The sequence below is a fragment of the Aotus nancymaae genome, unplaced genomic scaffold, assembly GCF_030222135.1.
Source record: "Aotus nancymaae isolate 86718 unplaced genomic scaffold, 86718_ANA_hifiasm-v0.15.2.pri h1tg000019l, whole genome shotgun sequence".
NCBI lineage: Eukaryota > Metazoa > Chordata > Mammalia > Primates > Aotidae > Aotus > Aotus nancymaae.
Genome location: NW_026988431.1, coordinates 24,761,251 through 24,833,339, shown reverse-complemented (window position 1 = coordinate 24,833,339; position 72,089 = coordinate 24,761,251).

Below are 72,089 nucleotides of genomic sequence, written 5' to 3'. Positions count from 1 at the left end.
ATGACAAGATGCAGAAACTTGGTAGCAGGTGGAGAACAGGGTAAGAATGAGAGGCCACCACTGCAGGCTCATATTTCTTGAATGAAGGGGTAGACCAGATGATCTTTCAAATCTAAAATTCTGTCAACCCTCATCTGGGCCTCTCCACTAGGATGTTCCACCTTCATCTCCAGTTCTACCTTTTTAAAATTAGGTTCATTACTTTCTCTCCTCCCCATCTGAATCAATTTCCTCCTGGCTTCCCTCACCTGCTGTTAGAGTCATCATTTTCCCACCTATGTTTAACACCTGTAGTCTTTACCAATCTCTTCCAGGCCCAAGTCTTGGGACAGCACTGGTAAACCGATTCTTTGCTCAAAACTCTAGGAGCTCTCCTATCTGTCACTGGAATACCTAAGCCATGTTCTGACCTCAGAACCTTTGCACTGGCAGTTCTCTCTACCCAGAAGGCTCTTCTGCTAGATATCCATCCTAATCTCCTTTAAGACTTTACCGAATGTCACCATCTCAATGAGACCTTCCTTGACCACCTGTTTTAAGTGGCAACTACCTCCATCTTCCCCTGCTGCATGCCTAATCTCCTATACCCTGATATATTGTTTCCCTCAGCACTTTTTTTTTTTAACACACTATTTGTTTTTCTTTTCTCTTAAAAATTGTGTATCTCCCTTCATTAGAATAGAAGTCAGACAAGGGCAGGGCTTTTTGTCCAGTTTGTTCACTTCCCTAACTCTAAAAATTAACAACAATGGCTGGGCACGTAGAAATTTCTCAATGAATGAATGAATTCATGTTTTATAAATGAAGTACAGCACACCACGGAAATTAATAAATAAAGACATGGAAAAGTGCTGGGAAACAAAAAGGGCTGTCAATTCTACCCATTAAATGTCAGCAAAAATTTCACATGAGTTAACAATTGAGCTGAGATTTAAAGGTAAGTGGGCAAGGCAGATGGGGTAGGTGAATAATGGTCCCCAAAGAAATCAAGTCCTAATCCCTGGACCTTGGGGTTATATGGCGTATTAGTCCATTCTCATGCTGCTATGAGGACATACCAAAGACTGGGTAAGTTATAAAGAAAAGAGGTTTAATTGACTCATAATTCCTCAGGGCCGGGGAGACCTCAGGAAACCTTACAGTTGTGGCAGATGGGGAAGCAAACGCATCTTTCTTCACATGGTGGCAAGAGCGAGGAATTAGAGTTGAGCGAAGGAGGAAGCCCCTTATAAAACCATCAGATATCGTGAGAACTCACTCACTATCATGAGAACACTATGCGGGAAATTGCTCCCATGATTCAATTATGTCCACCTGGTCCTGACCTTGACATGTGGGGATTATTACAATTCAAGATGAGATTTTGGGCAGGGACACAGCCAAACTATATAATATGGCAAAAGAGACTTAACAGATGTGACTAAGCTAATTGTCTTGAGATGGAAAGATTATTCTGTTTTATCCAGCCAGACCATAAATGCAGTAACAAATATTCTTATTAGGGAGAGACAAAGGTAGGTTTAGCAGAAGCAGCATAAGCAGAAGTTGATGTGACAGTGGAGCAAGATGCTGTGCTGCTGCTGGCTTTAAAGATGGAGGAAGGAGTCATGAGCCAAGGAATGCAAAGAATGTGGCTCTAGAAGCTGGAAAAGGCAAGGAAACAGATTCTTCCCTCCAGCTTGTGGCGGGAGCACAGCCCTGCTAACACCTTGATTTCAGCTCAGTAAAACTGATTTTGGACTCTGACCTTCAGGACTGCAAGAGAATAAATATGTATTGTTTTAAGCCACCAAGTTTGTGGTAATTTGTTACAGCAGACATTAAAAACTAATACAGCAGGCGAGGGCATCCTATTAAGAGGGAATAATATGTACAAATTATGAAAGTGACAGCACTTTCAAGAATCCCCTGGGAAACTTAATGTACCAGCGTTAAGCAGTAAGGAGTGGAGAAAGATGGGGTTAGAGACATGGCAGGGGCTAGATTGTGAAGGGCCTTGCATGACATGCAGAGGAGTTGGGTGGTATTTTATCGGTGTAGAAGAATGTAATGACCCTTCAGTCCTGAATGGCATATTCCTGGCTGCAGGGAGTGCTGCTGGTAGATGGCCCTTACTTGCAATTCTCTTCTGGGATCTCTCTTTAATGCATACAATTGTCTATCCCAAGATCATGCTAGCTTCCTGGGGCAACCAGTCATTGGTCTACACAGAAGTATACTCTGTCAATTCACCTCAATTCAGAAGAACTCTGGAGGGACATCCCAACTTCAGAGCTCCCCAGGAGGTTAGCTAAAGCTTTGTTGTGATGACTTTGGAGTTCAACTTCCGTGTGTCCAGTCCTGCTTCCTTCTCTCCCTTCTACAGGTATTAATCTCAAGAGCCCTCCCTAATGAACACCCTGCATGCTAGTCTCTTTCTCATTCTGCCTCCCTGGGAACTCACCTTGCCAATGGGAGTGAAATGGTCTTTAAGTAAGAGAATGAGAGGTGAGATTGGTTTGGGCGGTGATAACTCAGATCACTGTGAGGATGCGCTAAGCTGGGGAGAGACTGGAGGAGAGATCAGTTAGGAAACAAGCAAGATTCCAGGTAAAAGATGATGAAATCTTGGGTAAGGGTAGAGGCAAAAGCAACTCTATGCATGGTCGCCAGCTTTCCTGCGACCAGCCTCATGCAGCCTCATCCATAACATGTTAGCTAAAAGAAGTTCTTCCTCATAGGCAACACAAGTGAAAATAGACAAATCAGATTACATTAAACTAAAAAGCTTCTACACAGCAAAAGAAAGAATCAACAAGGTGAAGAGACAACCTATGGAGTGGGTGAAAATTGCAAACCCATCTGATAAAGGATTAATATCCAAAGTATATTAGGAGCCCAAACAACTCACTAGCAAGAAAACAACCTGATTTAAAAAATGAGCAAAGGACCTGAATAGACATTTCTCAAAAGAAGACATACAAGTGGACAACAGGTATATGAAAAAATGCCCCACATCACTAATCATCAGAGAAATGCCGATTAAAACCACAATGAGCTATCACCTTATACCTGTTGGAATGGCTATTATCAAAGACAAAAGATGTTGGTGGGATGTGGATAAAAATAATTGCATGCTGTTGGTGAAAATTTATACTAGTACAGCTGTTATGGAAAACAGTATAGAGGTTCCTCAAACAATTAAAAATAGGACTACCAGGCCAGAGCAGTGGCTCACGCCTGTAATCCCAGCACTTTGGGAGATAGAGGTGGGTGGATCACGAGGTCAAGAGATCGAGACCATCCTGGCCAACATGGTGAAACCCCGTCTCTACTAAAAATATAAAAATTAGCTGGGCATGGTGGCATGCACTTATATTCTCAGCTACCTGGGAGGCTGAGGCAGGAGAATCGCTTGAACCTGGGAGGTGGAGGTTGCAGTGAGCCAAGATTGCACCACTGCACTCCAGCCTGGTGACAGAGCAAGACTCCATCTCAAAAAAAAAAAAAAAAAAAAAAGGACTACCATATGATTCAGCAATCCCACTACTGGGTATATGTTCAAAGGACATGATATCAGTATGTTGAAAAGATATCTGCACTCTCATGTTAACTGCAGCGCTGTTTACAATAGCCAGACATGGAAACAACCTAAGGGTCCATCAATGGATGAATGGATATAGAAAATGTGATTATATTTATGAGGAAGGCATGTTGAAAGCTGAGATGGGTCAATAGCTAAGCCTCTTACTCCAGTTAGTCAATTTGTAAATGCAAAGGAAAAGTTCTTGAAGGAAATTACAAGTACCTTACTGTTGATATAGAGAAAGTTTGAGTGGTCCATAGAAAATCAAACAGCTATAACATTCCCTTAAGCCAAAGCCTAATCCAGAGCAAAATCCTAAGTTTCCTCAATTTTATGAAGGCTGAAAGTGTGAGAAAGGTGCAGAAGGAAAGTTGAAAGCTGGCAGTGGTTGGTTTATAATGTTTAAGGAAAGAAGCCATCTCCATATCATAACAGTGCAAGGTGAAGCAGCAAGTGCTGATGTAAAAGCTGCGGCAAGTTATCAAAAAAATCAAGCTAAGATAATTGATAAAATTGGCTACACTAAATAATAGATTTTTAATGTAGACAAAGAGACTTCTATTGGAAAAAGATGCCATCAAGGACTTTCATAGCTAGAGAGAAGTCAATGCCTGCCTTCAAAGTTTCAAAAGATAGGCTGACTCTCTTGCATTAGGGACTAATGTAGCTGATGACTTTACCATTGACACCAATGCTTATTTCCTGTTCCAAAAATCCTAGGATCCTTAAGAATCATGCTGAATCTACTCTGCCTGTGCTCAATAAATGGAACAGCAAAGCCTGGATGATGGCACATCTGTTTACAGCATGGTTTACTAAATATTTTAAGCCCACTGTCGAGACCTACTGTGTAGAAAAAAAATTCCTTTCAAGATACTAATGCTCAATGACAATATACCTGGTCACCCAAGAACTCTTATGGAAGTGTACAAGATGATTAACATTGTTTTCAGGCCTACTAACATGACATTTATTCTCTAGCCCAAGAATCAAGAAGTAGTTTGGACTTTCAAGTCTTATTGTTTAAGGAATACTTTTAGTGAGGCTATAGCTGCCATAGATAGTGATTCCTCTGATAGATCTGGGCAAAGTAAATTAAGAACTTCCCAAAAGAATTCACCATAGTAGATGCCATTAAGAACAGTTGTGATTCATTGGAGGAAGTCAAAATGTCAGCATTAACAAGAGTTTGGAAGAAGTTGATTCCCCTCATGAATGATTTTGAGGTGTTTAAGATTTCAGTGGAGGAAGTAACTGCAGATGTGGTAGAAATACTGACAGAACTGGAATTAAAGGTGGAGCCTGAATATGTGTCTGAATTCCTGCAATCTCATGATAAAATGTTAATGAATGAAGAGTTACTTCTCATGGATGGGCAAAGAAAGTGATTTCTGCTAACATAACATTTATTCTCTCCAAATGTTGTATCTCTCCAAAAGGCATTGCATTATGCTATGTGCCCTCTTTGGGGGTGGCAGAGGAAGCAAAGAAAATAAGTTCTGTCTCCTTACTGAGTTGTGAGTGGATACTCCTAGTGAATATGCTGTGAACATTGTTACAGTGATAACAAAGGGTTTAAAATATTACATAAACATAGTTGATACATCAGCAACAGCATTTGAGAGCATTAACTCCAATTTTGAAAGAATTTCTGCTGTGGGTAAATTGCTATCAAACAGCATCACATGCTACAGAGAAATCTTTCATAAAATGAAGAGTCCATTGATGTGGCAAACTTCATTGTTGTCTTATTTTAAGAAATTACCACAGCCACCCCAACCTCCAGCAGCTACCACCCTGATCCAGTCATCAGCCATTAACGTGGAGGCAAAACTTCACCAGCAAAAAGATTACAACTCAATAAAGGCTTAGATGATTGGTAGCATGTTTTTAGCAATAAATTATTTTTAAGTTAAGCTATACACTTTTTTAGACATAATGCTGTCACACATTTACTAGACTACGGTATAATATATGTATAGTGTAAACATAACTTTTATATGCACTGGGAAAATAACAAATTTGTATGACTCACTTTATTGTGATACTTGCTTTAATAGAGTGATCTGGACTTGAACCTGCAGTATTTCCAGGGAATACCTGTATTCTTAAAAAACCCTGACAGTAGATTTTAAGTGTTCTCACCACAAAAAATGAAAAATATGGGAGGTAGTACATTTGTTAATTAGCTCAATTTAGCCAGTCCACAATTTATACATATTTTAAAACATCATGTTGTACAAAATAAATATATAAAGTTTTTACTTGTTAATTTGAAAATAATTTTAGGCCGGGTGCGGTGGCTCAAGCCTGTAATCCCAGCACTTTGGGAGGCCGAGGCGGGTGGATCACGAGGTCAAGAGATCGAGACCATCTTGGTCAACATGGTGAAACCCCGTCTCTACTAATACAAAAAATTAGCTGGGCACGGTGGCGCGTGCCTGTAATCCCAGCTACTCAGGAGGCTGAGGCAGGAGAATTGCCTGAACCCAGGAGACGGAGGTTGTGGTGAGCCGAGATCGTGCCATTGCACTCCAGCCTAGGTAACGAGCGAAACTCCGTCTCAAAAAAAAAAAAAAAATAATAATAATAATAATAATAATTTTAAAAAGAAGTCCTTCTTTATAATGGCCTGAATCTTTTCATTTTGTCCCTCATTTCTAATCCACCTTTGTGGAACATGTCTACTTTCTTACCAAAAATACCTTTTCTGTTTCCCTGGTGAACAATCAGCTTCAACAAGCAGCAGGTTCGATCAACCATTCTTCTCAGAGCAAGAAACCTACCATACTGGGAAGTGTTCTTCTTTCCATTTCTTTTTGAATATCTCCAATGTCAGAGAGCTCATTATCTTACAAGGCTGTGTATTCTCATTGACATGGCTTGGCTTTGTCCCTACCCAAATCTCATCTTGAATTGTGGTTCCCATAATCCCTATGTGTCATGGAGGGACCAGGTGAGATGTAATTAAATCATGGAGGCGGTTACTCCCATGCTGCTGTTCTCGTGGTAGTGAGTGAGTTCTCACAAGATCTGCTGGTTTTATAAGGGACTTTTCCCTCTTTGCTCAGCACTTCTTCCTGCTATCATGTGAAGAACAACATGTTTGCTTCCCCTTCTACCATGATTGTAGGTTTCCTGAGGCCTCCCCAGCCAAGTAGAACTATGAGTCCATTAAACCTCTTTCCTTTGTAGATTATCCAGTCTCGGGCAGTTCTCTATAGCAGCTTGAGAATGAACTAATACACTCAGTCTCAGCTGAGAGCCTTCTACCAAACCTGAAACTGCTTGTAGCTTTCACTTGGTTCTAGTTATGAGACATATCATCAGTATGGAACGATGTGTTTGGAAGTCCTAGTTTTGGAGTCAAACAGAAATTAGTTCAAATCCAGATTCTGCTACTTAAAGTGGCCTTGGTCCTCTTATGTCAACTAGTTTGCTCAACTGTAAAATGGGGACAAAAATAGAATCTCCCTTATAAAGTTACTGTTTTAAAAAAAAAGAATATTTTGGCCAGGTGCAGTGTCTCACGCCTGTAATCCCAGCACTTTGGGAGGCCAAGGCCAGCAGATCATGAGGTCAGGAGTTCAAGACCAGCCTGACCAACATTTCTACTAAAAATACAAAAATTAGCCAGGTGTGGTGGCACACACCTGTAATCCCAGCTACTCAGGAGGCTGAGCCAGAAGAATTGCTTGAACCTGGGAGGCAGAGGTTGCGGTGAGTGGAGATGGCACCACTGCACTCCAGCCTGGATGAAAGAGTGAGACTCCGTCTTGGAAAAAAAAAGAAAAAAGAACAATTTTAAAGCATGAGACCTGGCCCATTGTAAATGCTTAATAAGTAGTCGCTATTATTATGGATGTTAGATGTCAATTGAATATGTCTCTCCAAAAGGCATTGCATTATGATATGTGCCCTCTTCAGGGTGGCAGGGGAAGCAGAGAAAAGAAGTTCTGTCTCCCTACTGAGTTGTGAGTGGATACGCACCTGACCTCTTTGAACAAATGCATGTTAAGCACAGTAATGGTGTGTAGACTCTCATGCAGGATAGGAGTAAGCTATAATCAGGGTGTCTCCCATGGTTTATATCTGCCTACTAAGGAGGAAAAAGAATTTGTTTTCCATTTACCAAACAGCAGCCCTGCATAATAAGAAGGGATTGATTTTCTCAGCATTCCATTAGCTCTGCGTCTTTCAAGAGAGTATAATGCATTCCAGTGGGGGAGATGAATTGCGTCATCAGGGAGCTGGAACAGGACCTGGAGAGGAATCAGGCTGGGGTAGCAGCTTTGAAAGGGAATAATCTCACTCTTCTCCCCATTTTCCTCATATATTTTTTCAAAATCTTTGAAGCTTGGCATTTTGTATCCACATTTCTGATCTAGACACATATTTCATAACCAGCTCAACTGCTGACCCAGTTAAATAATAATGAGTGGATTCTCATAAATCTCAACTTTTTCTCTCAGGAGAACCCATGGAAAAGGCTGCAGAGTGGTGGCTGTGGGAGAAGTCATCACTGGTGATGTCAAAACCCATTGTTTGATTGGTGGTGCTAAAGACTAGGTGTCTGCACACCATCAAAACCATCGGTAGGAGAGAAAGAAAAATTTAGTTAATGTATTGGTTGTTTTGTCCAGCTGGTATTCACACAAGTAAAAGAAACAGAGAGAAGAAAATACTGTCTTCCAGAAAATGGCATGATTTTTTTTTTCCTCATAGAAGAAAGGTTGCTTCCTGGAGGTTTATGTGGGAAATATAGTATAACCAGTAGTGTGATAGCAAATGTTTAACACGGACACTAGCAGGTGAAGGGAGCGTGAGTTGGTAGAAGGTGCTCATTTTTGTGGTGTATATATTCTCACCATAGTCGATTTCAAGCTACTAACACAATGTCACTCAGTGTGGTATTGGGAGAGATGAGCAGCAGTGCACCATTCTGTAGTGTTTCTACCATCCCTAACCTGTGAGGTCTCTACTCACTTACACACTCACTCAGTCATTCATCTTTTATTTATTCAACATTTATTGAGCACCTGCTGGGCAATGGAAATACTGAAATGGACAGGAGGATCTCGAGATAGACAAGAGAGGAGATGACTGTAGGGGAATATAATAAATATATGATAGAGTTAGGAATAGGCAAGGTGACTGGGAGGAAGAGTGGCCTCTTGGACTGGCCATTCAGTCCTCCAGCTGCTTCCTCAGAGAGAGTTTGACAGAAGATCCCTTTCCCCAGCTTGATACACTCTCTTTCCTTGGCCTCCAGGACACCATTCTCTCCCGTTTTGTTTTTTTTTTTCCCTGTCTTGTTGGCAGCTCCTTCTCGGTCTCCTTTGTTGCTTCTTCCTTAGCTCTATGACCTCTTAAGTGTTGCAGTGTCCCAGATTCCAGTCCTTGGACATCTCATCTTTTCTACCTCCCTCACCCATTGGTAATTTAATCCAGTGTCAAGACTGTAGATCATCTATGGCCCCCAGCTATAGACCCTCCCACAACCCTGTACACTAGACTCATCTATCCAGTTGCCTATTTGAAAACCCCCATATGGCTAATACATGTCTCCAACTTAACATGCTCAAAGTTGAATCCCTGACCTCTATCCTCTTGCTCCTCCTCCATCTTTGCCACCCCAGGAAATGGCCACTCTACCCTTCCAGTTGTTCAGGGGCTCAAAACCTATAAATCATTCTTTCTTTTTCTAAGGCCCCAAATTTAATCCGTTGGCAAGATTGTGAACTGTCTTCCAAGCATCCAAGAAGCAACCATGTCTCACCCCCTCCACCACCTTCACCATGGATCATGCCACCATCACCCACTTGAATTATTGTATGATGTCCAAATACATCTTCCTTCCTCCACACTTGTCCACTGCTGCACCCACCCACAACACAATTCGCAACATAGCAGCCAGAGTGTCCTGCTGAAAAAAAGTTAGATCATTTCATTAACCTCGTAGGATTGCTGTGGGTATTGCAATGTCTGGCACATGACAAACATTAATTTTTGTTAGCTATTATTGTTCCATTTAAATGTTCAGACTATTATACTATGTGATTTCTTTTTTATTTTATTTATTTATTTTTTGAGATGGTGTCTTACTCTGTCATCCAGGCTGGAGTGCAATGGCACGCTCTCAGCTCACTGCAACCTCCGCCTCCTGGATTCAAGCAATTCTCCTGCCTCAGCTTCCCAAGTAGCTGGGATTACAGGTGTGTACCACCATGCCTGGCTAATTTTTGTATTTTTAGGTAGAAAATGGGTTTCACCATGTTGGTCAGGCTGGTCTCGAACCCATGACCTCATGATCCGCCCGCCTCAGCCTCCCAAAGTACTGGAATTACAGGCGAGCCACTCACTGCGCCCTGCTTATACTATGTGATTTCTAATATTCGATCTTGTTAGTTCTCACAGACAGGTAGCTTGTGCTTTGAACATAGCACCCATAATCATGAAGATAGTAGGTCTTCAGTTTCAGAGCAGAGGAGATGTTGAGCTACAATACAAATGATGCCCTCAGAAGGTCTATTTTAATAATGGAGACCAATTTAGTTTAATTGAGAGAGCCAAAAATGTCCAATTTGGCAAATTAAGTATAATTAATATACAGTAAAAATCATGCTTTACTTTTATTTTATTATTTTTTATTTTTGAGATAGGTCTTGTGCTGTCACCCAGGCTCAAGCCACCTCTGCTTTCCAGGCTCAAGCCATCCTCCCATTTCAGTCTCCTGCATAACTGGGACTGTAGGTACACAACACCATGCCCAGCTAATTTTTGTGTTTTTTGTAAAGACACAAAATATTTGTAAAGATGGGATTTCACCATGTTGCTCAAGCTGGTCTTCAACTCTTGAGCTCAAGGGATCCACCCACCTCAGCCTCTCAAAGTTCTGGGATTACAAGTATGAGCCACCGCACCTGGTCAATTTATCCTTTCTGGTGTACAGTTCCATGAGCTTTGACAGATGCATACAGTCAGGTAACTGTCACAGGTACTTTGTCACAACTTGATAAAGTTTACATTTCTCTTGAGTAAAATTGGGATTGCTGGGTCTACCTTTGTTGTGGGAAAACTTACATTTTAGATTATTCTTGAATAAACATACAACTACTACTTTCACATTCATGTTGTGAAGATAAGTAATTCAAAATCTAAGCTGTTGGAACTATAAAATACTTTGAGCCTTAAGAGAATGTGATTATGGGACCTGAGTCTCAAAAACAGGCAGCTATGGCCAGGTGTGGTGGCTCATGCCTGTAATCCCAGCACTTTGGGAGGCTGAGGCAGGCAGATCGTGAAGTCAAGAGATCAAGACTATCCTGGCTAACATGGTGAAACCCCATCTCTACTAAAAATACAAAAATTAGCTGGGTGTGATGGCGCGTGCCTGTAGTCCCAGCTACTCAGGAGGCTGAGGTAGGAGAATCACTTGAACCCAGGAGGTGGAGATTGCAGTGAGCTGAGATTGTACCACTGTACTCCAGCCTGGTGACAGAGCAAGACTCTGTCTCAAAAAAAACAGACAGCTGTAACCTTTTGTGTCTCTGATTATAGATTAGCCTTTTTTTCTTCCCTACATTATTTTGTAATATGGTGGAAATTACTAAAGGGCACTAAGGTAAGACTCCTTCCTTCTTACCTGTTGATCTTTGTTGTAGGTTAACCTCCCTCCTTCTCTCACACAAACCTTGACTTTCATATTGTCTGAGATGAAATGTTAAATACATTATGTTAAATTGGAAAGGAGAAAAAAAGCTGGATATAACAGAAAAATTGTAACTAATTAAATTGTTTTAACTCATAAAACAACCTTGTATAGAAAATGTTATAATCTTACTAAATTTTTTTTTTCTGCCTATATAAGCAAGAACCTTAATTTTTAACTTTGAAGTACTGATCCCATTCCTTTGAAGCCTGTGCTATCAAAATCCAAATAGCCATTCTCAGCTTTGTGCTTGAATAAACTCTTTTTGTTTTTGAGACACAGTCTCTGTCACCCAGACTGTAGTGCAGTGGCGTAATCTCTGCTCACTGCAACCTCCATCTTCCAGGCTTAAGTGATTCTCCTGCCTTGGTCTCTCAAGTACCTGGGATTACAGGCACGCACCACTACTGCTTGGCTAATTTTTGTATTTTTGGCAGAGACAAGGTTTCGCCATGTTGACCAGGCTGGTCTTGAACTCCTGACCTCAAATGATCCACCTGCCTCAGCTTCCCAAAGTTCTTGGATTACAGGCATGAGGCACCGCGCACAGCCAATAAACTTTTAAACTGAATTCTGGTCCTTTTGATTATTTCAGGTTGATGATGTAATAGTTGATTTTATAGATTAACTTCACTGGGCTAAGAAATGCCAGATAGCTGGTAAAACATTATGTTTGGGTGTGTCTGGGAGGGTGTTTCTGGAAGAGATCAGTGTAGATGATCCTCCTCAACGTGGGTGAGCATCATCCAATCCTTTTACCACCTGGATAGAACAAAAAGGCAGGGGAAAGGCATTTAATTGTTGCTCACTTTTTGACCTGGAACATCATCTTCTCCTGCCTGAGAACATCAGTGTTATTGGCTCTCCAGCTTGCAGACGGCAGATCTCTTGGCCTCCATAATCGCATGAGCCAATTCTTACACTAAATCTCTCTCCCCACAAACTCCTCCGTCGCTATATATCATATGGGTTCTGTTGCTCTGAAGAACCCTGACTAATACACATGACAAACACTGATGTAAAGGGTAAAATCATTCTGTGCCTTGGAGGATTTTCTATGTGTTTCAATCAGTAGGAGGAGTGATGTGTAAATTAGCAAAGTCATCATTTGCAAATGGCTGTATTCAAAATAATTTTGTAAGTACTTAAAAATAGTTTGTTGGCCTGCCTTCCTAAGAAAGATAAACTTTTCCTTTGTTTACACATATTGATTTGCCTTATAAGCAAATCTACTGACAGTGCAATTTCTACTGAGAGTGCAGAAGTCCAGCCTGCTTAAACACTGTGATTACCTTGTAGTGCAAGAGGTCTTGCCATGCTCTTACGGGTCACTATTCCATAAGCAAATTGGGCCTAGGGACTTAATCCAGGCTAAGGTGCTCTCTGCTCATTTTAATTTTTTTTTTCCAATTAGCAAAATTGTTTTTATTTTTTAAATTTAGCAAGCTTTTTTAAAAAAAAAAAAAAAGAAGAAATTAGCAAAAAATTAAAAAAAATAATTTTAGCCATCTGCTTGTTAAATACATCATTAAAAAAACGTTTTGGAGGTCTTTCCTTGGAAGGGTAGACAAAGGTGGAAGCAGCCTATACTGTAGGAAGAAGATCCCAGGCCAGAAGTTAGAAGACATGTAGTAGTTTTTGCTCTGATCACACTAGTCATGTTAACTTGGCCTCTTTGGGTATAAGTTTTGGACAGGACAAGGGTAAAGTGAGAGGGGTACTTAGACTGGAGAATTTAAGGATATACTCTCAGGACTCACTGCACCTACTTTATCCCAAAAATGAGTACCTGCTTAAATTTTGTGCCTTAGTGTTTCATTTGTCTTTCTCTAACCCTAGATTTGCTCAGTTTCCTCATCTGTAAAATGAGGAGCCAGGCTTTGTTATCTCTATAATCTTTCCCAGGGCTAACATTTTATGTCCCAAACCTAAAGCTTAGGCCAACATAGAACCAGTCAAAGTAAGACACGTGTAATTATCCAGTTGAACTTCATCAATAGTCCAGCTGAATAATTCAGGCCAAGAGTATCCTCTTTTTCTGCAATAGGAGGGTAGATTTTCTTTGCTTTGCATTTCGGAAAGGTTGTAGGAGCAGTCCTGTTACCCTCTATCTTAATTATATCAACAGTCCCTAGCTCACTGGCTCCATTGCTTTTTTCTGAATTGTAGCCCAGGCCATCCACAAATTGCCATGCCATCTCTTGCCCTGTGATGATACATTCATTTGTGCAATCCAAAAATGCTCAAAATATGTGTGTTGCTGAGGGAGGGTAGTGTTACGGTGTACAACTAGCTGTGCCCCCTAGGGGTGATATTTATTTTATTTTAAACTTCATGTAACTTGAAAGGAAAGCATGAGTCAGTGGCATGCAGAATCCACTCCTACTGACTGGTAAAAGTGACGGTTAAAATTTCAAGAATTTAGTGAGCTGCTTGTTAAACACAAAATCATTAAAAATTAGATAAACTTACAATTAAATAAATTATATTAAAAATGAAGGTAATAAATAGTGAAATTGCTTCACTTCCTAATTGTTTTACTATATTTAACTGTTATGTCTTTGAGGTTATTTACATCTATTATGTGTGTATAGTAGAAATACTAAATAACTGTGTGCTACTGCACATCTCTTCTCAACTCTATATTCAGTGACATCATATGGTAGCTGGAAATCAGACACACTGGGAGCATTTACACCATGGAAATTGGCAAATGCTTTGCTAGGGCTTTGCCAGGGATTTTCACTTGCTTGGGTTAACTAAAGAGTTGAAAAATACATTACTTGTGATTTATCCTTGCCCTATCTATATAAAGCAGCTTCATGTAGTGGAGAGAGCTCTGCCTTGGCTGGTTCTGCTAATAATTTGAGAATACCATCTCTGTCCTTCAACTTCTCCCCTCTCTGGAGCAGACAAAAGTATAATATTTTCCCTTGTTATGTCATAAGATTATTAGGATAATAAATCATCGTTTCAAGAACAAAACTTTATTTTTGGTCGGGCGCGGTGGCTCACGCCTGTAATCCCAGCACTTTGGGAGGCCGAGGCGGGTGGATCACGAGGTCAAGAGATCGAGACCATCTTGGTCAACATGGTGAAACCCCGTCTCTACTAAAAATACAAAAATTAGCTGGGCATGGTGGCGCACGCTTCTAGTCCCAGCTACTCGGAAGGCTGAGGCAGGAGAATTGCTTGAACCCAGGAGGCAGAGGTTGCGGTGAGCCGAGATCGCGTCATTGCACTCCAGCCTGGGTAACGAGCGAAACTCCGTCTCAAAACAAAACAAAACAAAACAAAAAACAAAACAACAACAGCAACAACAACAAAAAAACTTTATTTTTTAACTCTTAAAAATAGTTCTGTGGTTTATGATTTGTAGTGTAATAAAAGGGCTTCAAAAAAGTGAATATTTTTGTCTTAGTCTTTTTTATGCTGCTATAATAGAATATCACAGCCAGAGTGATTTATAAACAATTGATTTTTTGTGTGTTTGTGATGGAATCTTGCTCTGTCACCCAGGCTGGAGTACAGCGAGATGATCATGACTCACTGCAGTCCCAACCTCCCTGACCCAAGTGATTCCCTAACCTTAGCATCCCGAGCAGCTGGGATTACAGGGTGCGCCACTATGCCCAACTAATTTTTTAATTATTTTTAGATACAAGGTCTCACTATGTTGCCCAGGCTGGTCTCAGACTCCTGGGCTCAAATGACCCTCTTACCTAGGCCTTCCACAGTGCTGAGATTATAGGCATGAGCCACTGAGCCTGACCAACAATAGAAGTTTATTTGGCTCATTTTTTCTGAAGGCTGTGAAGGCCAAGATCAAGGAACCACATCTTGTGAGGGGCTTCTTGCACAATCATAACATGGCAGAAGGCATCGTATGGCAAGAGAGTGCACGTGAGAGACGAAAGAGAGTCAAACGCACTCATTATAAGGATGCTGCTCCATGATAATGGCATAAATCCATTCATGAGGGCAGAGCCCTAATGACCTAATCACCCCTTAAAGGTCCTACCTCTCAACACTGTTGCTTTGGTGATTAAACTTCCAACACATGAACTTTGGAGGACACATTTAATTCATAGCAACCTTATATAAACACAAGGCATTGTTGCAAAAGATCACACAGTCGCAAGAGAATGGTTAATAGATATGAAGGCATAAAGCTAAATAATAAAAAATTTTAAATCCATGGCTAAAACGAAGGGTTACTAATAACTCAGAATTTTATGTTAAAATTATTCATTTGTAGGCATTTTTTTCTCCACACACAAAAAATGTGTGAACAAAATGTAAAGGAATTCAGTTAGCACCTAATCCTGTGATTTATTTATTGGAGCAAAGTGGTAAAGTGCCACCTTATCTCCTTCCTCAATTCTCACACTTGATCTGCAGTTGTGAACTGTGAGCTTGGGCCAGAGAGGGACAACGTCTACCCTCTCTTTCTGCCCATTTGTGGCCATTAGACACAACCTTGAGTGGTCTGAACCCAGCTGTTAACTATAAACTCATGGTGTGGGGGTGGGGGTAGGTTACGAAGTTATGATACAATAATAAGAATTCTGAATTCATTTCAATCCCAAAAGCTTTGTCTGTAGAATAAAGAATGATTGTTTTCTAAATGCATTCAGACACTGTTGTTATGAATCAAACACAATTTCACTTCAAAGCCCTACTGAATCCGTGTCTTTCTGTTGCCAGGGCTTAAGCTGTGCTCCAGCCAAGAGCACCCAGCTGAGGGGCCTCATACAAGGGCTGGAAGCTAGGTCACAACTCTCCTCCATGAACCATTTGTCCTACTTAGGCGCTGAATCATCCCTGAGTGGAAGTGGTACCATTTTCTAATGGATCCATATAATTGGTCCTCTTTTACCTCATTTCATAAAGCCATGCAAGTAGTAGCAAGGATTCTGTAAAAAATATCTATGTTCTTAATCAACAGATACTAACAACCAGCCACCAGAGTACAAATGTTTTTGCCAACAGAAAAAGAGGACTTTATGTCCAAAAAGTTTGGAAAACCCTGGGTTGAGATTTTTGAGTCTGTCTGGACTAATAGTTTCAATTCTCTTCTGGAGTGTGTGTGTGTGTGTGTGTGTGTGTGTGTGTGTGTGAGACTGTCATCTATTTGAGACACTATCATCTATCTGTCTGTCTATCTATCTATCTATCTATCTATCTATCTATCTATCTATTGAGAGAATGAGGTTGCAAAGCTCACCCCCTAATAGAGATCAGGGTAACTGGATTTTACCAGTCTTCATTCTTCCTCAGACTCTGTTGAAGATTCTGATAATATTATGGTTGTCATAGATCTATCCACAATCTACCAGTTAGCTTTTACTGCAGAATAAGACAACTTAGAACTTATGTTAAAACATCAAACATTTATTATTTCTCATAAATGTGTGGGTCAGCTGGACCAGCTCATCTGGGGATAGGTGGTCTAGAATGACCTCGCTTACATTATCTGGTGGTTGGCTGGGGCAGTGGGGATACTTGGCCAGGTACTTTTCATCATCCAGTAGGTTAGCATGAGCTTATTCACATGATAATGGTCTCAAGGCTCCCAAGAGCAGCCAGAGAGCAAGCACTGATGTGTAAGTGTGCAAGTAGTCTGACATCCTCTGCCAGCATTATGTTTGCTAAATTCCCATTGGAAAAGTATCGCGTCCAACCCAGAGTCAGAGTGGGAGGACGCAAAAAGAGCGTGGCTAGAAATTGTGATCATGATCACATAATTATCACGCTCATTGATTTTAAAGACGTTAGGGAACAAAATCCTATTTCCAATTTCCATTAGAGAAAAAGAACTGTTTTCCACTTTGCCAAACATTATGACTATGTAATTTTGAATTTTCTATAACAACAAAAAGGAAATAAAACAGATAGAACTAATTTTTATAATGTATTTTATGTAATCCAATGTATGTAATCGAATGTTATTATTTCACTTTGTAATCAATATAAAGACTTAGGAGATCTTTTTCTTTTCTTTTTTTAATATAAGCTTCTCAAACCTATTGTGTATTTTATACTTATAGCATACCTCAATTTGGACTTGCAACATTTTAAATGCAGTAGATACATGCAGCTAGTGGCTACCACACTAGGCAGCACAACTTGATAATATAGACTTCATTTCTTTATTTACATGAGAAAATTGAGGCTTAGAGAGGATCAGTAGCTTTCCCAAGGTCACGTGGCTGTTCACTGGTTGGGCCAGGATTCAGCTCCAGTTTGATTTGACATGCAAGGCTTTGCTCTTTCCACTATACCACAATGGCTGCATCAACAGAATTTTGATGGGATGGGGAGAAAGCACTTGTGTCACATTCCTGCTTTTGAGATGTAAACTACTCACCTTTCCCTTAGTCTGCTGGGTCCAGTTGTTTCTCTGACTTACAGGGCCTTCCATGATGTAGCCTTTACCCTATTTATTCATTCTAGTCTCCTTTCCCAAAATATACCATGTTAACCTGGGAATTGGAAGACATGTTTCACTTCTGTACTACCTCCCTTTGGGCCTCCATTCATCAACACTTTGATATGTATGTGCTCTCTTTCTTGGTGGTTCTCAGGAGCAAGAGCTATGTCAATGATTTCTCTGTTATTCTCCTACTCTGTATGCTTATTCTTGTACTTTGTCTGTACTTTGTAACTCACAGCATTTTGTAGAGTTCTTTCTTGGGAGTGGGAGCTCAATAAGTCAGTGACCCATTTGAGCTGACATCAGAAAAAGGACCAAGGCTGCTCCAAAGAAGGATCTAATGTCCCAAGGGACGTAAACCTAGGGATGTTAGATGATGGCCTCCAAGTACCCGGCTCCTCTGGAAGGAAGGAAGGCAGCTGGCTGACACGTGGCTATGCCCTGAACCAGGGGCAGCCTGACACATCACAGGCCCTCAATAGATGTTTCTTGGAAGAATAAATTGCCTACACTTCTAAGTTGATTTGATCCCAAAGCAAGGTGGGATTGATTGATTGCCCTCCATCCTCACAAAATTGATAAACATAGCATTTTTATAACATTAAGTAAATTCTGAATATAAACCTAGTGGCAGAATACAATTGAATATTACTGATTGACAATTAAAATAGCAATTAAAAACTGACCAGTCTCTAACTGATCTTTTTCAACATTATACTTTTTTTTCTATCTGAACAGAGTATGTATATTTTTCAACTTCTTTTATGTTTCCCTGATGAAAAAAATAGCAATTAAAGACTGTTTCACTCTGATTAATCCTCTCCAATATTTTACCTATTTTTCTGCTTGAAGAGACTGTATTTTAAAGCTCCCTGTGTATTCTTTTGATGAAATATTGGACAGTCTTGGTTCCTGAGGTTTCTTTTTTTCCTTCCATGTAATTAAGCTGATTAGTATCCCATATGGAGTAAAAACAATTGTTTTCAGATATGCTAGCGTCCAGTTACCCAAGGAGCTGCAATTGTTTACATGTTTCTCATTTCCTTATGGAAATTCTTAGACTTTGTTAGATAAAGATCTGGCAGACTCTAATTTTGAACATTACAGCCTTTGATTATCAGACATGGCTATATCCTGTTTAGTGGCCTCTGGGATAAAATAGTGTATTCTACAATTTTCGTTCCACAGAATGAACTTTGAAAAGCCTACGCAGCATCCGTTCCCTCTTGCCTGTTTCTAACAGCAGTCTGATTTTTGTTCAGGAATACCTCTACCCCCATGCAGAGCTAAGGTTTAGGGAAGCTGACGATGACTCCAGCTGCAGCGTGGGTCTATGGGTAATTCTAGTCCTTTGCCACAGCAGAATCCAGACCTTAGATAAACCATGGGTGGCATGCTCAGGTCAAGGGGATTGGTTCAGGAATGGGCATGTGACCAAATTGTGACTAATAAGATGGAAGGTTTTGTTAGAGTTTCAGGATAAGAGGAGTCCTAAAGACTGGGGTTACTGGATGAGATGGTCCCTCTTCGTGTGGATGTTGTTATGGCCGGGAAATGCTACTGTCAACTCGCTGGTAGCCTGAGTACACTGCTAACTCATAGAAGAGAAAGGGGCCAAGCAAATCATAGAAAGGTAGATTTGGAGGCTGATGGAGCCACACCTGACGGCTACCCAGCATCTGGACTTTTTCAGTTAAATGAACCAATAAATCCCCTTTAGGGTATGAGCCAGTTGGAATGGAATTTTCTATTACTTGCAGCCAAAAGCATCCTTGCCAATATAGACAATTTCACCAAATAATTGTGAATCATAAAATAAGAACTCAGTCCTAGGAAATAAAACATAAATATGTGAGTGAATATAGAAAAGAAAATACAGAGCAGTCTTGGATGTAATACAGTCCTCCCTTCTCCTATCTTCCAACTGAAGAAACAAGTTCAGAGAGTTATGATGAAGCTTGCAAGTTACAGAGCCAGAATTCTTGCTAGGCCTGTAAGTCATACACACATACACACACGTGTATATATATTATATATATACACACACATGTACACACACACACACACACAGAGACACACACACTGAGCTATACTTTGACAAATTCCTTCAGAGAAACCCAGTGGGAAATCTGGTATCAGATCCTCACTTGACCTAATCACACAGCTAAGCCCAAGGCTTGCTACTCTTGCTATAGTTCTTATAAAATATTTGAACAGAAAATAGTTCTGTATATCTTCTTATTTTTCTACACAAGGTTCTGTCTCGACAACCCGCCATTTTTCTTTAAGTGGCTTGGCTTTTTTTTTTTTTTTAACAATTTATGTTCCGATTGCTTTATTTGTAATACATTGAGCTGGTCAAAGGACATCAATGAAAAGAAGATAAATAAAAACTGATTACAGCACAAATTAAGTGTGTAAATGAACATCATAATCTCATTTTGACATCCCAGGCTTGTGGTCAGGTATCATGGTCATATGTCACCTCTCTTTGGTAGGTAGTTCAGCAACCCCCAGTCACTCCCTAAGTGGGGTCAGTGGTGACTATCTTGCACTGTGGACCACCCAGCTGATGCCTGGTTGAGGGACATTCCCATCATGCCTCTTCCAGGCCCTGATACCTACACCTCTCTCAGATCAAATTCAAGTCTCTGGACTGGTGTGCCAGGTTCTTGGTATCCTCATTCCACTTTCCTCTCCAGCTTGCAGAAATGATTTTATCCTCTATCTCTATCTATACCTCTATCTCTATTTCTATCTCCATCTACTGTATTATACTTTCTGTTCTCTAAATGCCATGCCCTTATTTTCCTATGCTTCTCATTCTTTTTTCACCACTAAAGATCTATCTTTTCTTCTGTCTGTCATAATAAGACTACCTCTTACTGATTTCATAATGAGAACTTCCAACAATCTATTTGTCCCTTTATGTCAACCTTTTTGGTTAAACAATTCAATTTTTAATGTTAGAACATCTCAACATTTTCTTAAGATGATTCATGTATTTAAAAGTAATTTCCCTAAACAATCATAAAAATTTTAAAAATCTCTTTTTCTATTTTCTAAAACCTTCCAGAATTGGAGAATTAGAAGATGTTTTTGACTTTTTAAAAAATTTCTTTTTCTTTTCTTTTTAAAAAAATTTAAAACTTTTTTAATTTTGATAGGTTTTGAGGGGACAGGTGGTGTTTGATTACATGAATAAGTTCTTTAATGCTGATTTCTGAGATTTTGGCACATCCCTCACCCAAGCAGTGTGTACTGTACCCAGTGTGTAGTCTTTTATCCCTCACCACCCACCTCTACCCTTTCCCCTGAGTCCCCCAAATCCAAGGTATTACATCCGTATAGTTTAGCTCCCACTTATGAGTAAGAACATATGATGTTTGGTTTTCCATTCCTGAGTTACTCCAATTAGAATAATAGTCTCCAATTCCATCCAGGTTGCTGTGAATGCCATTATTTCATTCCTTTTTATGGCTGAGTAGTAAAGGGGTCTGTGTGTGTGTGTGTGTGTGTGTGTGTGTATATATACACACACACACACACCACATTTTCTTTATCCACTCATCGATTGATGGGCATTTGGGTTGGTTCCATATTTTTGCAATTGCAAATTGTGCTGCTATAAACATGCATGTGCAAGTGTCTTTTTCATATAATGACTTATTTTCCTCTGGGTAGATATCTAGTAGCGGGATTGCTCGATCAAATGGTAAATCTACTTTTAGTTCTTTAAAAAAGTTCCATGCTGTTTTCCATAGTGGTTGTCCTAGTTTATATGTGTATGTGTTCCCTTTTCACCACATCCATGCTAACATACATATATATATATATATTTAATTTTTTTTATTATGGCTATTCTTGCAGAAGTGAGATGGTATTGCATTCTATTTGTATATCTTCTTTTGAGAATTGTTTATTAATATCCTTAGCTTACTTTTTGGTGGGATTCTTTGTTTTTTTCTTGATGATTTGTTTGAATTCTTTGTAGATTCTGGATATTAGTCCTTTGTCAGATGTGTAGATTGTGAAGATTTTCTCCCACTCTGTGGGTTATCTGTTAATTCTGCTGATTATCTCTTTTGCTGTATAGTTTTTCAGTTTATTTAAGTCCCATCTATTTGTCTTTGTTTTTGTTGCATATGCTTTTGGGTTCTCGGTCATGCAGTCTTTGCCTAAGCCAATGTCTAGAAAGGTTTTCCTGGTGTTATCATCTGGAATCTTCATGGTTTCAGGTCTTAGATTTAAGTCTTTGATCCATCTTGGGTTGATTTTTGTATAAGGTGAGAGATGAGGATCCAGTTCATTCTTCTACATGTGGTTTGCCAACTATCCCAGCACCTTGGTGTTTTTTTTTTTTTTTAAATGAAGAAATGGTAAAGAAGATAAGTCCTCCACTAGACTAAATATGAGCATGGCACTCTCATACAAATAATGTAGACAAATTCTTATCTGGACTTCATTGTCTACCCCCAAGCAATTTGTCAAGATATTTTCATAAATACAGAGAGTTTTCCTGCCAAGAATTCTGGTGGCAGTTGTCAGGCAATAAAATTGTAATTTCCTGGCTATAAATGAATGGTGTTTCCGCTGACAGATGACATCATATTGTATAGATTCATTCTTGAATAATCTATTGCAGCCCTCAAGTACTACTACCTTTACCTTTTAAAGGGGCTCTGAACTTTCTGAAGCTTAATAACTAGAAGGATATTTTAAAAACTTTTTTCAGTATTCAGTAATGGGTATTACATCATTATTTACCATGCAAGTATTATTGTGGCACATTGCAAAGCATTGGTAATATGGCCATTGCAGAGTTATACTTGCCTAATCATTTAATCCTAAGGTTTCTTTTAAAAAATTGGCTTATGATCCACAAAGACAGTAAGCACATGAGATTTCAGAGGAGAAAACAATCACTGTAGCCTAGAATAACTGAGGTTTCAGCAGTGAAATCAGAGTTGGCCAGGTAGGATTCAGCTGGGAGAAAGGAAGCAGAAAGATACTCTTATGTAGGTGAATAGTGTGGATAAGTGTGCAGTGATGAGAATGCATAAAGCATACTTCAGGGAACAGTCAATTGACTAATCTGCCTGGGGCAGAAGATAATGTTGTAGAAAATCTTAAAACCCAAGCAAGGTAGTTTGCATTTTTTTTCCTTCTGTAAACATATGGGAACCTAGCACTGGAGGCTAGGAGGAAGGGATAAGAGCTTTAAGAAGGTGAACCTGATTGCAGGGTGCGTGGCTCTGGAGGCTGGGGGCCCATTTTAGATGAAATGAAGTCGTCCATGTGCAACTGCAACAGCTTGACTGAAGGAGTGAAAGGAAGAGTGGAAATGATGAGTCAGAGGGGTAGATGTTAGGAAAAATAAGAATCAGCAGCTCTTGGGGACCAACTGGAAAAGGAAGTCCAGCAGGAGAGAGCGTCCAAGATGATCCCAAAATTTGCAGCCTCCATCATGGATGGAAGAAACTGCCCTTGGAAAAATCAGGAAAGAATGGGAGCCAAAATTAGGTTAAAAAAAAAAAAGGAATTTGTTCCCTAATAGACTGAGTTTGAGGTGACAGAAAGATAATGAGGTGGCGCTGCTCAGGAGGCAGTGGGAAGGAAGTAACTCAATTTGAGAAAACCAGTCAGGGCTGGAAATAAGGATCTGGGAGCTGGTGCCTCCTCAGAACGGTCCTCTTTCCTTCTTAATAGAATCCCACCTGTGTTTGGGCTGCCGTGTGCCGAGATGGAAAGGATAAGCCATGATTGGCCAAACCCCAAATATGGTAACTCGTTTCCCTTTGATTGGTTAAGGGGTGAGAGCGTGATTCAGTTCTGCCCAATGAGGCTAAAGGGCTCTGGGGAGGATTTTTTTGATTTTTTTTTTCCCCCTCTTGGTAAAAGAGACCACCGGAGCCCTGAGCTGCTTCCATTTTCTTCCTTCCTGTTCGTGAGCTTGGCAGGGAACCTGGACCCTTTGGAGAGGGGCTGACACACGGATGATGACAAAACAGAAAGATAGTAAGAGTCTCTGGTTTCTAGTGGCCTTGTGGATCTGCTGAACCAAGTCCGGAGGTGCTGACCTTCAGACTTGTTACACATACGCGTATTAAATGTCTTAATTACTTAAGTCACTGTTGGTTGGTATTTTATAATTTTCAGCTGGTTATCTTAACTGATATTGATATAATTACTAATGCTTGTGAGAATGGATGAGCCCTGAGAGGGAGGAAGAGAAAGACAGAGCCTAGAAACTTTTTTTAGGCGGTTTTTTTTTTTTTTTTTTTGCTAATTAAACCTTAAGGTTTTTAATTTAAAAGCTATATAGAAAATTTGTTTTAATTTTGAAAACCTAATACTCCTCCCCCTGCAACACGCACACCCGACAACCTCTCTCCTCGAACCTCTCCAGGTGCATTTTCCAGAGAGCATATGTTTCAAATGAAAGGTCAAAAAGGAGACCCGGTTTCAGTTTGTAGCTATGGGAGGGTGATTATTTCTCTAATGTGAGCTGCTTCCTGTTGCTAAAACACAGCCCCTTCAAATGAGATTGTTTGCTAAGTGAGGCATCCTTCCTCTTTCTTCCTTGGATGAATTAGCAAGCAAGAAGAGTCAGTCTGAGGCTCCTCATTGTGACGGACTCAGCAGCTTTATTTACTCCCTGTGGATAGTGGCTTGCCATGGAAGGGGCCACAGGCCGGAGTGATGGAGCTGACTCATAGGGTAAGGAGAAAATGGCCTGGATCGTTGACAGAGGTAAGCAGTGTCCAATTCCTCCTAGTGGGAGGAGGGAGAGGTTATGGCAAAGAAACCCGTATCTATTCCACTGGGCAATTAATGCTACTATTTTTCTTGAAAAAGGTTTTTTTTTTCTTAAGCCATTGAGGATAATTTAGCCCCCATCTTGACAGGACGTACTAATGACCACTAATGGATACATTCTTTTAATAAATGAAGAGGCACAAGAAAATTGCCAGGTATTAAACAGAGTCCCACATGTCTTATCTGAGACCATAATGGCCCTATCAAGTGACCTAAGTGAAAGAAATGTGACTCTTCAGAGGTTAAAGGAGTCTATTTTTCCTTAGTGCAATATAAATTCATGGCTAGAAAGAACAGTAATTCATTGGTCTACCCTGGGAAATGTTTAAAGGGGGCTGTATCTCAAGTTAAATGATGCATTTTCTATTGGTAGTAAAGAAAATATGAAATAGGTCCCTCTGTGCACTGTGGATTTATGTAATTGGCTTTTTACCAGGTAATGTAGCCTAAAGCTCTGTCAAGTCTCTAATGCTTGGAATTTTTGGCAAAGAAATGAAAGAACCTGTACGTTATCATTATTTTGTTTATTTTTTTTCAATACCTTCCAGGGTGTGGTCTTTTTGTTTGGTAATTTTAACCTCCATTCTTGAAAAGGTTTCTCAAGATTTAAGCAATTCCTAGGACTCCACATGGGGAATATTTCTTTAAATACATAAAAAATTCAAATTAATAAGAAAAAGACAACGCAGAAGAAAAATGGACACAGGAAATGAACTGGAAACTCAAGAGGAAACGGCCAATAATCTGATGAAAAGGCAAATGATGTGTATGGTGGTCTTCTGCAACTTGCCATTTTCTTTCTCTCCAGCTCTCGCTCACGCTGTATCTCTGTCATTCTCGCTCTTGCTCTGTCACCCAGGCTGTAGTACAGTGGCATGATCTCAGCTCACTGCAACCTCCGCCTCCAGGGTTCAAGTGATTCTCATGCCTCAGCCTCCTGAGTAGCTGGGACCACCGTCCTGCACCACCACATTGGCTAATTTAAGAAGGTGAACCTGGATTCAGAGTGTGTGGCTCTGGAGGCTGGGGGCCCCTTTAAGATGAAATGAAGTTGTTCATGTGCAACTGGAACAGCTTGACTGAAGGAGTGAAAGGAAGAGTGGAAATGATGAGTCAGAATGGGAGACTTTTGAGAAGGTTTTGCCATGTTGGCCAGGCATATCTCAAACTCCTGACCTCAAGGGATCCACTCGCCTTGGCCTCCCAGAGTGCTGGGATTACAGTCATGAGCCACCTCGCCTGGCCCAGCTTGCCATTTTCAAAACAACACTGTGCGTCTGTGCTTTACCTGTCCATGGTATATCACGTGTAGCAACATCGTTTTTACTACGGTAATTATTCAGTGGAGGAGTATTCCACAATTTTGTTCTTCACACATGTAGCATGAATCCATATTTAGAAAGCTCACAAACAGCTTAAAATTATAAAATGGATTGTGTATGGATATATACATACCTGAAAAAACTGCTTAACACAAGCAAAATCATGATAAAAACAATCTTCAAGATGGTATTTCCTTCATGGAGAGGGAGACTGACACTGGGGAAAGGATAGGAAATGTATCAGTTATCTATAGCTGTGTAACGAGCCACCCTAAAATAGTGGCTTAAAACAACCAGTTATTGTTCATGATTCTCTGGGTCAAGATTTCAGACAAGACTTGGCAGGGATGGGTTGTCTCTGACTCACTCATGTGTCTGCATTAGGTGGGCTGGTGGGTCCAAGATGACCTCACCCTCAAGGCTGGGGCCGTGGCGCTGTGTGTTGGCTGGAGTTCTCAGACTTCCTCCACATGGCTTCTCTCTTCATGTAGAGTTTCTTTTTTTTTTTTAGAAAGAAAGAAAAAAAAGGAAGAAGAGGAAGAAGAAGGAAGAGAAAGAGAGAGAGAGAATGGGAGTATTGTTTTCTTGCCCAGGCTAGAATGCATTTTAGAAATGGGTATTGAAATCCTCTTTTATACCAATAATTATACTTAATGATGTAGACAGGAAGGAATAAGGGAAGAAAATAACAAACAAGCAGCCAACCAATATTTCATTTAAACCTATGAAATGCTATGCAATTACTGAGGAGTGATTTACTTCCAATTATGTAGTCACTTTTGGAATAGGTGTGAGATGGTAACGTATGTTTTGTGTATTTGAAGTGGAGAGTTCTATAAATGTTTATTAAGTTTACTTGTTCCAGCTCTGCGTTCCAGTCCTGAATGTCCTTGTTAATTTTCTGTCTCATTGATCTATAAAATCATTAGCTCTTCTTGTTACATAGATCCTTTTGCCATTATGTAATGTCCTTCTTTGCCTCTTTTGCTCTTTGTTGCTTTAAAGTCTACTTTATCAGAGGCGAGAATTGCATCTCCTGCTTTTTGTTTATTTGTTTATTTTTACTCTCTGATTGGTTGATAAATCTTCCTCCTTCTCTTTGTTTTGAGTCTTTGTGTATCGTTGCATTTGAGATGGGTCTGGATGCAGCATACCAATGGGTTTTGGCTTTTTATCCAATTAGAATATATATAAGTTTAATACTGCCATTTGATGCTAGCTGGCTGTTTTGCCCATTAGTTAGTGTAAATTTTTCATTGTGTTAATGCTTTTTTCTTTTTGATATATTTTTGGAAAGGCTGATATTGGTTGTTCCTTTATATGTATAGTGCTTCTTTCAGAAGCTCTTGTAAAGCAGGCCTGGTGGTGGTGAAGTCTCTAAGTACTTGTTTGTTCGCAAAAGATTTAATTTTTCCTTCGCTCATAAAGCTTAGTTTGGCTGGATATGAAATTCTGGGTTGAAAGTTCTTTTCTTTAAGGATATTAAATATTGGTCCCCACTCTTTTCTGGCTTGCAGGGTTTCTGCTGAGAGATCTGCTGTAAGTCTGATAGGTTTCCCTTTATGGGTAACCTGACCTTTCTCTCTGGCTGCCCTTAGTATTTTCTCCTTCATTTCAACCCTAATAAATCTGGCAATTATGTGCCTTGGGGTTGGTCTTCTTGAAGAATATCTTTGTGGTGTTCTCTGTATTACCTGGAATTGAATATTACCCTGCCTTGCCAGGTTGGGAAAGTTTTCCTGAATGATATCCTGAAGAGTATTTTCCAACTTGGATTCATTCTCTTCGTCACATTCAGGTACACCTATCAAACATAAATTAGGTCTTTTCACATAGTCCCATATTTCCTGGAGACTTTGCTCATTCCTTTTCATCCTTTTTTCTCCAATCTTGTCTTCTTGTTTCATTTCACTGAGCTGGTTCTCAACTTTTGATATCCTTTCTTCTACTTGATCAATTCGACTGTTTAAACTTGTGCATGCTTCGCGAAGTTCTCGAGTTGTGTTTTTCAGCTCCATCAATTCACTTATATTCTTCCCTAAATTGTCCATTCTCGTTAACATTTCGTCAAACCTTTTTTCAAGGTTCTTAGTTTCTTTGCATTGGGTTAGAACAAGTTCTTTTAATTCACAGAAGTTTCTTATCACCCATGTTTTGAAACCTGCTTCTGTTATTGGAACACACTCGTAATCCATTAAGCCTTGTTCCGTTACTGATGAGGAATTGCGATCCCCTGTAGAGGGAGAGGCATTCTGATTTTGAGTATTCTCTGCCTTTTTACGCAGGTTTCTTCCCTTCATTATATATTTATCCGTCTGTCGTCTTTGTACAAAATTACCGACTTTCTAACTAGGTCTCTGAGCAGACGTCCAACTTGTTGATTCCCAGCACCGAAATCGGAGCAATCCACTGCGCTGGCCAAAACAGCAGTGTTAAGATTGATGGTGCTTTTCTGCCCGGGAATCTCCGGACTCTGCACCAAGAACTGGCGCGCTAAGGCGCCAGCAAAACCGCCGCGCCGGCCACAAGAGTCGCCCTGGCGACCCGTGGGGCTCCTCTGCTGGGAATCTCCTGGTCCGAGAGCAACAAATATTCATCTAAAAGTGTGGCATCCTCTCGTTCTCTGCGCTTTCACTGGGAACTATGAGCCTGAGCTGCTAGTGATCAGCCATCTTGGATCTCTCTCTCATGTAGAGTTTCATCTTTTGTTCCATGTTCTTTTCCCTCCAAGAGATTAGCCTGGAGTTCTTTACAAGGAGAAAGCATCCACATTATATTTGTATAACTAAAACTTGATGGCAACTAAAATATATTGACAAAGGTGTGCTCTGTGGTCCAATATTTTCAGGAAATGTTGCATTTTGGCATCTCCTTGTGGAGATTCCACTGCAAACAAAACAAAGCTTGCTAAAGTCTCTGAGAGGTCTTGCAAGGAACAAAGAAAGACAAAAGGTGGAGATGCTACATCTTCTTTTTCCAGGGATATACAAAGGAAGGGCTGGGTTAGATAAAGCTAGAAGGCTTGCCTTATGAGAACCTCATAACTCTGAACTCTGCTATCCCTGTACCCATCAGAGTCCCAGTATAACTGCAGGTAGCTCCAACCTCCAAGGCCTCTAAATACTTCTAATCCTGTAGGGAGTAGCCACAAGGCCAAAGGGTCAACAGTGCTTCTTTCAGAGTCTGGTCGCCTATGTTTCTGCTCCTCTCCACTGTCCTGCCAATGACCTTGTCTTGAGTTAATTCACCTTAACTCCTGTCTCTTGATTGCTTTAACCCTCATGACCTGCTCTGATCAATTATCAGCTTGTCCCTGATGCATGATGAACATAAGCTCTTTGAATTCTTTCCTTTGAAAGTTAATCCATGTTAGTTGTGACAAACTCAAATAATACCAAAAAGCGAAAGCCTTCCCTTGTCTATTTCAGTCCCACATTCCCACCATTAACAGCTTAGCAGTTCAGTTTCCTTCCAGATGATTTTCCATGTTTATGTAAACATGTGTATATATATTTGAACAAAATGGATATCAACATGTTCATATAGTTGTAGTTGTGTAATCTTTTTCATTTAATATATCATGCATATTATTACATGTCACTACATATAGATTGATCTATTTTTAATAGTGTAAATGGCTGGGTGCAATGCTCCTGTCTCTAATCCCAACAGTTTGGGAGGCCGAGGAGGGAGGATTGCTTGAATCCAGGAGTAAAAGACCAGCCTGGGAAACATAGTGAGACTCACTTCTACAAAACCATAACTAAAAAATCAGCTGGGCATGGTGGCACACACCTGTAGACCCAGTTAGGAGGCTGAAGCAGGAGGTTTGCTTGTGCCTAGGAGTTTGAAACTGCAGTGAGCTATGATCATGCCACTGTACTCCAGCCTAGGCAACAAAGTGAGTGTCAGAAAAAAAAAAAGTGTCATTACTCCGAACTATGGAAGTTGCTTTATTTATTCAGCTCTTTTCCTCTGGATCAATGTTTATGTTCCTCCTTATTTTTTTGCTATTGCAAGCGATGTGGCTGTGACCGCCTCCCCACCTACTCCCACTCCATGTACATACATTTTTGTACATTCTTGTCAGCTAATGTTCTGAGGAGCACATTTATAGAGGGCAGTGCTGGATCTTAAGGCATGCCTGGCCTCCTCTGTCTCATTATCCTTTTGACCCTGATATCCTAGAGACCTGTGTTGTTACCTGCCTGCCTGCTTAGATCAGTTTGTGGTTCACCTGTTCTGGGGATCCTCCTTAAGAGAGCCAATCGCTTATCACGTGCCCTCTGAAGGTTTGTCCGGGCAGCCTAGTCCATTACTCCCATTAGTTGACAACTATGCTCTATTACAGCACTTGCCACATTGTGTTATAATTGTTTTTCTACTTGTCTAATTTCTCCATTAGATTGGAACTTTCCAGAGGCATCATCAGTGTGTGGCAGAGGGCTTGGCCCTCAGGCCAAATTCATTAGCAAATTTTATTGAACTCACATTGTGTGCTAAACACTAGCACTGTGTACATAGAGCTATGGACAAAACCACATTCCCTGCCTAAGTGGGCAGAGACACACAATCAACAAACAATCATAAATAATTGGTTAGACGAAAAGTGCTATATAAAGAAAAATAAGGCACAGTACAGCCTGAGAGAAGGCTGCTGTTCACAGGTGGCTTATATTTGATCTAAATGAGGTGAAGGATTGAGATGGCTGCTTGAGGAAGAACTTTCCAGGCATGAATGCCTGAATGGAGCATCTGCATTCCCTGGTGTGAGAGAAGGAATGTAACAAAGATTCCCCCAGGACCAAAAGGATCTGAGATAGAGTTAATTTGATTAAGGAGCTTAACGTGAATGCCACACCTTGGGTTTCCCAGGAAAACTCCCAGATGAAGACCAGTGTTTAGGAGGCTTATTAAAAATGCTTGCAGGATCAACACCTGTTGGGGAAGGAAGGCAGCAAGATTGGGCAGAGGACAGAGTTGGTCTATGGTGCAGTCTCAGTGGAGGTTTCTATCGGCCGTCGGGAGTTCTGAAGCTGGGCTGGCCCTTCTGAGTGGTCCCAAGTTGGGGGCTGGATCTTTATACCTTGCCTTAGTCCATCATTAGATGTTGGCTGCCCCAGGAAGGGGTATGACTTTGGGTGAGGAGGCTCCCCTCTGCCACAGTAGTCTTTGGCAGCTGAGGGCTACTTTAATGATTTCAACTTCTTCCTTTTGTTCCCCTAGCACCAGGAGTGGTGGTTTCTTAGTAGTGGAGGGAGGGAGTCCTTCCTTCCTGAAGGAAGATTTGGGTGGACCGACGGGCTCAGTGTTCATCACCATGAGAAAAGGTGGCACGTGGTGATGGGGAGCACAACATGCTAGGGTGGGTGGGGGTGGGCAGGCAATAGACGCAGGTCTAAACCTCGCTGCATTGGAGAGAAAATAAGAGAAAAAGTTGTTGAGATGGTTTTCTGAGCCCATGTGCCCTCACAGTCCTTTCCTTTCCTTAGCTTGCTCAGTGGTGCTGACACCTGCAGGCTGCATCTCTCAAACTCCTCATCAGTTGGTTTATGGCAGGTTTGACTGGGAGAAACCACTGATCAGACATAAGCAAGAGGAAAGGAGAAACCAGAATATTTCAATTTTTCCTCTTTGTCTTGGGCAGGAACTCCATTAGCAGCTTGTCTTTTCCCTTGTTCTAACTCTCCTGTGCAGGTTCACTGTGTTTGCAGCTCCCATAAAGGAATCTCTCAGTCCCCAGCTCTGGCCATACTACCGTGGTAGATGTGAGGAACTGAGGTCCTCTTTAAAGAAGGACTTGCTGCCCTATTACAGGCGGTGCAGCCAGCAGCCAGCCTCCAGCTGTCAGCTCCTACAGGGTCAGCTTTACTTGCAGAGAACCACCTTGCTCGAGGTCATGCCCTTCCCGAAGCAGCTGGCATCTGGTGACTGGAGGAGGTGGGGAGCTGAATGCCCAGCCATTCTGGCTTGTTGGAGGACTCAAATGGGCTGAGTTTTCAATAGGTCTGCATTAACTGTGGTTTCTGCTTCTGCCCATTTTGCTACTTCTCTTTCCCCTTCCCAGGTGTTGACCCCTCATGAACACCTTGCACTCCAGTATATTTCTAAGTGCTTCTGGAGAGCTCAAGCTGCAACACCACTTCTCCCCTCTGCCTCCAGGCTGGAGATGGGAGTGGCTTCCTGCTGGTGCTAATCTCTAGGTGGCCTCACCATGCCCCATTTGGACACTCTGCTCTTACATCACCCATGTAACAAATTAACTGCAGTAAATCCCCATCTCTTTAAATAAAGTAGGTTCTGCCACAGCCAACATTATATTGAATGGAGAAAAGTTGAAAGCATTCCCCCTGAGAACTGGAACAAGACAAGGATGCTCACTTTCACCACTTCAATTCAACATAGTACTGGAAGTCCTAGCCAGAGCAATCAGACAAGAGAATGAAATAAAGGACATCCAAATAAGTAAAGAGGAAGTCAAACTGTCACTGTTTGCTGATGATATGATCATATATCTAGAAAACCCTAAGAACTCATCCAAAAAGCTTATAGAACTGATAAATGAATTCAGTAAAGTTTCAGGATACAGAATTAATGTACACAAGTCAGTAGCACTGTTATACACCAACAGTAACCAAGCTGAGAATCAAATCAAGAACTCAGCCTCTCTTACAGTAGCTGCAAAAAATAAAATAAAATACTTAGGAATATTCCTGTTATCAAGGAGATGAAAAACCTCCACAGTGAAAACTACAAAGCACTGCTGAAAGAAATCATAGATGGCACAAACAAATGGAAACATGTTCCATGCTTGTGGATGGGTAGAATCAATATTGTGAAAATGACCATACTGCCAAAAGCAATCTACAAACTCAGTGCAATTCCCATCAAAATACCACCAACATTCTTCACAAAACTGGAAAAAGCAATCCTAAAATCATACGGAACCAAAAAAGAACCCATATAGCTAAAGCAAGCCTAAGCAAAAAGAACAAATCTGTAGGCATTGCATTACCTGACTTCAAACTATACCATAAAGCCATAGTCACCAAGACAGCATGGTACTGGTATAAAAATAGGCACATAGAGCTATGGAACAGAATAGAGAACCCAAAAATAAAGCCAGATACTTATAGCCAACTAGTCTTCAACAGAGGAAACAAAAACATAAAGTGGGGAAAGGACGCCTCATTCAACAAATGGTGCTGGGATAACTGGCTAGCCACATGTAGAAAATAAAACTGAATCCTCATCTCTCATTTTATACAAAAATCAACTAAAGACTTTAAGATCTGAAATAATAAAAATTTTAGAAGATAACATTGGAAAAATGCTTCTGGACATTGGCATAGGCAAAGACTTTATGACTAAGAACCCAAAAGAAAATGCAACAAAACAAAGATAAATAGGTAGGACTTAACTAAACTAAAAAGCTTCTGCACAGCAAAAGAAATAATCAGTAGAGACAACCCACAGAGTAGGAGAAATCTTTGCAATCTATACATCTGACAAAGGACTGATACATAGAATCTACAAGGAACTCAAATCAGCCAGAAAAAACTTAAGAATCCCATCAAAAAGTGGGCTAAGGACATGAATAAACAATTCTCAAAAAATGTACAAAGGGCCAACACACATATGAAAAATGCTTAACATCACTAGTTATCAGGGAAATGAAAATCAAAACATAATGAGGCCAGGTGAGGTGGCTCATGCCTGTAATCCCAGCACTTTGGGAGGTCGAGGTGGGCAAATCACGAGGTCAGGAGATCAAGACCATCCTGGTCAACCTGGTGAAACTATATATTTGCTCCAACAGTGGCGGAGCAGCACATCTAAGTGTTATGCCACGACTATGCCAAATGTCACACTTGGGGTCAGGTTGGAGCCCATGCTGAGGTACAAAGGGAGTGGGTGGATGGGCAGATAGCTGAAAGAACACCCGGGGGGTCATAAGCAGGTGAAATGTACATTTATTCAGCAGCTTTCCCATCAGCAGGTCTCTCACCCTTCCGCCTTTATCTCGGCTTTCTGCTGCGGCTCTGTGGCTCTGCTCAGCAGCAGGCTCTGTGGCTATGGCTGCTTCCACACACAGCTGCAAGGCTGGCTCTCCCTTGCCCTCAGGGTCAGCAGCTTAACTCTTTTCCTCTGGACACAAACCAGTTTCTGGCTCCCCTCTGCCCACCTTCAAGGCGACCAGCTCTACTTTACAGGGGTTGAAGCATTACTCTCTCTAGCACTAGGATACACGCCATGTTGAGCCATGTTTAGCTGTGCCTCAGAGTGCCTGTACAGTGTCAGCAGGGCAGTTATACCTTTTCCGAACAATAGTGGCTTTGAGCCAAGTATGAGCTTACACAAACAGGTTATATAACAAGTGGAGTATGCACCTGAACCCTAACTTGCTGAGTCATACAGGCTTGGATGTCTGCCTTGGTCTAATTCTTGACCAAAGCACATCCATATACCTTACAGTAAGTAAGCCCAGCAAGCAGCAGGTGATCCATAACCCATATGGTCCTAGGCAGGGTGGCCCAGCACTGCTCCTCACTGCCACTTGCTCTCAGTTATCTCTGTGACCCCAGCTAAGGTTGGACATGTTTGGTACCAGCAATCCCCAAGCTGGCCTCTGGCTGTTTTGCACTGACCTTCCACCTTTTCCTCCTCCTCCATTATCTTTGCTTCTGGCTCTGGTATCACTTCCCTGGATTTCTCCTGAGGGCAGAACTGGGAGTGGGCTTAGGCAAGACAGGAGCCAAGGGCACACAAGTTAAGAACACATGCACTTCTTAGGTTGTGCAAGTACAGGCTGGGCAGTTCTCTTTGGAGGGTTAAGATGGGAAGCTGGTACTCGGGAGGCTAAGTAAGGAGGATTGCTTGAGCCCAGGAGTTTGAGGTTTCAGTGAGCCATGATTGCACCACTGTGCAGGAATTTGGTTTGCACCACTGTGCTCCGTCTCAAAAAAAAAACAAAAAACAGAAGCTGGGACTGAGCCTGAGGCTGCCTGGCCAGAAGCAGAGATAGAGGGTAACCCTTGTATGTCAGGGTACAATCAGGAGACACATCACACCAGTTTGTTTTTTCTTTAACCAGGATTTAATAGAATTGTTAATTAGGTAACTGAAAAGGCAAACTTGATAGAACTCTAAGGTATCATGCAAGTAGCAACTGCAAGAAGCAGCCACCACTCCTAGGGCTAGGGGAGCAAAAGGAGGAGGTGAGAAATATTACAATGTAGAGGGTCCTGAGGGATGAGACCCAAACCTCTGAGGAGCGGGTGCTGCTCCACTGGTGCTGATGTCTCAAAGAGCACCATGAAGCTGGTTCTGCAAGTGTTGAAATTGCAAGCTAGGCTCAGCAGCTGCTACAGGAGCTGCTACAGCTGGTGTCAATGTTACTGGGGTAACGCTCATAGGAATGGGAAGAAATGGAGACAGACAAGCAGGAGGAAGTCCCTGCTTCCCCCTCCAGTCCTGCGGTTTTCCTCCAACACACCCTATCAGCAGAGCCTAGCAAGGAGTCACAGACAAAGCAGGAATTTGGTTTGCAGAGTCCCAGCCCTGGTGGGACAAAGCTGAGCACAGAACAGGTTTGGAGCCCTCTTTACACTGACGGAGGGGATTGCACAGAGGCATGAATACAAGGATGTGGGGGCGGATTGGGAGCCATTTTAGAGGCTGCCTGCCACAGTTGTCTTTCTCACTATGACCCTGGTGATAGTTGCATTGACTTTTTAAAGAACAGTAGATAGCCATTCTGAGTGAATAACAACCTATGAAGGCTTAATTCATGTTGAGTCTCCTGTTCTAATCAAATTATACTTTATAACAAAGTTATTATAAGGCACATATAACGATACACATCAGTATTATGGCACCATATGGTAATTAGGCATCCGTGTGACGGAAAGCTCACAGAAATGACTGTAATTAGTATTACTTCTATGCAGCCAAACCCATTTAACTTTTATAGTCCCATTTGTTTGGGTAGCCAGTATGTATCAACAGCCTCCACGTTGATAGTTTTCTCTGGTACCACCTACCATTTAATTATCACCCCACACGCAAACTCTGACATTACATAAACTAAATTACAAAGATCCTAACTAGTACCATGCAATTGTTGGGTGCTCTGCCTCTGCCTCCTTTCCAGTGTTTTCCATTTCTCCCTATTCCCCAAATGAAAACTGAGCAAGAGTAGGCTTGAGGTTGCAACAATTGAATCAGGAGGCTGTGACCTGAATTTCTTAAGAAAGGTGCTGATATATTAAAGGGTCTAATGAGAACAGCTTAAACTATTCTCATTTCAGAATGATGTACTTGAATTATTAAAGCAGGCAGTCCATAGGTCTTCCCTCACAAGTTGCAAATTGCTTGGGGATAATTTTAGCAGGGAATAAAATCTTTCAACTTTCAAAAACAACAAAAAACTTGGCTGGGCAGAGTGGCTCATGCTTGTAATCCCAGCACTTTGGGAGGCCAAGACGGCATGATCACAAGGTCAGGAGAACGAGACCATTCTGGCCAACATGGTGAAACCCTATCTCTACTAAAAAGAAGAAAATTAGCTGAGCATGACGTCATGTGCCTGTAATCCCTGCTACTTGGGAGGCTGAGGCACGAGGATCAGTTGAACCTAGGAGGTGGAGGTTGCAGTGAGCCAGGATCATGCTGCTGCATTCCAGCCTGGTGAGAGAGTGAGACTCTGTCTCAAAAGAAAAAAAAAATGCAAATCGAGGCAAGAGAACATACTGGTATTTAATGAGCTCCAAACTGTTGTTACATCCTTTCTGGTATTGAGGAAGAAGGAGAGCCAGAAAAGGGGGAAATGGGAAAAGAAATCGCCAGGGGCAGGGATGGGGTAGGACATCTTGGGGAACTGTGAACTAGAGACCTACAAGGTAGGGTTGCCAGATAAAATACAGGACATCCAGTTAAATTTGAATGACCAGATGTAGCAAATAAAAAATATGGGATGCAGTTAAATTTGAATTTCAGATACACAGTGAAAAATGTTGTAGCATAAATATATCCATACAATACTTGGGACTTACACATTCTAAACATTATTGTTTATCTGCAATGCAAATTTAATAGAGAGTCCTGTATTTTTGTGTGCTAAAGCTGGCAACCTTACTACACGGTTAACTTCTTACTTTCATCCTGGAACTTGTTTTGTCATCATCTCTGAGGGTCATGTTGCTGTGGGGCCAAAGGGACTTCATGCCCTTTTGGTAGTCATGGGTTTGACATTCATCCTGTCCTTCCCTGCTGCTCTCTGCCTCCTGCCTCCAGCCCCTCGGGCCTCAAAGCCCCTATGCCAGCAGACAGAGGGGCAGCATGTGGAGGGAGAAGATTCTGCACACTCATTTGAGGCCCGCCTGATCCTGTCTCCCCAACATGTTCAATAGCACTTGGTCCCACCCTCACCTTCTGGAATGCTGTGCCTCCAAGTCTCTAAGCACCACAATGTGTGTGTAAATCTAGCATGAGAGGCAGATTTTGAGACTAAAGGGGGACTCTGGGTATGGATTTACTCATGGGCAAAACCTTTATTGCTGAGTTTGTGTTAAATGGGATTTGTTTGCTCCTTGGTGATCAGTCTGGGAGGGTAGTTGGAAATCTACCCCTATCTGGGCTTCTCCCAAAATTGATCTTTCAGATTTTACAGTATCATGGATCCTATTTTAGTGGTCAAGTTTTGGGGCTAGTAAAGCAGTTAAAGCCACACAAAATATTCACATTTTCATTGTGGAAGAAGAAAATAAACTTGTGCCTCCAAGGTTTCTAATAAACCAGAAAAAATTGGGTTCCGTTAAATGCTAATCTCTTCTTCTAATTTTCTCTCTATCCTTCTATCTAATTGCAGTATGGGCGAAACTATTGCCTGCTACTGGGATAAGGCTATTTTCTTGCCAGTTGTCCAAACAATGGAAATTTCCTGCATTCTTTACTGTCGTTTCTCAAAGTTAATGGACATATGCTGACTTTTAAAAAACTAGCTATTACTAGGAGTGAAAAGAGTTACAAGAGAAAAAATGCTTACCTTCAGACTCTCCAATATAGGCAAAAAAGTTCTTTCTAAAGAAACAAATACCAATGATAAAAATGCCCATGCTGTTCTTCATAAATTTGGACCCTGGTTCTCATACTGCCACTTACCAGGTCTCAGATGGCATGCCAGGACAGAGAGGATAAAAGGAGCAAGGCAGGATCTAATTATTAGAACTAAGGTTCAATGTTGTATCGAATGGTTCCTGCTGCCAGGCTAACCTCATCCTCTATCTCTTCTTCCTTTTCCCTCTGCTTTGACAACCTGAGTTGTTCATTGCCCTTTGAGTACTGAAGCTGTTTCTCCCCTCTGTGCCCAAACCCTTGCTGCCCTCTCCATTCTTTGTTTTATTTTGTTTTGTTTTTTTGAGATGGAGTCTCGCTCTGTTGCCCAGACTGGAATGCAGTGGCACGATCTCGGTTCACTGCAACCTCCGCTTCCCAGGTTTAAGAAATTCTCCTGCCTCAGCCTCCTGAGTAGCTGGGACTACAGGTGTGTGCCACCATGCTTGGCCAATTTTTGTATTTTTAGTAGAGATGGGTTTCACTGTGTTGGCCAGACTGGTGTCGAACTCCTGATCTCAAGTGATCCCCCGACCTTAGCCTCCCAAAGTGCTGGGATTATGGGCCTGAACCACCATGCCCCTTCTGTCCAGCTATTCCCATTTCATTTCCCTGACTACTTCTATCCTTTAACATTCAACATGGGAAATGTCTTGTCCAGGCAGCCTCCCATCCTGGCCCCCCAGGTTGAGTGTGTTCCCATAGCAGCCTCTGCCAAGCTCCATCATTGCATGAATCACAGTATAATACTTGTTGGTTTTGGTCTCCATCTCCTCTGTGGTGTCTGAACACCATGAGGTCAGAACCTGTGTCTTGTTCATCCTAGTGCACCTAAATCTAGTGCAATGCCTCATTCACATCAGGCAGGTGGATGCTCAGTGGATGGCTGGGGTACGATGACTTTGAAATCCTTGATAATAAATTCTAACATGTCGGCTGAAGGACCTCAACTTAATCAAGCTAATCTGGAGACTGTGACAATAATAACATGGGCATATGTACTGTTTTCAAGATTTTCAAATGCCCGTTGGATATCACACATTTACCTGGGCTAAGAAACCCTCTTGCATTATGTCTGACTGGAATTCTATTAACCCTCTCTGATGACCACAATTTTCTTCATGAGCGACAGTAGATGTAATTGGCTGCTAGTATATACTTGTCCTTTAAAAAAAGTCCAAATGATCACTGAAGTGCAATTTTGGGGGGAATGGGGAGGAGTAAGTAAGATCACCACTAGGTTGCACATAACAAATGTTTTCTTTGGTGGTGAGAAGTTGAGACGCCAACTTTATGTCATTATTCATTTACTTACTTAAATTTATTGAACACCTATTACATACCAGGCGTGGCTTTGGGAGCTCCAGAAATGTATGTGCTCCATATATGTTGAATAGTGAGTGATCCTCTGCCCACCATTCTTCTTGCCTAAGGTCAGGGCAGTTCCTGCCAGTGTGGATCACCGGACCTCATCTGGGGAGAACAGAGAGACACAAAAGCTGATTTCCTTGCAGAGTCTGGCAGTGAGAGAAGGTTCAGGGACTCAGGGACTGGGTGAGTGAGCATCTTGCCTCAGCAATCCCTTTTAAGTCTTCATGTTTGGGCTGCTTATTTTCTATGCTTATGGGAATCTGAGAACAGACTTGGTTGAATTCATTCTTATCACTCAGCTGCACAATAATTTCTGGGCAAAAGGAAGCTCCTAATTAAGAGTTCAAATCCCCCAGAAGCCATATGCCAAGCCGCATATGTGACAAAATCCCTGGCTGCCTTCTCTGGTATAGGGATGATAACAGCTAACTGGCATGCTGCTCTGAGCCAGCTGGGCCTTTAACTCAAACAAAACAACAATCACAACAACTACAAAAATCTGCTGCAGCTGCTGGTTTTAGGGACGGTTATTCAAGGGCCCATCTCCCACCAGCTGCTTTGCATCTTTTCTTTTGTTAGGCCGTGAGATACTTAAGGTCATTGAAGACTCTGGGCCTACTTTAATCTATATCACATCTAAAATTCTGCTCACATTCCACATTAGGTATAATGCATTTTGGTCTTGCTCTAAAACATTTGAAAGAGTTTTGTTTTGGTTAGCTAATGCTGTGTAACAAATCACTTCAAAAACATAGTGGCTTAAAACAGCAATGTATCATATTTCATGGCGTGGTTTTCTTCGGCTTAAGGTGGTATTAGCTGGGACAGTGGGTGACTGCAGTCATCCGAAGTTTTGATCCACAGCTCAGCTGAGGTTGAAATGTCTGAAGTACTTGGGCTTCAGGAGTCAGATGGAGCTTGCCTGGAATTTCAGCTGCAGACCTTGATTCATTCTCCATATGGGCCTCCCCATGTGGCTGCTTGGGCCACCTCACAGCATGGTGGCTGATTTCCAACAAGAGCTGTTCCAAGAGTTAGCGTTCTAAGAGGGAGGAAGCAGAAGGTCAATTAAGGGCTAGTGCTGGAATTGGCTTAGTACCACTTCCTCTATATTAGTCAAGGCAGTGGCAAGTCCGGCCCACAGTCACCATGGGAGGGAACTATACAAGGGCATGAATACTGGGGAATGTGTTCATCTGGATCATTGAAATAACAGCCTATGGCAAGTTTTTATTATTTTGGTATCTCAGAAAACTCCAGAATTACCATATACCCCAGCAGTTCCACTTCTGGGTGCATACCTAAAAAAACTGAAAGCAGGGACATGAACAAACATTTGTATACCCATGTTCATAGCAGCATTTTCACAGTAGCCAAAAGGTAGAAAGAACCCAAGTGTCCATTGCCGAATGAATGGATAAAGAAAATGCAGTATTGTCTTAGTCCATTCAGGCTGCTGTAACAGATTACCGTAGACTGGGTGGTTTATAAACAACAGACATTTGTTTCCCACACTCTGGAGGCTGGGAAGTCCAGTATCGAGGCACCGGCAGATTCAGTGTCTGGTGAGATCCCTCTTTATAGAGAGCCATCTTTTCTCTGTGTCCTCACATGGTAGAAGGGGTAAGTAATCTCTCTGGGGTCTCTTATATTAATATGAGGGCTCTAATCCCATTCATGGTCCTTATGACCCAGTAACTGCCCAAAGACCCCACCTTCTAATACCATCACCTTAGGGGTTAGGATTTCAACATAGGGATTTGTAAGGGAGACAAGCATTCAGACCATAGCAGGCACGTACATACAGTGGAATATTGGTCAGCCTTTAAAAGGTATCCAATTTGGACACATGCTACAACATGAGTGACCCTTGAAGACATTATGTTAAGTAAAATAAGCTAGGCGCAAAAGGACAGATATTGCATGATTCTATTTATATGAGGCACCTAGAGTAGTCAAATTCATGGAGACAGAAAATGGATTAGTGGTTGCCAGGCATGGTTTCATGGCGTGGTTTTCTTCAGCCTCAAGTGGTATTAGCTGGGGGAGGGAAACCCTCTGTGTCACTACTACCGCATCTCCCGCAAATTAACTACTATTTGGACTAATAGCATAAATTATTTATAACCAGTTTCTCTCCCCAGGGGCTGGGGAGAGAAGGAAATAGGAAGTTATTGTTTAATGGGTATGGAGTTTCATTTTGAAGAGATGAAAAAGTTCTGGAGACGAATAGTGATGATGGTTGCACAACAATGTGAATGTGTTTAATGCTACTGAACTATATGCTCAAAATTGGGTAAAATGGTAAATATCATGTATATTTTTGTCACAAAAATTTTATTTTGAATTTCATAAAAGTAAAATGTTCCTTTTATTTTATTTTATTGATTTTAAGATGGAGTCTCTCTCTGTCACCCAAACTGGAGTGCAGTGGTGTGATGTCAGCTCATTGCAACCTTTGCCTCCTGGGTTCAAGCGAGTCTCCTGCCTCAGCCTCCTGAGTAGCTGGGACTACAGGTGCATGCCATCACCCCCCGCTAATTTTTGTGTTTTTAGTACAGACAGGGTTGTACTTGGCATGTTGGCCGGGCTGGTCTTGAACTCCTGACTTAAAAAGATCCACCTGCCTTGGCCTCCCAAGGTGCTGGGATTACAGATGTGAGCCACTGAACCTGGCCATTCATTTTATTTTCTTGTGTTTTTAAATTATATTTATAACTATGTAAGAGTTCAGTTGAGCTGCAGTTAACTATTTCTTTGCTATTCGAAGTCCATGGACTAGAAGCATTGGCATTACCTGGGAGCTTGTTAGAAATGTAGACTCTCAGGCCTGACCCCAGATGTACTAAATCATAATCTGTAGTCAGACAAGATCCCCAGCTGTTTTGTATGCCTATTAATGTTTAAGAAATGCTGAATTACTGGATATAACCCTTGTTTTGTAAACATTTCATTAAGCATTTATTGATTTTAATTATGTAATTTTCTATTTTACATTTTGTGGTCATTATATATATTTTTAAGCCCTCAAAAAATTTTTTAAAAAAATTTATATATATTTTATTGCACTTTACATTCTGGGGTACATGTGAATAACATGCAGGATTGTTGCATAGGTACACACATGGCAATGTGGTTTGCTGCCTCCATCCGCATCACCTATATCTGGCTTTTCTCTCCATGTTATTCCTCCCCAACTCCCTATCCCCTGCTGTCTCTCCCCTAGTCCCCCAACAACAGACCCCAGTGTGTGATGCTCCCCTCCCTGTGTCCATGTGTTCTCATTGTTCAACACCTGCCTATGAGTGAGAACATGTGATGTTTGGTTTTCTGTTCTTGTGTCAGTTTGCTGAGAATGATGGTTTCCAGATTCATCCATGTCCCTACAGAGGACACGAACTCATCGTTTTTTATGGCTGCATAGTATTCCATGGTGTATATGTGCCACATTTTCCCTGCCCAGTCTATCATCGGTGGGCATTTGGGTTGGTTCCAGGTCCTTGCTATTGTAAACAGTGCTGCAATGAACATACGTGTGCACATGTCTTTATAATAAAACAATTTATAATCCTTTGGATATATACCCAGTAATGGGATTGCTGGGTCAAATGGAATTTCTGTTTCTAGGTCCTTAAGGAATTGCCACACTGTCTTCCACAATGGTTGAACTAATTTACATTCCTACCAATGTGTAAAACTGTTCCTATTTCTCCACATCCTCTCCAGCATCTGTTGTCTCCGGATGTTTTAATGATCACCATTCTAACTGGCGTGAGATGGTATCTCAATGTGGTTTTGATTTGCATTTCTCTAATGACCATTTTTTCATATATTTGTTGGCCTTATATATGTCTTCTTTTGAAAAGTGTCTGTTCATATCCTTTGCCCACTTTTGAATGGGTTTGTTTGTTTTTTTTCTTGTAAATCTGCTTTAGTTTTTTGTAGATTCTGGATATTAGCCCTTTGTCAGATGGGTAGATTGCAAAAAATTTTTCCCATTCTGTTGGTTACTGGTTCACTCTAATGATTGTTTCTTTTGCTGTCCAGAAGTTCTGGAGTTTAATTAGATCCCATTTGTCTATTTCAGCTTTTGTTGCCATAGCTTTTGGTGTTTTAGTCATGAAGTCCTTGCCTATGCCTATGTCCTGAATGGTTTTGCCTAGGTTTTCTTCTAGGGTTTTTATGGTGTTGGGTCTTATGTTTAAGTCTTTAATCCATCTGGAGATAATTTTAGTGTAAGGTGTCAAGAAGGGGTCCATTTTCTGCTTTCTGCACATAGCTAGCCAGTTTTCCCAATGCCATTTATTAAACAGAGAATCCTTTCCCCATTGCTTGTTTTTGTCAGGTTTGTCAAAGATCAGATAGTTGTAGATGTGTAGCATTGCCTCCAAGGCCTCTGTTCTGTTCCATTGGTCTATGTCTCTGTTTTGGTACCAGTACCATGATGTTTTGATTACTGTAGACTTGTAGTATAGTTTGAAGTCAGGTAGCGTGATGCCTCCAGCTTTGTTCTTTTTGCTTAGAGTTGACTTGGCTATGCCGGCTCTCTTTTGGTTCCATGTGAAGTTTAAGGTGATTTTTTTCCGGTTCCATGAAGAGGGTCATAGGTAGTTTGAATGGGATGGCATTGAATCTATAAATTACTTTGGACAGTATGGCTATTTTCACAATATTGATTCTTCCTAACCATAAGCATGGAAAGTTTTTCCATCTGTTTGTGTCCTCTCTTATTTCGTTGAGCAGTGGTTTGTAGTTCTCCTTGAAGAGGTCCTTTACATCCTTTGTTAGTTGTATTCCTAGGTATTTTATTCTCTTTGTAGCAATTGTGAATGGCAGTTCGTTCTTGATTTGGCTCTCTTTAAGTCTGTTATTGGTGTATAGGAATGCCTGTGATTTCTGCACATTGATTTTGTATCCTGAGACTTTGCTGAAGTTGTTTATCAGTTTCAGGAGATTTTGGGCTGAGATGATGGGGTCTTCTAAATATATAATCATGTCATCTGCAAATAGAGTCAATTTGACTTCCTCCTTTCCTAATTGACTACCCTTTATTTCTTTTTCTTGCCTGATTGCTCTGGCTAGAACTTCCAATACTATATTGAATAGGAGTGGTGAGAGAGGGCATCCTTGTCTAGTGCCAGATTTCAAAGGGAATGCTTCCAGTTTTTGCCCATTCAGTATTATATTTGCTGTGGGTTTCTCATAAATATCTTTTATTATTTTGAGATACGTTCTGTTGATACCTAGTTTACTGAGAGTTTTTAGCATTAAGGGGTGTTGAATTTTGTTGAAGGCCTTCTCTGCATCAATTGAGATAATCATGTGGTTTTTGTCTTTGGTTCTGTTTATGTGGTGACTTATGTTTATAGACTTGTGTATGTTGGACCAGCCTTGCATCCCTGGGATGAAGCCTACTTGATCATGGTGGATAAGCTTTTTGATGTGCTGTTGCAATCAGTTTGCCAGCATTTTACTGAAGATTTTTGCATCTATGATCATCATGGAGATTGGCCTGAAGTTTTCTTTTCTTGTTGAGTCTCTGCCAGGTTTTGGTATCAGGATGATATTAGTCTCATAAAATGATTTGGGAAGGATTCCCTCTTTTTGGATTGTTTGGAATAGTTTCAGAAGGTGGTACCAGCTCCTCTTTGTATGTCTGGTAGAATTTGGCTGTGAACCCATCTGGACCTGGGCTTTTTTGGTTTGGTAGGCTATTAATTGCTGCCTCAACTTCAGCCCTTGTTATTGGTCTATTAAGGGTTTTGACTTCATCCTGGTTTAGGCTTGGGAGGATGCAAATGTCCAGGAATTTATCCGTTCCTTCCAGGTTTACTGGTTTACGTGAATAGAGTTGTTTGTAGTAATCTCTGATGGTAGTTTGTATTTCTGTAGAATCTGTGGTGATATCCCGTTTATCGTTTTTATTGCATCTATTTGATTCTTCTCTCTTTTCTTTTTTATGAATCTGTCTAGTGGTCTATTTTGCTAATCTTTTCAAAAAACCAGCTCCTGGATTTATTGATTTTTTTGAAGGGTTTTTTTGTGTCTCTATCTCCTTCAGTTCTGCTCTGATCTTAGTTATTTCTTATCTTCTGCTAGCTTTTAAGTTTTTTTGATCTTGCTTCTCTAGCTCTTTCAATTTTGATAATGGGGTGTCAATTTTAGGTCTTTCCTTGCTTCTCGTGTGGGCATTTATTGCTATAAATTTTCCTCTAGACACTGCTTTAAGTGTGTCCCAGGGATTCTGGTATGTTGTGTCTTTGTTCTCATTGGTTTTGAAGGACATCTTTATTTCTGCCTTCATTTCATTGTTTATCCAGTCAACATTCAAGAGCCAATTGTTCAGTTTCCATGAGGTTGTGTGGTTCTGAGTTAGTTTCTGAATCCTGAGTTCTAATTTGATTGCACTGTGGTCTGAGAGACTGTTATGATTTCCGTTTTTTTGTATTTGCTGAGAAGTGATTTACTTCCAATTATGTGGTCAGTTTTAGAGTACATATGATGTGGTGCTGAGAAGAATGTTTATTCTGTGGATTTGGGGTAGAGAGTTCTGTCGATGTCTGTTAGATTTGCTTGGTCCAGATCTCAGTTCAAGTCCTGGATAACCTTGTTAATTTTCTGTCTCATTGATCTGTCTAATATTGACAGTGGAGTGTTAAAGTCTCCCACTATTATTGTGTGGGAGTCTAAGTCTCTTTGTAGGTCGTTAAGAACTTGCTTTATGTTTCTGGATGCTACTGCATTGGGTGCGTATATATTTAGGATTGTTAACTGTTCTTGTTGCATTGATCCTTTTACCATTATGTAATGCCCTTCTTTGTCTCTTTTAATCTTTGTTGGTTTAAAGTCTGTTTTATCAGAGACTAGGATTGTAACTCCTGCTTTTTTTTTTGCTCTCCATTTGCTTGGTAAATCTTCCTCCATCCCTTTATTTTGAGCCTATGTGTACCCTTGCATGTGAGATCGGTTTCCTGGATACAGCACACCGATGGGTTTTGACTTTTTATCCAATTTGCCAGTTTGTGTCTTTTGATTGGGGCACTTAGCCTATTTACATTTAAGGTTAATATTGTTATGTGTGAATTTGATCCTTCCATTTTGATGCTAGCTGGTTGTTTTGCCCATTAGTTAACGCAGTTTCTTCATTGTATCGATGCTCTTTATCATTTGGTACATTTTTGGAGTACTGATTGTTCCTTTCTATGTTTAGGGCTTCTTTTAGGAGCTCTCGTAAGGTAGGCCTGGTGTGATGAAATCTCTGAGGAATTGCTTGTTCGTAAAGGATTTTATTTCTCCTTCGCTTATGAAGCTTAGTTTGGCTGGATATGAAATTCTAGGTTGAAAGTTCTTTTCTTTAAGGATGTTGAATATTGGCCTCCATTCTCTTCTGGCTTGTAGGGTTTCTGCCAAGAGATCCGCTGTGAGTCTGATGGGCTTCCCTTTGTGGGTAACCCAACCTTTCTCTCTAGCTGCCCTTAGCATTTTTTCCTTCATTTCAACCCTGGTGAATTTGACGATTATGTGCCTTGGGGTTGCTCTTCTTAAGGAATATCTTTGTGGTGTTCTCTGTATTTCCTGGACTTGAATGTTGGCCTGCCTTGCTAGGTTGGGGAAGTTCTCCTGGATAATATCCTGGAGAGTGTTTTCCAGCTTGGATTCATTCTCTCCGTCACATTCAGGTACACCTATCAAATGTAGATTAGGTCTTTTCACATAATCCCATGTTTCTTGGAGGCTTTGTTCATTTCTTTTTACTATTTTTTCTCTAATCTTGCCTTCTTATTTTATTTCATTAAGTTAATCTTCAATCTCTGATATCCTTTCTTCTGCTTGGTTGATTTGGCTATTGAAACTTGTGTATGCTTCGTGAAATTCTCCTGTTGTGTTTTTCACCTCCGTCAATTCATTTGTATTCTTCTCTAAGCTGTTTTTTCTTGTTAGCATTTCGTCAGACCTTTTTTCAAGGTTCTTAGTTTCTTTGCATTGGGTTAGAACATGTTCTTTTAGCTCAGAGACATTTGTTATTACCCACTTTCTGAAGCCTGTTTCTGTCAATTCATCAGATTCATTCTCCGTTCAGCCTTGTTCCCTTGCTGGTGAGGAGTTGTGATCCCTTGGAGGAGGAAAGGCATTGTGGTTTTGGGTGTTTTTATCCTTTTTGCTCTGGTTTCTTCCCATCTTTGTGGATTTCTCTACCTGTGGTCTTTGTAGTTGGTGACTTTTGGATGGCGTCTCTGAGCAGACATCCTTTTTGTTGATGATTAAGTTATTTCTTTCTGTTTCTTAGTTTTCCTTCTAACAGTCAGGCCCCTCTGCTATAGGACTGCTGGAGGTCCACTCCAGACCCTGCTTGCCTGGGGATCACCTGCAGTGGCCTCTGCATTCTTGCTGGGAACCGTACTCCAGAGCTGTTCCTATTCGGCCACCTTGGATTGTCTCTGCCCTCAAAAATTTTGTAGGATTTTGAGACACTCTCAGTTCCCCAGACACCAAGTCTAGAATGCCCAGGAGATGAATTTGATAAATTTTGCACATAGTCACATCCTTTTTGTCTCTTAATTTCTGACTTTTTTTTTTCCATAGTTACAGTTCTTCAGATCATCTATCTGGTTTTTACATAAGTTTTTCCCTGAGATGCTGCTAAAATGGCTCTCTAGGCTTTCAGAACCACAGTCCCTGGAAAAAGGACCCCAGCCCTCAGTGCAGATTCAGGTTTCTCTCTAGGATATCACAGCCTAGGCCTGGTTCAGCTGGCTGGGGAGACCCATATAACCTTATTACTGCAATTACTAAATTACTAAATCAACCATAAAGCTTCCTACTGAAGAAGACTTCCTAGTTCAATTTTTTCTTTATTGAATTATAATATACATGCAGAAAAGTGCAAAAATAAACTTACAACTCAATACATTTTAATACATTAGCACTTTCGTAACCAATTTTTAAATCAAGGAATAGAATATTAACAGTACCCAGGAAACCCTCTGTGTCACTACTACACCATCTCCCTCAAATTAACCACTATTTGGACAAATAGCATAAATTACTTTTAACCAGTTTTTTTCTTTATATACATACAATGATATAATATATTCTCTTTTGTGTCTAACTTCTTTTGTTGAGCTTTACATTTATGAGGCTCATCCATATTGTTGTAATTGTAGTTTGTATTCTTATTGTTTTATAGTGTTCCATTGCATGAATTTACTACAATTTAAATTCATTATATTATTGATGGGTATTAGGGCAATTTTCAGTTTGGGGATATTACAAATAGTGCAGCTAGGTACATCTTAATACTTTTGTCAGGGAAACACATGCACATTTCTGTGGGAATTAGGAGTGGGATGCTGGGTCATAGGGTGTGTCTACGTTTATCTTTAGTAATATAGTCAAGCAGTTTTCCAAACTGTAAGCCCCATTCTTAATGTAAAAGTGAATGTTCTTGCCCCTTTTCTGTCCCTTCTTAAGAGTTGTGACAAATCTCAAACAGGACATTACTTTCACATAGAAGGTTTACAAATTTCTGCCAAAACATTAGTGCTCACATTTCAAAGTAAATAAATGCATCCGTGAAATCCTCACCAGCAGCAGACTGAAAAAGCAAAGAATCCAGATGACAGCTATAATGCTGAGATGCTAAGATGGTTTTCTTTGTTGCCTAGAGCGCTGAGAGTCTTTTGCAAAAGCTGCTGCCAATCAGGCTTGCCTATCTTTGCAGGGCTAATTAACAGCACTTGGGCAAGCAAGGGGGTGGAAGCCTGCACGATGATGCGAATGGAGCCATCCCAAGGCTTATGACTAATTATAAACACAAAGCACTTAAAGGCTGAGATTTTTTTAAAAAAGCCAAAACAAAAGCTGAAAAACCTCTTCAGAATTCTAATGCCAGCATGTTTGTGGTTGTGTGGCTTGGGGCAGGAGTGCTGGCAAAAATCTCCTCCTGACTAAATTACACAGTGCCTGTGTCATGCAGCCAGCCTCCCAGTCATGTGCTGCCAAAGGGCTTCCTTTGTGTCATGCAGTATATCAGGGGAGTGGGTTAGTTCCATTTCTAGGGGTGCCCTGGGCCCTAGCATGATAAATCTGTTATTCCCTTGCTCTCCTTAAGCATGGAAGAGCAGATTGGGGTAATCCAGGCCCCTACAGGAGTGGGTGGGGTGGGGTTGTATGTGCAAGCTTTGATCCCTTAGCTACAAACCACAAATAATCCATAAGGTATGCAAATTAGCTCCCAATTAATAGCACTTATTAACATCTTGAACTTTGTAAGGAGAAGTTGTGTTTGCCAGAGAGGAAAGCAACACTTGTGCACCTTATTGTAAAAGCATGTCTGGTCAGGCGAAAAACCCTGGACTGGCTGGGAGGGAAGAGTGAAGTTGAAACTGAAAGGCTGGTTTGGTGCCCTCAGGTCATCTGGAAAAGTGTCTGCACAGTTCAGGCTTGAGGAGTAATTTGATGTGAGATGAGGAATCAGATGAAAATGAGTTTCCCCGCTTCCCCTTTCCTTGGGGCACTGCCCGGTCCAGGCCCTAATGAGTTCTGAATGTACAACTATAGGTCCTCCCACCGCCTCTGAGAAGAGAACAGGACAGTCCAATACCCTCAGAAAACTGGAAGTAGGGTCAAGGACTGAGGTGAGGGTGGTGGGGGAAGGGAGGAAGAAACAATAAAAAAGTGGTGAAACATTGTTTGCACTAATAGTTTTGCTCACTTTATAGCAGAGTCTTAATCTTACCTGATCCATAGATCCCTTTGGCCTTATAGTGAAACTCATGGACCTCTTTTCAGAATACATTTTTAAATGTATAAAATATGATATGCAGTGTTACGCAAAACTATAAAAATATTTAAAATGTAACAAATGTGCTTTTGTACTAACATGCGAAATATCAGGATCTAGTAATAGATCTAGTGACTACAATCTTTTCAAGGTACTGATGCTCCTTGACTTACAGTGAGGCTATAGCCTGATAAACCCATTGTAAGTTGAAACTATTGCAAGTTGAAAACGTGTTTAATACACCTAACTTACTGAATATCATAACCTACTTTAAACATGCTCAGAACACTTACATTAGCCTACAATTGGGCAAAATCATCTAACACAAAGCCTATTTTGTAATGAAGTGTTGAATATTTCATGTAATTTAGTAAATACTATAACTTCAAGTATAGTTTCTACTGAATGTGTATTGTTTTCTCACCATCATAAAGTCAAAAAATTTTAAGGTGCACCATCTAAGTCGGGGATTGTGCATAATAATGAACACTGGCAATATTTCAAGATATCTACAATAACTGTAACATAATATAACAATCTGTGATTTTGCTTAGTGACAGTCACAGGTGCTGCTAATTTTCCTGTGCTGTGTTACCTACATTCATAATAGGAGGAAATGGGAAATTAACCTCAGTTAGTGATAAGTGAAAATAAAAATGTAACTTTTCCTCCATTCATGTTTATAAACTTCCTGCCTTCTAGCCACAGACTCCCTAGGTTAAGAACCCCTTGTCTAGTATCATTTGCCAATGGCATAAACTGGATTTAAAAATATATATTCGAGATTATTGTGTCAGTCTGTTTTGTGTTGCTATAAAGAAGTATATGAGACTGGGTAATTTATAAAGGAAACAGGTTTATTTTGGCTCGCAGTTCTGTAGGCTGTATAAGAAGCATAGTGCTGCCATCTGGTCCTGGTGAAGCCTCAGGAAGATTACAATCATGGCAGAAGGTAAAGGGGGAGAGACTGTGTCACATGGTGAGAAAGGGAAGAAGAGAGATGCCAGGCTCTTTTAAACAATCAGATCTTGTGGTAACAGAGTGAGAACTCACTCATTGCAGCAAGGACAGCCCCATGCCATTCATGAGGGATCTGCCCCAGTGGCCTAAAGACCTCCCAGTCGGCCCCACCTCCAACACTGGGGATCATATTTCAACATGAGATTTGGAGGGGGCAAATATCCAGTCTATATCAGTTATTGGTAATAGTTTCCCTTTCTTCAAAGGACTTAGCAACAATTAAAATTATTCTTATAAATTATTCTTTAAAATATTTTTTCTGAGTTTATTTTAAAATTTCCACTTTTATTTAGGATTCATGAGGTACATATGCAGATTTGTTACAAGGGTATATTGCATGGCGTGCTGAGGTTTGGGCTTCTATTAATCCCGTCATCCAGATAGTGAACGTAGAACCCAGTAGGAAATTTTTTTTCAGCTCTTGCCCCTCCCACCTCTCTCTACTTTCAGAGTTCCCTTTTCATTTTTATGTTCGTGTGAACCTAAGACTTGGTTCTCACTTACAAGTGAGATTATATGGTATTTGGTTTTCTGTTTCTGAGCAACTTTGCTTAGGACGATGGCCTCCAACTGCTTCCATGTTGCTGCAAAGGATATGATTCCATTCTTTTTTATAGTTGTGCAGTATTCCATATGTGGTACATTTTAAAAATCCAGTCCACCATTGATGGGTACCTAGGTTGATTCCATGTATTTGCTGTTGTGAATAGTGCTGTGATAAGCAGGTGGGTGCAGGTGTCTTTTTGGTAGAATAATTTATTTTCCTTCAGGTATATACTCAGTAATAGGATGGCTAGGTTGAATGGTAGTTCTACTTTTATTTCTTTGAGAAACCTCCAAACTGCTTTCCACAGGGGCTGAACCAATTTGCATTCCCAGCAGCAGGGCAGAAGCATTCCCTGCATTCCCTTTTCTCCACAACCTTGCCATTATCTGTTATTTTTTTACTTTTTAATAATAGCCATTCTGACTGGTATGAGATGGTATCTCATTGTCATTTTGATTTGCAGTCTCTCTGATGATTACTTATGTTGAGCATTTTTTCACATTTGTTGGCCACTTGTATGTCATCTTTTGAGAAGTGTCTGTTTATGTCTTTTGCCCATATTTTAATGTTTTTTTTTCTTGTTTATTTAAATTCCTTATGTATTCTGGGTATTAGTCCTTCATTAGATGAATAGTTTACAAATATTTTCTCCTATTCTGTTGGTGTCTGTTTACTCTGCTGATAGTTTCTTTTGCTGTGTGGAAGCTCTTTAGTTCAATCAGGTCTCACTTGTCAATTTTTGTTTTTGTCTCATTTGCTTTTGAGGTCATCATAATTTTTTTGCCTAAGCCAATGTCTAGAAGAGTATTTCCTAGGTTTTGTCCTAGAATTTTCATAGTTTGAGGTTTTACATTTAAGTATTTAATCCATTTCGAATTAATTTTTGTATATGGAAATGGTAGCGGTCCAGTTTCATTCTTCTGCGTATGGTTAGCCAGTTTTCCTAGCACCGTTCATTGAATAGGGTGTCCTTCCTCATTGTTTATTTTTGTAGACTTTGTTGAAGATGAGTTGGTTGTAAGCGTGCAGCTTTATTTCAGGGGTGTCTGTTCTCTTCCATTGGTCTGTGTGTCTTATGTTTGTAGCAGTACCATGCTGTTTTGCTTGCTGTGGCCTTGTAGTATCATTTGAAGTTGGGTAATGTGGTGCCTCTGGCTTTGTTTTTTTGTTTTTTTGTTTTTTTTGCTTCGAATTGCTTTGGGGGCCGGGCGTGGTGGCTCAAGCCTGTAATCCCAGCACTTTGGGAGGCCAAGGTGGGTGGATCACGAGGTCAAGAGATCGAGACCATCCTGGTCAACATGGTGAAACCCCGTCTGTACTAAAAATACAAAAAATTAGCTGGGCACGGTGGTACGTGCCTGTAATCCCAGCTACTCAGGAGGCCGAGGCAGGAGAATTGCCTGAACCCAGGAGGCGGAGGTTGCGGTGAGCTGAGATCGCGCCATTGCACTCACTCCAGCCTGGGTAACAAGAGCGAAACTCCGTCTCAAAAAAAAAAAAAAAGGATTGCTTTGGGCTTTTTTTTTTTTTTTTTTAGAATAGTTTTTCCAATTCTGTGAAAAATGACATTGGTAGTTTGATAGGAATGGCATTAAATCTTGTAGATTGCTTTGGGCAATATTTCCATTTTAATAATATTGATTCTTCCAACTCATGACCATGGAATGCTTTTCCCTTTGTTTCCATTTGTATAATCTATACTTTTAGCAGTGTTTTGTAGTCCTTCTCATAGAGATCTTTCACCTCCTTGGTTAGATGTATTTCTAAGTATTTTATTTCATTTTATTTTTGTGTGCGGCTATTATAAATGGAATTGCATTTGGTTCTCAACCTGAGTGTTATTAATGTATAGAAATGCTACTGATTTTTGCACATTGATTTTGTATCCTGAGACTTTGCTGAAGTCACTTACCAGGTCCAGGAGGCTTTTGGCAGACTATGAGCTTTTTTTGGTATAGAATCATGTTATCAGTGAAGAGAAATAACTTGACTTCCTCTTCTTCTGGTTGGATACCTTTTATTTCTTGCTTTTGCCTGATTGCTCTGGCTAGGACTTCTAGTACGATAATATGTTTAATAGAAGTGGTGAAAGTGGGCATTCTTTTCTTGTTCCAGTTCTTAAGGGGAATGCTTCCAAGTTTTGCCCATTCAGTATAATGTTGGCTGTGAGGTTGTCATAGATAGCTCTTACTATTTTGAGGTACGTTCCTTTGATGCCTGGTTTGTTGAAGTTTTTTTTTCTTTTAACATGACGGGATGTTGTATTTTATCAAATGCTTTTTCAGAATCTATTAATCCAATCATATGGTTTTTGTTTTTAAATCTGCTTTTGTGATGAATCACATTGATTTGCATATGTTGAACCAACCTTGCATCCCAGGAATAAAGTCCACTTGAGCATGGTGAGTTAACTTTTTGATATGCTGCTGTATTTAGTTTGCTAGTATTTTGTTAAGGATTTTTGTGTCTGTGTTCATCAGGAATATTGGACTGTAGTTTTCTTTTTTTGTTGTTGAGTCTTTGTCAGATTTTGGTACCAGGATGATACTGGTTTCATAGAATGAGTTAGGGAAGAGTCCTGCCTCCTCAATTTTTTGGGAAGAGTTTCAGTAGGTTTGGTACCAGGTCTTCATTGTATGTCTGGTAAAATTTGGCTATTAGTCCATCTGATCCAGGGCTTTTTGGTTGGTAGGCTTTTTAATAACTGATTCAATTTTTGTTACTCATCACTGGTCTATTTAAAATTTCTGTTTCTTACTGGTTTAATCTTGGGAGGTTGTGTTTCTAGGAATTTATCCACTTCCTGTAGATTTTCTTATCTGTACACATAGAGATATTCATCATAGTCTCTGAAGATATTTTGTATTTCTGTGGGATTGGTTGTGATGTCATCTTTATTATTTCTGATTGTGTTTTTTTGGATCTTCTCTCTCTTTTTTGTTAATCTAGCTAGTGGTCTAGTGATCTTGTTTATCCTTTAAAAAACACTCTGTTTAATTGATCCTTTGTTTGTTTTTTTGTGGTCTCAGTTCCATTTAGTTCTGCTCTGATTTTAGTTATTTCTTTTCCTCTGCTAGCTTTGGAAATAGTTTGTTCTTATTTTTCTAGTTCTTTTAGGTGCAAGGTTAGGTTGTTAATTGGAGATCTTTTTATCTTCTTGATGTAGGTATTTAGTGCTATAAACTTTCCTTTTAACACTGTTTTTGCTATATTCCACAGGTTTTAGTATGTTGTAAATATTTAGAAATATTATCATTTCATTGAAAGAACTTTTTGATTTCTGCCTTAATTTCATTGTTTACTCAAAAATCATTCAGAAGAAAGTTGTTTAGTTTTTTTGTGTTTTTTTTGTTTTTGTTTTTGTTTTTTTGAGACGGAGTGTTGCTCTGTTGCCCAGGCTGGAGTGCAGTGGTATGATCTTGGCTCACTGCAACCTCCGTCACCGGGGTTCAAGCAATTCTCCTGCCTCAGCCTCCCAGTTAGCTTGGATTACAGGTGTGCACCACCGTGCTTGGCTAATTTTTGTATTTTTAGTAGAGTTGGGATTTCATCATGTTGGCCAGGCTGGTCTTGAACTCCTGACCTCAGGTGATCCATACGCCTTAGCCTCTCAAAGTGCTGGGATTACAGATGTGAGCAACTGCACCCCACCTGAAAGTTGTTTAGTTTCCATGTATTTGTGTGGTTTCAGAGTTCCTCTTGGTATTGATTTCAAACTTTATTTCTCTGTGGTCCAAGTGTATGGTTGATATGTTTTGATTTTTTTGAATTTATTGAGACTTGCTTTATGGCTGAGCATGTAGTCAATTTTTGAATATGTTCTATGTGCAGATGAGAGGAATGTATATTTTGTGGTTGTTGGGTAGAGTGTTCTATAGATGTCTATTAGGTCCAATTGATCAAGTATCAAATTTAAGTCCAGAATTTATTTATTTATTTATTAGATGGAGTCTTGCTCTGTCACCAGGCTGGAATGCAGTGGCACAAATCTTGGCTTACTGCAACTTCCCCCTCCCAGGTTCAAGCAATTCTGCTGCCTCAGCCTCCTGAGTACAGCCTCAGCCTCCCTGGGACTGCAGGGGTGCACCACCATGCCTGGCTAATTTCTATATTTTTAGTAGAGATGAGGTTTCACCATGTTGGCCAGGATGGTCTTGATCTCTTGACCTCATGATCTGCCCACCTCCGCCTCCCAAAGTGCTGGGATTATAGGTGTGAGCCACCGCACCTGGCCTGGCAGAATTTCTTTTCTTTTTTTTTTCTTTCTTTTTTTTTCCCCAAGACAGATGAAGTCTCACTCTGTCACCCAGGCTGGAGTGCAGTGGCATGATCTCAGCTCACTGCAACCTCCATCTCCCAGATTCAAGCAATTCTCCAGATTCAAGCAATTCTCCTGCTTCAGCCTCCCGAGTAGCTGGGAGTGCAGGTGTGTGCCACCATGCCTGGCTAGTTTTTGTATTTTCAGTGGAGACAGGGTTTCACCATGTTGACCAGGCTGGTCTCAAACTCTGACCTCAAGTGATCTGCCTGCCTTGATCTCCTAAAATCCTGGATTACAAGCATGAACCACTGTGCCCGGCCCAGAATTTCTTTGTTAGTCTCTGCCTCCATTATCGGTGTAATGCTGTCAGTGAGGTGTTGAAGTCTCCCACTATTATTTGTGTGGTTGTCAAAATATTTTCTTAGGTCTAGAAGTAATTGTTTGATAAATCTGGGTGCTCCAAGATTGAGTGCATATTTATTTAGAATAGTTAAATCATCTTGTGGAATTGAACAGTTAATCATTATGTAATGCTTTTCTTTGCCAGTTTTTACTCTTGTTGGTTTAAAGTCTATTTTATCTGTTGTAAGAATAGTGATCCCTGCTCTAAAAAAATTATTCTTATAGACATTGACATTTAAAAGATTTTAATGCTTCTTTAAAATAATTGAATTGAGATGCCAAGATTCATCCATTTATCTATTTATTAAGAATTTACTGAGCACAGAAGCACCATGTTAGGGGTGAAACCATCTGTAGTGATTATATGGTTTGCTGATGGCAGACAGTTAGCTGTCCACTAAGGATTTGTTCTCTCCTTCCACATAGTAGAGTGGTTTCTGGTAGGTTGCTGCCAAGCCAGGGATTACATGTGCCTTCCCATTGTATTTTGTAAAGTGGGTGTGATATTGTGAGTCCTCGTCAATAAAACCTGAGTGGAAATGAAGTGTCCTGGCCAAGACTTATAAAAAAAAATAAAGTGTTTTAGGACAATTTTAGAGTCAAGCAAAATTTAGCGGTTGGTACAGAGATTTCCCTTATACAGTGTGCTCCTCCATACACAGCCTCCTCCACTATCAACATCCATCACCAGAATGGCACATTTGTTAAAATAGATATACCCACAATAACAATGGTTATCACCCAGAGTCCATAGTTTACATTAAGATTCACTGTTCGTGTTGTACATTCTATGGATTTTGACAAATGTGTAGTGACATTATCTATCATTATCATATCATACAGAGTAGTTTAACAACCCTAAAAATCCTGTGTACATCACCTATTCATCCTTCCCTCCCCCCAACCCCTAGGAACCACTGATCCTTTTACCATTTTCATAGTTTTGCCTTTTCTAGAATGTTATATATTTGGAATTATATGGTATGTAGCCTTTTCAGGTTGGGTTCTTTCAGTTAATTGTGCTTTTTAGTTTCCTCTATGTTTCTTCATAGCTTGATAGCTCATTTCTTTTTTGCTCTGAGTAATAGTCTATTGTCTGGATGTATCACCATGTATTTATCCGTTCACTTACTGTATTAGTACATTTTCACGCTGCCTATAAAGACATACCCAAGATTGAGAAGAAAAAGAGGTTTAATGGACTTACAGGTCCACATGGCTGGGGAGGCCTCACAATCACGGCAGAAGGCAAGGAGGAGCAAGTCACATCTTACATGGATGGGGGCAGGTAAAGAGAGAGCTTGTGCAGGGAAACTACTCTTTTTAAAACCATTGGCTTTCTTGAGACTCATTCACTATCATGAGAACAGCACAGGAAAGACCCGCCCCCATAATTCAGTCACCTCCCACTGGGTTCCTCCCACAACACATAGGAATTGTAGGAGTTCCAGTTCAACATAAGATTTGGGTGGGGACACAGCCAAACTATATCACTCCACTCCTGGCCCCTCCCAAATCTCATGTCCTAACATTTCAAAACCAATCATGCCTTCCTAACAGTTCCCCAAAGCTTTAAGTCATTTTAGCATTAACTCAAAAGTCCACAGTCCAACATCTCATCTGAGACAAGGCAAGTCTCTTCCACCTATGACCCTGTAAAATCAAAAGCAAGTTAGTTACTTCCTAGATATAATGGGGGTACAGGCACTGGGTAAATACAGTCATTCCAAATGGGAGAAATTGCCAAAACAAAGGGGCTACAGGCCCCATTCAAGTCCAAAATCCAGTAGGGAAGTCAGATTTTAAAGCTTCAAAATGATCTTCTCTGACCCCATGTCTCACATTCAGGTCACACTGATGCAAGATGTGGATTCCCATGGTCTTGGGCAGCTCCATCTCTGTGGTTTTGCAGGGTACAGCCTCCCTCCTGGCTGCTTTCATGGGCTAATGTTGAGTGTCTGTGGCTTTTCCAGATGCACGGTGCAAGCTGTCAGTGGATCTACCATTCTGGGATCTGGAGGACAGTGGCCCTCTTCTCATAGCTCCACTAGGTAGTACCCGAGGAGGGACTGTGTGGGGGCTCCAACCCCACATTTTCCTTCTGCACTGCTTTAGCAGAGGTTCTCTATGAGAGCCCTGCCCCTGCAGCAACCTTCTATCTGGACATCCAGGTGTTTCCATACAACCTTTGAAATCTAGGTGGAGGTCCCCAAATCTCAGTTCTTGACTTTTGTGCACTTACAGGCTCAACACCATGTGGAAGTTGCCAAGGCTTGAGGCTTGCACCCTCTGAAGTCACAGTCTGAGCTCTACATTGGCCCCTTTCAGCCATAGCTGGAGTGGCTAGGACACAGGGCACCAAGTCCCTAGACTGCACACAGCACATGGACCTTGGGCCTAGCCCATAAAACCACTTTTTCCTTTTAGGCCTCTGAGCCTGTGATGGGAGGGGCTGTTGTGAAGACCTCTGACATGCCCTGGAGACATATTTCCCCATTGTCTTGGGGATTAACATTCAGCTCCTTGTTACTTACGCAAATTTCTGCAGCTGGCTTGAATTTCTCCTCAGAAAATGGGATTCTCTTTTCTATTGGGTTATTAGGCTGCAAATTTTCTGAACGTTTATGCTCTGCTTCCCTTATAAAACTGAATGCCTTTAATGGCACCCAAGTCACCTCTTGAATGCTTGGCTGCTTAGCAGTTTCCTCTGCCAGATACCCTAAGTCATCTGAAGTTCAAAGTTTTACACATCTCTAGAGCAGGGGCAAAATGCTGCCAGTCTCTTTGCTAAAACATAACAAGAGTCACCTTTGCTCCAGTTCCCAACAAGTTCCTCATTTCCATTTTAGACCACCTCAACCAGGACTTTATTGTTCATATCATTATCAGCATCTTTGTCAAAGCCATTTAACAAATCTGTAGGAAGTTCCAAACTTCCCTACATTTTCCTATCTTCTTCTGAGCCCTCCAAACTGTTCCAACCCCTGCCTGTTACCCAGTTTTAAAGTCACTTCCACATTTTCGAGTATCTACAGCAGCGCCCCACTCTACTGGTACCAATTTACTGTATTAGTCTGTTTTCATGCTGCTGATAAAGACATATCCGAGACTGGAAAGAAAAAGAGGTTTAATGGACTTGCAGTTCCACGTGGCTGGGGAGGCCTTTATAATCATGATGGAAGGCAAGGAGGAGAAAGTCACATCTTTTTTTTTTTTTTTTTTTTTTTTGAGACGGAGTTTCGCTCTTGTTACCCAAGCTGGAGTGCAATGGCGCGATCTCGGCTCACCGCAACCTCCACCTCCTGGGTTCAGGCAATTCTCCTGCCTCAGCCTCCTGAGTAGCTGGGATTACAGGCACGTGCCACTGTGCCCAGCTAATTTTTTGTATTTTTAGTAGAGACGGGGTTTCACCATGTTGACTGGGATGGTCTCGATCTCATGACCTCGTGATCCACCCGCCTCAGCCTCCCAAAGTGCTGGGATTACAGGCGTGAGCCACTGTGCCCGGCCTGAGAAAGTCACATCTTACGTGCATGGTGGGCAGGCAAAGAGAGATCTTGTGCAGGGAAACTCCCATTTTTAAAACCATCAGATCTCATGAGACTCATTCACTATCACAAGAATAGTGTTGGAAAGACCTGCTCCCATAATTTAATCACTTCCCACTGGGTTCCTCCCATGATATGTGGGAGTTGTGGCAGTTATAACTTGAGATGAGATTTGGGTGGGGACACAGAGCCAAACCGTATCACCTGCTGAGAGACATCTTGGTTGCTTCCAAGTTTTAGCAATTATGAATAAAACTTCAGTAGACGTCTATGTGCAGGTTTTTGTGGGAATGTAAGTTTCACCTCTTTTGGATAAATACCAAGGAGTGCAGTTGCTGGATCTTATGGTAACAGTGTGTTTAGCTTTGTAAAAAACTGCCAAACTGTCTTCCAAAATAACTGTATTATTTTGCATTCCTACCACAGTCAATGAGAATTTCTGTTGTAGTTGGTATTGTCAGTGTTCTGGATTTTGCCCAAATAGGTATGAAGTAGCATTGCATTTTTCTTTTGTGTTTCTCTGATGACATGTAATATGGAGCATCTTTTCATATGCTTATTTGTCATTTGTTTATCTTCTTTCGTGAAGTGTCTGATGAGGTCTTTGGCTCATTTTTTAATTGAGTTATTTTATACTTTTATTTTTTAGGCAATCTTGCTCTTTCACCCAGTCTAAAGTGCAGTGGTGTGATCTTGGCTCACTGCAGCTTCTGCCTTCTGGGCTCAAGTGATCCTCCCACCTCAGCCTCCAGAGTAGCTGGGGCTATTAAGTGTGCACCACCACGCCTGGCTAATTTTTGTATTTTTTGTAGAAACAGGGTTTTGTCATGTTGCCCAGGCTGGTCTTGAACTCCTGAAGTCAAGCAATCTGCCTGCCTTGGCCTCCCAAAGTGCCGTTATTACAAGCTTGAGCCACCATACCTGGCTGATTTTTTCTTTTTTTAAAAAAATCATTGAGTTTTCTAATTCCTTGAATAGTTTAGATGACAGTCTTTTATCAGATAGATCTTTTGCAAATATTTTTTCCAGTCTGTGGGAGAAAATATGTCTTTCTTCTCAAGTCCGTGGCTTGATTTCTAATTCTCTTGACAGTGTCTTTCACAGAGCAGGAATATTTACTGAATACTAGTTCATTGATTCTTTCTTTTATGGGTCATGCCTTTGTTGTCGTATCTTAAAAGTCATTGCCATACCCAAGATCATCTAAGTTTTCTCCTATATTATCTGTCCACTTTTTCTAGCACCATTTTTTGAGAATATTGTGTTTGCTGAATTGTATTTCCTTTGCTCCTTTGTCAAAGATCAGTTGACTATGTCTATATGAATCTTTCCGGGCTCTCTATTCTGTTCCATTGATTTATATGTCTGCTCTTTCACTAATACCACACTGTCTTATTACTGTAGCTTTATAGTAAGTCTTAAAGTTGGGTAGTGTCAGTCCTCTGATGTTCTTCTCCTACAATATTGTATTGGCTGTTCTGGGTTTTTTGCTTTTCTGTATAAACTGTCTAATCAGTTTATCTACATCTATAAAATAACTTGCTGGGGTTTTGACAGGGCTTACATTGAATCTATAGATCAATTTGGGAAGAACTAACATCTTGACAATATTAAGTCTTACTGTCCATGATCATAGAATATCTCTCTATTTATTTAGTTTTTCTTTGATTTATTTTATCAGAGTTACGTAATTTTCTTCATTTATATCTTCTAAATACAGATTTCCCCAACTTATGATGATTTGACTTATGATTTTTCAGCTTTACAATGGTGAGAAAATGGCACACACTCAATAGAAGCTGTACTTCAAATTTTGAATTTTGATCTTTCCCTGAACTAGTGACATGTGGTGTGATATTCTGTTGCAGTGCTGCATAGTATAGTGGCTCCCAGTTAGCCACATGATCACCAGGGTAAACAACTGATCCAATCATTCTGCTTTTCACTTTCAGTATGGTAGTCAATAAATTACATTATATATTTAACACTTTATTATAAAATAGGGTTTGTATTAGACAATTTTGCCCAACTGTAGTCTAGTGCAAGTGTTCTGAGCACATTTATGGTAGGCTAGGCTAAGCCATGATATTTGGTAGGTTAGATTAAATGCACTTTCAACTTATAATATTTTCACTTAGGATTGAGTTGTTGGAACATAACCCCATCCTAAGTCAAGAAGCATCTGTACTTTGTAAGATTATAACCAAGTTCTTCATTTTTTGGAGTGCTAATGTAAATGGTATTGTGTTTTAGTTTTAAATTCTGATTGTTCGTTGCTGGTGTACAGGAAAATGATTGACTTCGGTGTATTAACTTTGTCTCTTGCAAATCTTGCTATAATCACTTAATAGTCCCATGAGTTTAAGATTCTTTCAGATTTTCTACCTAGATGATTATGTCATCTGTGAACAAAGACAGTTTTAATTTTTCTTCCTAATAAGTATACCTTTTCTTTTCTTATTGCATTAGCTAGGATTTCCAGTACAATGTTGAAAAGAAGTTGTGAGAGGGAACATCCTTGACTTGTTTCTGATCTAAGCAGGAAAGCTTGGAGTTTCTTACCATTAAGTATAATGTTAACTGTCTTCTGTAGATGTTCTTTATCAATTTGAGGAAAATTCCCTCTATGCTTAGTTTGCTGAGATTTTTTTTTTTAAATCATCAATGGGTGTTACATTTTGTCAAGTGCTTTTTCTACAGCTATTGCTGTGACCATGTAATTTTTGCTCTTTAGCCTGTTGATATGATGGATTACATAATTTCATTTTTGAATATTGAAAGAGCCTTGCATACCTGGGATAGATCCCACTTGGTTGTAGTATATAATGCTTTTTATACGTTGTTGGTTCAGTTTGCCAATATTTTTTTGAGGATTTATGCATCTACATTCATGAAGAATATTGGTCTATAGTTTTCTTTTATTCAAACACATTTGTTTGAAAGTAATAACCAGCAGTTATCACTGTAAAAAGCTTAGAAGTCATCACTCTATCCTAACAAGTAAAAATCTGAATAAACTAAAAAATCAACAACTCTTCTTAGAGAAGTATGGTCACAGGGCAAACTGCTGCTTCTAAAATGGAAGAGACAGGCTTTCCTCATTCTGAAGAATATTCTGTATGAAATTAATATAAGCAGGCCTACTTTTTTTTTTTGATTAGTGTTAGCATAGTATAACTTTCTCCATCTCTTCACTTTTCATCTACATGTATTTTTATATTTAAAATAGATTTCTTATAGACAGTATTGGTTCTCTTTTGATACACTCTTGCAATTTTTGTGTTTTAATTGGTATACTTAGACAATTGAGGTTTAAAGTGATTATTGTTAGAGTTGGATTAATATACACCATAACAATTACTGTTTCCTACTTGTTGCCATTGTTCTTTGTTCCTATTTTTGTCCTCTACTCTCTTTGTCCCTTTTTAATTTTATAGTATTCTACTTTCTCTCCTTTCTTAGCATATCAGTTATACTTTTGTTTCAGTGGTTGCCCTAGAGTTTATAATGTACATTTACAACTAATGTAAGTCCACTTTTATAAAATACAATACCATTTCATGAATAGTGGGAGTACCTTATAATAATGCAACAATTCTAATTCCTCTTTTTATTTCTTATATAATTTCTGTCATTTATTTTATTTATATATAAACGTACATAATGACACACACACACATTTATAGCATCCAATTAAATACATAGTTGCTATTATTATTTTCAACAAATGGTTGTGTGTTAGATCAATTAAGAATTTTTTTAAAAAGGTTTTATTTACCTTGACTTGTTCCTTCTTAGATACTTTTCTTTCTTTAAGAAGTTCCAAGTTTCCTACCTATATAATTTACTTCTCTCTAAAGAACTTCTTTTAACATTTATCACAAAGCAGATCTAATGGCAACAAATTCTCTCTGTTTTTTTTTTTTGTCTGAGAAAGTCCTTATTTCGCTTCTTTTTTTTTTTTTTTAAATCTGCTTGTGTGGTTTCTGGGGAGAAGCCAGATATAATTCTCATCTTTGCTTCTGTATAGGTAAGATTCTTTTCTCCTTTAAATATTTTTTCTTTATTTTCAATTTCCTGCAGTTTGAATACGATACATCTGCATATAGGAGGGGTTTTTTGTTGTTGTTTTTGTTTGTTGTTGTTTTGGTATTTATCCTGCTTGGAGTTCTGTTCCTGGATTTTTGTTGTCTGACATTAATTCAGGGATAATTCTCAGTCATTATCGCTTCAAAATTGGCTCCTTTCTCTTTTTCCTCTCTTCTGGTATTCCTGTTACATATATTTTATATCTTTTGTTGCTGTCTAGTCATGGATTTTTGCAATGTCCAGTCTACTAATATGCCCATCAAAGGCATTCTTCATTTCTGTTATTGCGTTTTTGATTTTTCTTATAATTTCCGTCTATCTGCTTATATTGCCCAACTTTTATTGCCTGCTGTCTTCTTTATTAGAACACTAGCATATTAATCATAATTGTTTTAAGTTCCTGGCCTCAATTCTAACATCTCTGCCATGTCTGAATCTGGTTCTGATTCTTTCTTTGTCTCTTCAGACTCTATTTTTTGCCTTTTAATATGCCTTGTAATTTTTTCCTGATAGCCAGACATGATGTGCTAGGTAAAGAGAACTACTGTAAATAGTTCTAGTGATGTGGTGGTGAGGTGTGGGTGGAGGGGAAGTGTCTTGTAGGCCTATGATTTGGTCTCAGTCGCCTAGCAAGCTGTGTCTCTGGACTGTGAGCTTCACAAGTGCTTCTTAGATGCCCTCTCCCCTTATTTGGGACACGATGGCTAGAATGGACTGGAGTTGGGCATTTCCATTCTCCTAGGTTAGCTAGGCTGTGAAAAAATTCCAGTTGTTTAGGCTTTAGTAAAATAGTTTCTCTTCAGGGCAGGCCTTGTTAAGAACAAAGTGTATTTCAAAATCGTTCCTTTTCCCCTCTCGTTGAAAACATGAGGGAATTAAAAAAAAATTATTGTGAAAACCTGGTTGAGCTCTTAGAGGTAAAGCTCATAAGAGTGTAGGGTCTCCCCTATGACTGGGTCCCCTATGAACTTTTTAACTCTCAGTGTCCACACTGAGCCTCCAGCAGTTTATCAGTTACAGTTCAGGTGTTCCTGTCCTGGCACTGATTCCTGAGGTTTCTGCTTATGGACTTCTACTACAGTAAGTTATACTTCTTATGTTCCCCTTTCTGTCTCTTCCATTTTAGAAGCAGCAGTTTGCCCTGTGACCATGCTTCTCTAAGAAGAGTTGTTGATTTTTTAGTTTATTCAGATTTTTACTTGTTAGGATGGAGTGATGACTTCTAAGATTTTTACAGAGATGTTTTTAAGAAGTGGGCATTTCCTTTTTCACTCTTTTTCTTCTTGTGTCTACCAGTTGAATTTTAAAGAAGTCAGCCTGGATCTCAGAGTGACTACATAGAATACATCATTCCCCCGTTCCGGTATTACCGAGATCCGTTTTAGCTTTTATAGGATTAAGTAATAAGCTGTCATTGTGCTAATCATTGAGATTTGGGGGTTTGTCTGTTACAGTAGCTAGTGTGTTACGTGAACTAATATAACAAGCATTGCTTAGGGATGCTCCCTGGGGATCTCCGTTTCTTCATTTATCATGGATGTTATGGCAGATATTGTAGACTGGCTCACTCGCTTCCATTCCAAACCTTTTGTAGTATGCAAGGTAAATTGTAGGAAGGCAAAAATATTTCCTTATTTCCCCAGGTATCCATTTTTAGTTCAGGTTTCACAGAAGACAGATTTTGCCAAGCAGATGTACTTGTGTGAAATTTGGGAAACAGCAATGAACATAGTGAGATGGAGGTTGTGCTTTCACTATTACTACTGTTTCTTCTGGCAAGCATGTTTGTGACATTGAAAGTAGTAGAAAACCCACCTACAGTGGTGTGAGCAAATAGAAGCCAATTTTTTTTTTCAGATAGCAAGAAGTCTGGACGTAGGCAATCATTGGATTTGTTCGTGAGTTTACCCATATCAGGATCCATGAGGATCAGTATCTGTGCAGTTTTTTCAGATTTTCCTTCATGGTTATAAGACCGTTGTTGGGGCTGCTTTATTCAAGGCAAAACACAACAAAATAAAAACAGTAGAAAAGGGGAACAGTAACATCAGCTATGTCTACCTCTTTTATCAGAAGACAGGTTTTCCCAGAAACCCTCAAAACAGGTTTACCCAAGGTCTCACTGTCCAAATTTGGGTATGTTACCACCTGAAAATTAGGATTCTACTGGCAAGGGAAAAGGAGGGTAAGTTATGGGAGTGTCATAATGCACGAAATTCATAGTCTCTGCCCTCAAGAATCTAATGATGACTTGCAGAGTAAAACATATGCATTGATATTTGAATAATAGTATGAGACTTAAGAAAAAAATATAAGGCAATAATAGCATAAGTGACAGAGCAGACATTTTAGAGGAGATGGACCCTTTAGCATTCAAATACAGCCTATCTCCATTTTAAGAAGGGCTGACATGAAGGGATTGTGTGTTTTAGTTGGACCCTGCAGGCAGCTTCTTGCTTCCTGCGCTGTGTCATGCTGATATCTCCTGCCAGAATAGAAGAATGTTCTGCGAGAATGTCCAAATGAAGTGTCTTCCATAGGTTGACAGGCAGGGAGTGGTGAATTTATCCTGGTCCTGGGTGGATGAAAGGGCATTGTAGGAATTGAGGAAAGACTCCAAACACAAGTCTAGAAGTTTATTTTGTGAGTAGAATGTTTCTCTGGATGCTGGAAACAATAAAACTGACCACTTGCCTGTAATTAGCCTGGGCCCTGTAAGTCACCCAGACGCAATACCAAGCTCTAAAATTGCCTTCAGAGTAAGGGGCCAGCACCCTGGAGTTACCGGCACTTGCTTTTTTGGCACCAGATTTATTGACATTGATGATCCCAATCCCATATGGAGTTCCTTGGACTGTTTAGATAATGAATTTGCCTTATGACCGCAGTGCTCCTGCTAATGAGGAATGAGTGTTTTCTATAAGATTTTATTTTAATGTGGTGGCTCTTGTGATATTGATCCCCAGATCATTTGCTGTTCAAGCTCAGCTTTAATATTCTCAATAACGTGGTTCAGCAATCCATTGGGATGCTGGTTTAAACAAGGATAGAGGCACTCCCATATCCCTAGGGCCCTCATTGTGCCTCAGGTCAAATTCAAGCTGCCAGTATATGCGTCTCTTGCCTGAGGGCTTTCTTTGAAATTATGGGAGAACTCTGTCTGCCCACTTTGCAGGCCGGAAGTGTCAGAAGATTAATGTCACCCCCTACTCTGGAGTAGCTCTCAGCCAAAGATTGATGGGATTTGATGACTCCTCTAGTGAGAGAACTCTAAGGCTTGTATTCTCCACTTTTCCCAGAGCATCTTCCTAGCATTAAGCTACAGCAGCCCATGGTGGTTGCTGGGTTACTAATACATCCTTGATTGAAGATGCCCCTTCCCTGTTTCACTTTCCCCTGCTCTTCTGCACTGATTTCCTCTGAGCAGGCTCACACTTCAAGCAAGGAACGACAATGTTATTAATTGACTCTGAAAAAGTAAAAGCCCTGGCAACCTCAAGAAGACCAAAGGAAAGAAACACGGCTATTTCCAAGTTTTGTTGATGATGAAGGGAAGGTTCCACCCAGAGAGAGTTTGCCAGAGGGAGAAGTGCAAAGGGCTGAGGGGTAACAAGCTATGAATGGTATTAGAATAAGTATTAATAATTCTGCTCCTTGTGCCACCCAAATAACAACTTTCACTTAAATCCTTGTCTTAAAGTCTGCTTCTTAGGGATCCAAGTTAATTCATGAAGATTGCTCAGACTTTTTCTTCTTGCAGACTGTTTTTTTAAAATTACAATAATCTCTTCTGTGATGAACATCCAGGTGTTTCAGAGGCAACATAGCCTAAAGCGAGCCCCAGTATATTAGTCATGAGGAAGGGACAATTGATTGGCTTCTCTGATTGACCCAAAGGAGAAACATGCTCAAGGGACAGAATCAGACAAAGGAACATATAGTGTTGATTCCAAACTCTTTCTGGGGACCTCTAGGCCTGGTGAACAAGTTTATACCATGCGATATCCCTGGACTATGTTTATGGTATACACAGGTCACATGGCCTCTTTGTCTCCTTTACAAAGAACACTTTAAGGTTGAGACCTCTTCAAAGCAGGAAGCAGCCACAGGTCTTTCTTACCTTCCCAATGCCAGGGGAAATAATATGACAACATTCTAAAGAGACAAAGTCAAGAGAGACATGTCCTAGTGGAAGCCCAAACATTTGTTTAAACTTTTAGCTCATCACCCCTAAACACTGACTTGACCTATTTATATTTGCTCTCTTTCCTCGTATATACTTGAAGACGGCGACTCTGTTGGTTTGCAAGAGTTGCCACAAACTGGGTGCCTTAAATGACAAAAATTTATTGTCTCTCAGTTCAAGATTAAGGCATTAACAAGGTGGGTTCCTTCTGATGGCTGTGAGAGGAGATCTGTTCCATGTCTCTGTCCTGGCTTCTGGTGGTTTGTTGGCAATCGTTGGTGTTCCTTGGTTTATAGGTGCATGATCCAGATCTCTGCCTTTATGTTCTCATGGTGCTCTCCCAATTGTGTGTTTCTGTCCAGATTTCTCCTTTGTATAAAAACACCAGTAATAATGGATCAGGAGCCCACCCTATTCCAATATGACCTTGTCATAACTTAACTAATTACGTCCACAATGACCCTATTTCTAAATAAGGTCACATTCTGAGATACTGGAGGTTAGGATCTCAAGGTATGATTTTTGTGGGACACAATTCAGTACATAACAGTGACCCAGGCAGGGAGTACAGTATAATGGTTAAGGGGTAGAACTTGGAAATGAAACCGACTTGGTTGAAATTTTAACTGTACTACTTACTTGCTCAATGAGCAACCTATTTAAGCTTTCTGAATTTTAGTTTCCTCATCTATACAGTGGAGATGGCAATAGCTACCTCAGAGAATTGTTGAGAGAATTAAATTCAGTGATGATGGTAAATGCAGAGTAAGTGAGAATAAATAACAATTCTTCTTACTATTCATAGCCCACTGCCCACCAGCCCTTTGCACTTTCTCTCTGGCACAGTCTATCTGGGAAGCTCTTTGGGCCAGAGCTCTCTTTTCATCATCAATAACACTTGGAAATGGCAGTGTTTCTTTCCCTTAATTTTCTTGGGGTTACCAGAACTTTTCCATTTTTAGAGTCAATTGATAACATTGATGTTCCTCACTTAATGTGTGAACCTGCTGGGGGAAAACAGTCCAGGCCCAGATAGAAGAGATGGTCTTTGTAAATTAAAAAAAAAAAAAATGCCAACATTCAGTGCTACTCATCTGTAAGACTGGATAATACTAATACGTTCTTTATAGGATTGTCGAGAGGATTAAATGAACTAATTCATGTATGTGCTTGGTGCAATATTTGGCTTCTTGTAAATGCTCCATAAATATTATTATTATATTATCATTGTTAGTGGCAGTTCAAAAATAACCATTTTTCTTTTTTCTTTCTTTTTTTTTTTTTTTTTTGAGATGGAGTTTCACTCTTGTTACCCAGGCTGGAGTGCAATGGCGCGATCTCAGCTCACTGCAACCTCCGCCTCCTGGGTTCAGGCAATTCTCCTGCCTCAGCCTCCTGAGTAGCTGGGACTACAGGCACACGCCACCATGCCCAGCTAATTTTTTGTATTTTTAGTAGAGACGGGGTTTCACCGTGTTGTCCAGGATGGTCTCGATCTCTTGACCTCATGATCCACCTGCCTCGGCCTCCCAAAGTGCTGGGATTACAGGTGTGAGCCACCACTCCCGGCCCTCAAAAATAACCATTTTTCATAGTGGCACACAGGAAGCAGTATGGTAGGCTAGTTAACTGACAAGAGAATGCTGCTGGTGACCACAGAATTTTCTGGAGCCAGCTGTTTATTTCTTCCTTTCTTCAGGGCTTTAAAAACTTCTTAAAAAGAATGTGGACCTAGAGTCAACAGTGCATTGGGGCTTAGGATCCCAGTGGAACAACAGATTTTAAAATGGTTGAGACTTCTTGCCATAGCTTGCCTCTGCTTCTCTCTGTGGCCTTGTTCTCTTACTCTCTTCCAATGACTGGTTTGGTCTTCTACTTAGTCCACACAAGCAACATAGCCACCGACTGGACCAAAGTTTTATATGTAGCAGGTTCAGTAGCCTGGAGAGAAACCCATCCCTTTTCCAAAGACGAAAGTCACATTTTCCCAGGGGATAAGATTAATTAGGCTAAATTGAGGTGGTGCCTACCTCTGAGTTGGTACTTCAGAGCTAGGGGAACAGGATAATGTTACACAAACCGCTCTCATGGAAACCATGTGGCTTGAAGAAATGGGAAGGCAAGGTCCGGAAAAGTAGGGACTGTGGTAGGACAGACAGTGTATAGATGTCTGGTGTGGCTGGTTCTCCCTGCTGCCTACTATCTTTTTTTTTTTTTTTTTTTTGGGGACAGGGTCTCACTCTGTCACCCAGGCTGGAATACAGTCGCATGATCTCAGCTCACTGCAACCTCCGCCTCCTGGGTTCAAACGATTCTTCCACCTCAGCCTCTTGAGTAGCTGAAACTACAGGTAAACACTACCATGCCCAGCTAATTTTTGTATTTTAGTAGAGATAGAGTTTTGCCATGTTGCCCAGGCTGGTCTCAAGCTCCTGAGCTCAAGTAATCCACCTGCCTCTGCCTTTCAAAGTGTTGGGATTTACAGGCATGAGCCACCACATCCGGCCTCCCGGCCATCTTCGAGAAAGGAAATGGAGCTGGCTTCTCTGAACATTCAGGAAAGTAGGAATTGATTACTAACTTGGCCAATACTTCACCTAGCTTGTGGACATGCCTTCTCCTGAACTCTCTCTGTTTCTCTTTACCTGTTCCCATCGTCCTGCTTGTAGGCAAAGGAAGTCTTGCTGAGGCTTCCAAGTGAAAGATACTGGCACATTTCTGGACCGTCACATGAAACACTTTGCTCCTTTGCTGTCCTAAGAGCAAGCACATTGGTGCTTGGTAGAAGTGTCCTGGGGAGGTAAGCACTGACTCCCAGAGATGGTGAGGTGTATTTCAGAACCCAAGCTTCTGTCAGGGAGCATGTAGATTTTGTTATTTCAGTATTAGCAGCTTACTCTCCGTGGGTTTTGTCACATAAATATCAGGAGGGAGTGTTTTCCTGACTGACACCTTAGAAGCACTCTTTGTTGCAAAGTCACAAACATTTCCAGATCTTGCTGGGCCTGGAGATGGCTGCACCACTGGAGACGATCTGTTGTTGTCACTTGACACAGTGTGAGAGGTCAGGCAGGAGTGAACAGCGTTGTCTGCATACAAAGTGGGAACATTATCTGCTCTGTGGGGAGGCCCATCATACTTGGCCTGCTCAGGAGGGAGACTGACACATGTGGGCCATTCCACGGAGCCTTTTCTCTGTCACAGTCCAAAGAAGGCCTGACACTTCCAGAGGAAAATGACACTGAAAGCACTCAGGCAGAGGAGGAGCAAGCATGACCATGCTTTCTGGACAGCCCTGCTTCATGCACTCATGCCAGTCATTGTTTTAGCCACCTTAGCTAATCCATTTCTAATTTTTTGTTCCTTAATAAAAGAACAAAAGTCAACCGTCATTTACTGAGTTATTTTTAAAGAAACTATTATTTTAGGTTGAAGGTTACACGTGCAGGTTTGTTACATAGGTAAACTGCATGTCACGGGGGTTTGGTGTACAGATTATTTCATCACCCAAATAATAAGTATAATACCCAATAGGTATGTATTGTTTATTGAATTCTCACTGTGTGCTAGGACCAGTGGTGTGCTGAAGATGGCTTGGACAGGCTTATGAGAGCTTAATTGTTTAATTTGCAGGAATTTTGCAAGATGTTAAACACAGCCATTATTCAAATTCGATTATATTATCTTATACTTAAAAACAAAGGCAATAAATTCAGCTTATCGTATTCTAATTATTTTACTCTTATTTATGCTCTTGAAGTTATTCATGTCTATTGTGTCTGTATGTTGGAGCTGCTGACGGATAACTTGCACTGTGCCTCTCCTGTCACATTTGTGGCTTGAAATTGTCCATGTTGGGAGTATTTACACCACAGAAATCAAATGCTACAAACTCAAGCTTGGTCTATCGTTTTG